Genomic DNA, 72,089 nt, shown 5'->3' with positions numbered 1-72,089 from the left:
TGAGAATAGGTAGCAAAAGGACCTAGCAAAAAAACAGATACTACTGCTCCGTGAAAGGAAGGTAGCTATAAAATGACTCCTAATGACAATCTGCTTTACTCATAGATCAATTTCTGGCTCAGTCATCATCAGAGAAGCTGCCTCATGCACCACATAGGACAAATACAAAGACCCAAAGTCAGATAACATGCAGAGACTAAAAGTCCTTGAAACATTCAGGACTGAATGTTTCTTTCCAATCCTTTCCCTTACAGCTCAGGGAACCCTGCAGAATAGGAGGCATAAAGAGTTTAAGAGCCAATTGGAATCAAGGCCTTCTAAAGATATGAAGGCCTGCACATCTGTGAACTCACAGAGACTATGGCGGCATCCACAGGGAATATGTGGGTCTGTACAAACTAGGTCCTAGAGCTAAAGGAGTGAACCCATATCCCCCACTACTAACTCAGAAGCAATCTCCATTTGATAACCCCTTGCAAAGGAAAATCTATTTTTTTTCCATGGAAGGCTCACTGAAGAACAAACTTCTCTTAAGACCATGCTTCATGACATTTAGTAGATGGCCAAGTGGTAACTACCTCAATGCATTTTGGGAGGTTCCCTTTCTCATAATTTTGTATTAACACTTTAAATTATTATTATTATTATTATTATTATTATTATTATTATTACACTACATGTTTTGCATCCAGTTTTATATTTTATGTGTGCGAATGACTGCATTTCGGTGTCTATTTTTGTCCTATTCTGCATTGCTGGTTTTTCTTTTATCATATTTAATATTATTGTATTATTAGGCCTTTAGATGCCTGTTTGTTTTCTGAGGAAAGACAGAAGGATAGATCAGGATGTGATGGGAGGTGGGGAGGAACCAAAAACACAAAAGAGGAAACCATAATCAGTGCATATTACATAAAAATAAAATCTATATTCAATAAAAGAAAATAAAATCTTTAGATGCCAAATTTCCAGATACATTAACAAATCAACAAGAAATAAATGTTTTTAAAAATAATGTCTTCATACTTCAAAAAAAAACATATGGAGTTGGAAAGATTTATAAAGGACTGTATCCCATGTCACTGCTCTTTATTCAAAGATTACTTCTGCTATAGTGTAAAATACCTTTTCCTTTAAGTGAATTTTGTGTGATTTACATAGTGCTTGAAAAAGACTGAATATATTTGGCATACTTGTACATATTTGTGGTTAAAAATGTAAAAGTTATTTTTCTGTTGAAACAAATCTCCTTAACTATTTTGTTCTTTGTTTGGTTGTCTAAAGACAAGGGAAAGACTCAAAGATTCCATTGTCTACAGAGTGTTTTATAAGGTGACAGATCATCATGAGTATTGGCCAGAGAACTAAATTCACAATTGTTCTTAGTTTGTAATAAAATGTGTGTAACTACCTTTTTATGTTTCAGATTCTTACTTAAAACTGATATAAAAAACATATGTTAATAGTTATTTTTTAAGTTTGCTAATGCCACAGAAGATAGCTCAGAGATAAAATAGGAAGATCAGTAATGTTCCTTTGTCTATTTCCACTCATATTTGAGAGAGTTCCAGAAAAAGCTAACAGTGTTAAACTAGAGAACTGATGAATTCAGAATAGATGTAGTTCAATAAATTATATTGTATAATCAAAACAGAAATCCCATTTTTTGTAAAATCTAAAAGAGAATGGCTAGTATGGACAAGATAGAATCTTTCCTTGAAAGCTATTTTATTTCCTTCAGTGAACATGAAGCTTGGAGAATTATGTTCTCCACAGGAAGAAAAATGAAGCATGAAGAACTAAAGTTGCAATATTTCACAACATAAAAGTAGCACATGCCCCATAGTCCCTATTATCAAATATGTGAGTCACAATGTGACTCTCATGATTACCTATTGTTACTTAATCTCAAGCAAAACCAAGTAGTTGATTTGAGCTTTTTGGAACACACCAGCTATATCCCTTACCACATTCCTTTCTTATCCTGACAAAGAACACTTTGTTTTCCATACTACTATTGATCCCCCATCTGCATCCCCTTTTTCTTCTTTTTGCCATCATTGGAATAAACAAACTTAAACCCACAAGGGGTGAGAGTTGTCAGTCCCCTAGGCTACTAATGACTATGGTAAACAAGAAAAATTTAAAAAACTTTAAATTATAAATTTTAATCTCTGATATCAGACTATAGTTTCAAGACAGAGATATTAATATCAAATGAGGGAGACAATAGAAGGGGATCCCTGGACATGGGTGCTAATTATCTTTGGAATAACGAGCATGTATCTATCAATCAGGGAAAGTGTTAGAAGAAAACACATGGAAGATATAGAACTATGCAGAAACATTCACTTTGAGGGCATAAGACATGGGAGGTTAATCTTTCTCAAACCAGACAGCAGAACAAGGTAAGGGACTCCCTAAGGTCTGATTATTTTAAAAGCTGGCATCAATTTGGCCTTCAAATTTGATCAGTATATGCTATTACCCCTTCATCAGAATAAGTTTCAACTCTCATCATGATATAGCCTTCCTTTCTATCCCAGGTAATTTGGTAGCAAAAGCTCCAGAATTGGAGTTCTAAACTAAATGTTTCTGTTGAAGATCTTTAGCCTCTCTTCAGGAACACATGTACACACTGTGTATAGATGATATCATATATGTATTCACATATACATGACTATGTGAGTATAGTATGTTGGTAGTAACTTACCTTACACACACACACACACACACACACACACACACACACACACACACACACACTATAATTAAAGCAACATATAAATGTGGAAATCAATTATCTAGCAATAAACTCATTCATAGAAGGGTGGGATCATCTAGAAACAGTAAAAACAATTCTAATGTTTTTTACTTGTGAACATACTGTTACAGTGACACTGCCAAAATGTTTTAATTTTTGCTAAGTGTCTGTTTATTTCAAATACACAGACTTCTTAAGGTATACTGACTCTATTTAAACATTGCCATCCTGATAAATATCATATTTTTAAAAAACAACTATTTTTGAATAAATGGAAGTTCTACCTTCGTTGTCTAATTTGACAAGTTACCTGGATATGGAAAACCTTATGTACAAATATTTTAATTTCACAAATGACACATTTTAAGAAAAAGGGAGCTTAGAATTGGTGTTATAGGCTTATGAAATAAAACTTGAAAATGACACTTGAGTTGCTTATGCAACCCAAAGTTCTCAGTAAGGGTACCCTCTGTTTTCATGAGCTCTTGGGTAATTTTACACTGGGAAAAGGAGGGGTAGCCATGGTAGCGAAGCCTAGTGGTGCTTATAAGCAGAGTGGGAGTAGATGTTGGGAGTGAAGGAGAAAAAAAAATCACTCCACAAAGTAGCTAGAAAATAAAGCAGAGATGCCTAAAAAGGCCTTTAAACAATGGGCCACTTTGCAGATACCTCTAACTATGGAAATATTTCTCAAAGGAAGAGACGGTATGACCTCCAGGTCTCAGCCAGAAGTGCAATGTATCCTCATAGGAGTTAAGTTCGATGTGATCCCTAAATTCTCACTTCTGTGTTTTAAAAAAATAAATCACAGGGGAGAATGTCCTAATAGAATCATGTCTAGTTATATGCTTTGGTCATATCATCATGTATTTGACCATGGTCAATGGTTGCTTATTTTATTTTATTTTGGTTTGCTCAATACTACCTTTTAGAGTTATTGATCAAGAGCAGATATTGTAACATAATTACAAGACTGACCAATGTCTTTAGGAAACATTGTGATGTTAAAGATTCCCATATTTTTTGAATTCTAACTGAATAGAGGCTCTTCCTCATTTTGCCCATCACCACTTCAGTGAAGGACACCAACCTACACAGTGCCACACAAAACTCTTGCATGAACTTCACTTTGCACCAGTTAATGAACAATATGCATAATCTTAAAAATTATATTCCTGTAAGGGGGAATCTAAATATTTCACTTCAAAATGGTCTATTAATATCATCATCCTCCAGAGTGTATAATTTGTGCTGAACATGTTACTTCATGTTTAGCACTGTACTTTTGTGTATTTATATAGTAGTTTTTAAAGGTTAAATTTGTACTTAGGCAATTTCACGCATATACATAATACACCCTGTGCACCTTCAACTTTCGTTTCCACCTACTATAAGCCCTGTCTCACTCCTTCCGTCCCACAAATTTCTTTCTCATATTCACAATTCATAATTATTTCTTTTGCTTTATAAAGGCTGATTCAAATCAGGGCTGTCTATGCTCCACCAAGTTTTGAATCTATTTGTTGAATCCTGGATGTCTCAACAGCATGTATTTACCTTAAAACAGTGGTTCACTTTCAGAAGTAAACATTAGATTCATATGACACCTCCCCATTCTGTGTTGGATTGCTGAAAGGGTCAGTCTTCTCTAGTTCCAGTGCAAGTAACTATAGACATTGTGAGTAAGTGAATGTAATGGGATGTTTAGTTCAAGTGCTCATTGTGTAATGTTTATTAATTTCTAATTAATACATTAAGATAAATATAACACTATGTTGTATGGTTCAACATATTCTGTTCAAGAAAATACCAATGTAACAAAATAGTAATGAATAAGAGATTCAGGAAAAAATGAAGAACATGAATAAGAAAAGTTTCTTATCTAATAAAAATAGTAGATAGGTACTGTGGTTTGATAAGATTCCTGCCACAGACTCTTAAGTTTGAGCATATGGCCACCAACCAATGGCACTGTTGGGGAAATTTATGGAATGCTTTTGAGGTGGATCTTGCTGTAGGAAGTATATCACTTGGGGTAGCATATTCTCTCTATGCTGATGTAATATGATCAGCCAGCTTACTGCTCCTGCTCTCATGACTTGCCTTTGTGTTATCATGTCCACCCTACCATAATTGACCCTATCCTTCTGGGTCTGTAGACAAATAGAACCATTTCTCCTCTAAATTGCTTTTTGTCAGGTACTTTTTTATCACAGCAACAGAAAATACTAATATAGTAAGCCTATACTACAAAATACTATTCTAAACATGGAAGAACAAATTATAAAGCATTATTGCATTATTTGTAACTTGGAGCAGGATTGGTACATTTAGCGTATAAGTAACATTTTTATTCTTTCATATTATCACAACAGAATCTTTCTATGTGTCCTTGGCTCTCACCCATATTACATAAGCCAGGCTGTTCTTAAACTCTCAGAAATGCCTCTTGCCTCTGCCTCCTTATTTCTGAGATTATACCATGCCCAACATTAAGAACAAATTTTATTCAAATTCACATACTTGTTGGATTCCCAGAGATTTTTGTACATTTGCAGTTAGGAATTGTTGATGGTTGAATATTTAAGTTTCATTTGTAAAACTGAACAAAAGCCTTTGTCCACTGGCCTAGTTTTCTTTGCTATGAAAAGAAAAAGGTTTATTATTGTAGTACATGAAGCTACAAAGCAGGATAGGTTTTATGCTCTATCTGCCCTGAGTTTGCAGACTATACTTTCCAATTTACAACAGGAAATCCAAACCTATAAAAATCTAATTATTTCATAGGGTAGACACAGCATGACTCTCCCCTCCATTCCTCCCCCTCTATTTGGCTGGGTGATGAGTGTAGTTTCTCTAGGGCTTCATATTCTTTTTTTAACCCAGCTAGATTCTGAGAACACACACAGAAGAAAGGGATTTGGCAAGCATCTTTTCCCATCTCTTTTCTGTAATTATAGTTAATGAAACTACGTGTTTTTTCACTTGTGTGGTCCTCTGGAAAATAAGTATTTGTTTTATTCCAAAATATGTCATTTCAGTATTTTGGTTAGTTCAATATTATTATCTTTTTCAAGAGCAACAAGCAGACCTTTTTCCAAAAATATGTTAATAATTATGGTATTAACCACTAGAAAAATGTTGTACTTCAAAATTAAAATTTATTGAGGGCCGTTCTGCACTGTAATAACTGGGTCATGAGTTTGGGTGCTTCTGCTTAGCATGCACTTACTATGCACATGTATTCCCTCACCTAGAGGCCTGATATTTTTAATGAGATCATATCAAAGGATGTGAAGGCTGGAGAGACGTACCATCATTTTACTAGATAATTCCCAGAACCCTGATCCATTTCAGTGAGGCAATTAAGACTGCTGACTACAATAAATTATACTAGGAGATTATAGAGGTTTTTCTCCATGCATGCATAGTTTAAAAAAATAATTTAGGTTTACTTAACATAAAAAGAAAACTACCTCCAGAGGGGGATGTGTGGGAAACTTTATTTTTCAATTTAACCGAATACATTCAAGTGATTTTCTCATGCTACATCTGGGTAGCAATTTGGTGCATTTGGATGCTAAATGATTTCTGTGAGGCCTACTAAAGGAAGGAGATTTTAATTGTTCACTTTTCCAATCTGTTCACTAATATATGTAATATTCATTACAATTATCAAGTTATTCCCCATGTTCTTTAGTCAGGGAAAACGAATATGCCTAAATGTCATTTTCATCAAGCATAATATGCATTTTGGAATCTTTCTTCCCACTCAGCTCACAGCTGCTAGTGCTTCCAGAGACAATAGAAGACTACCTGAAAATAAACACGGGGAAATCAAAGTTTGTTGTGTGGAAGAGTTAATTTTGCCAGAGAGGTGACCTTTATCCATATATACTCTATTTTATTTTATTTTATTTTATTTTATTTTATTTTCATCAAGCCTCTCCAAAGGGACTCATCATATGCAGCACTCTATGAAGAGAAAAAGCAAAGCATTGTCCTTATCACCTCCTTGCAGAAAGCAGCAGGGTAATAGGACTTTGTAAGGCGAAATGAAGCCCGGTCTGATGGCTGCTGATTAAAAATTGACTCTGCCACATCAAAGAGGAGTTGAAGGTGAAAATGATGATCACCTCCCTCTCCCAGGGACCCTGCACCGTTTCTTTTATTCAACCTTGAAAGGTTCTTTCTGAATAAGATAATATCCCTTGAGTCCATTCTGCCTTGGCAGCATGGAAAAATGTAGATCAGTCTGCCTATTCTTTATGAGAAAAATAATAACAGGATTTTGTTAATGACATAGCACTTTAAAGTGATGGCTTGTACTTGGTAAATGATGAGAAATTAATTATAATATGCCTCTTAGATTACAGATAAAATTAATTGTTCATACGCAGCTACTAAAACGGACATTGTAAATCTGAGCTTTGTCACTGTTTTTCCCTGATTGTTTTCCTGTTTAGATACAACATTTCTGCTTAAGTCCCCTTTTGTTTTCATCATATTGTAGAGACACTGAACTCTCGGGAAGGTTGTCTTTTGTAGGATAATATCACTATCTCTACAAGTAAAAAGTGTTTGTAGTTTTATGTCAATATCTATTTTATTACTTATTTTCTGAGTGTCTTAAGTTACCCATTTGGTAATCTAGTCCCCAGAGTATGGGAAAAAATACATACAAACAACACAAACAATAGACACACGAATATGGATACACCTAAAGATATAGTCCAACTAAAAAATGCATACACGTGAAATAGATTTTACAAAATATCCATAAATTTATAAAAATACATATATATTCATAAAAATTGAAAATTTAAATCTATGCAAATCTATCAAAAACAGGAAAACACAATTTCTTCCTGCTCTGAAGGCTCAAAGTTTTGATACTTAAAGGAAATTTTCTGAACCTTCTGTCTTCATCATAGATATTTCTTTTACATCTTACTTTTCATGATGTCAGACACAGTATTAGAAAGTAGAAATTTTCCATAATCCAGGAGTCCTATTAATTTCATAATATACTTGTCATGGATTAATACAAAATTTAAAACATTAAAAATATAAAGTGTCATGAATTTTTAATAATTAATTGAAATTTCTAATATTTAAATTTAAAATAAGTAAAATGGGAGTTACATTTTTTAAATACATGAAATACTTTAAAATGCAATCATGAATAACAATCTTTATGAAAACAATTCACCACTTAGAAAACAGTGCGTGATTTCAATGTTTTTTATATTTACACATTGAGCAATGTTACATAGCCAGCATGGTTTTCCATCCATAAATGACTTCCATATTTGACATGATGTACTTTTAGTAGCAAACAAAGAAATGTAGTACTTATATTGTTTGTTTTATTGTTGTGAAGTTTACAAATCTAAGTAATGATTCTTGAAAAAGTCAACTTTAATAAGGATGATATTGTGATATAACTGTAGATATTTCCATAGCAGAAAATTGAAGGTAAACCACTGAAGACTGACTATTTAATGAATTTACACCTGTATCCATATATAAAAGCTTTATAAATAAAAATACTGATGATTAGATAGACTTATTCTAAAATATTTATAATATTTATGACTATAAAGGGATGTTTATTTCATTATGAAGGATCCAGGAAAGCTACTACATGTGTAATTTGTAATTAAAAACTAAGTTGATTGCAAATTTCCTGTATTATACATTATTTTTACTCTTGAATCACTCAGATCTTTTCAGTCATGTTAAACAGACATGCAAGTTAATTTTGCAGAACACATAGATACATAGTTAATAAAGTAATACAAACTGAAATGATGGGCCAAATCAGGCACAAAGTATTTTGGCAGAGATGCACATGTAAACTGTCTGGCATTTTTGTTTACATTCATAGAAAAAAATGATGGTTCAGAAATCTATATAGGCACAAGTTACACAAAATTAAAGGTATCTACTTATGATTAGTAAATATAGAAGAACAATAGCAGAGAATATGGACTAAATTGTGTATTTTTCACACATATTTGAATTTTGAACACAGAAACAATAAAAACAACAACTGGAGTTGTTGCAGCAGTTCTCAGCCTATGGGTCATGACACTTTGGAGGTTGCATGTTTGAAGTTCTGAATATTAGATATTTATACTATGATTCATAAGAATAGCAGAATTGTACTTATGAAGAGAAATGATTTTGGGGTTGGAGTCATCACAACATGAGGAACTATATTAAAGGTTCACAACATTAGGATGGTTGAGAACCACTGGTTTAGTGGGAGGAAAAGGAAGGGGAAATGAGTAATTATATTTTAACCTCAGAAAGAAAATAACTAATAGGAAAGAATCTTCTTAGACTTGCAACAAAGTTTCATAATGTCAGATTAGATCAAGATGGGACTCAGGATAATGACTAGCATCATCATAAAACATACAGATTTTAGTCACAGACACAAAGAAGAAAGTCATCTGAAGACTTGTGGGGTATCAACAGTAGAAGTCTTGTATGTGCATTGGGACACTGGGATTGAAGAATAGATAGGAACAGGTACACAAGAAGACACTGGAAGCACCACCAGTGATGAGAAATTTCCTTTCTGGAAATCTTGCGAAGAATTTCAGCTTCCATAGCTGTAAGAGTATACCTTTTTCTTTGAAAACAATTATTGTTGTTTAAAACTACCCATTCCTAGAAAAATAAAACCAAGAATTTCAGAGCTTTAGCCAATAATGTTAAATTGCAATATCAACATCACATTTACTTTGTAACATCATTTACATGAATAATGAGGAATTACAGGAACAATCTGCATTTTGGAGAAGTAATAAAGGTTGGGCTGAATAATCATAACAGTTGCCAGTCAAAGCGAAGCGAAGGGAAGTTCAGGAATATTTGGAAATAAAACAAATACCAATACACTCACAAACACAAGAAAGAAAGGAAGAAAGAAAGAAAGAAAGAAAGAAAGAAAGAAAGAAAGAAAGAAAGAAAGAAAGAAAGGAAGAAAGAAAGTGTTAAAACTCATTGTTTGAGAAATTTTAGGCCCCATTTTTGTTTTGTTCTGTTTTGCCTTGTTGCACCAGACCAGAGGCAAAACTTTGTGATACAGATTCTTGGTGAAGCAAAATTCTTTAGTATATGGTGGCCTAGAAATGGAGAAGAAAAGGTGAATAATGAAGCAATTGCATTTCCAAGAACAACTCTTCAGTCACATAACTTCCTCTCAATTGATCCATCCCTCAAAATCCCAACTCCTTCCCACTAGTAAATCAGCCAGGAACAGGTGTTTAGTACAATGTCTTTGCAGCAGATGGAAGGCCACTCACTGCAGCTGTAGTAGCAGTGCTCAAGTGGATTGTTAGATAAATACATCCCTAAATGGGCAAGTGTAGGTGTCAGGTAAGTATCTGGACATCAGCATCACAATAGTATAGATAAAACTATGGACTAGAGAAAGGGCTCAATAAGAGATGCTTGCATAAGTTTTTCAAACTGAATTTAATCCTCTGAGCAAACAATCCCCACACAAACACAAAGGGATACAGAAAGAAGAGAGAAAGAAAATAAATACAACCACAAATAAATGTAAAATTTTATGTAATTATATTTGGAATTATGGAATTTGGAATATGTAATTATATTTGGAAAATGAAAAGGTGGCCATCCAGTCTATAAAGATAGTATTTTATTTTGATTTCTTAAATATTCTGAGCACTTTCCTAAAATATATAATTACACTAAAATATTTAATTAGTATAATTAATAACTATATTAAAATATACAATTATTAAAATCAATTAGACCAGTAAAGAGTATAATTTTGCCTTTTGGAATACCTTGTTCCTGTCCATTCCTTCAGATGCCATACTCTGAATATGATTCACAGCTATAATTTCAAAGCTGATTTTTTAGAAGTGCAACAGTGCATAGAGAAGGGGAGAAGAGGAAATGGAGGAGCAGGAGGGTTGAGTCAGGGGAAGACTAGAGGAGAGCGGTCTGAGAGATACCATAACAGAGGGAGCCATTGTAGGTTGAAGGAGAGATATGGCATTGGGGAGATTTCCAGAGATCTACAAGAATGACACCAACTGACTATCTAGGCAATGTTGGAGAGGCTACTCTAAATGTTCTTCCCCTATAATGTAACTGATGACTGCCTAATATGCCTTCCTAGAGCCTTCATCCAGTGGCTGATAGAAACAGGGGCAGACACCCACGGTTAAACACTGAACTGAATTCTGAAACCCTGTTCCAAGGAGGGAGGGATGAAGAGCAAAGAGGTCTGGACCAGGCCGGTGACACCCACAGAAACAGTTGACCTGAACAAGGGGGAGTGCATAGACCCCAGACTTATGTCTGGGAGGCTAGCATGGGACTGATCCAGACTGATGAGCGTGGATGTCAATGAGGGCCCCTGGTAGTGAATCAGTATTCACCCCTGGCATAGGAAGGGACTTTGGGAGCTCATCCCACATGGAGGAATGTTCTCTCAGCCTGTACACATTGGGAGGGCCTAGGCCCTTCCCGCGATGATATGACAGACTTTGGAGAACCCCCATGGAGGGCCTTACCCTCCCTGGGGAGCAGAGGGGTGGATGAGATGGTTTGCTGAGGGTTTGGGGGAGGGGAGGAAGAGAGAGATGGAGAGGGAGAGGGAGAGGGAGAAGGGATTGACATGTGAAGCTGCCATGTTTCTGATTTGAAATAATAAAAAATAATTTCTTGGAAAAAACAAAGATGCAGCAATTCCACTCATAGCCATATACCCAAAGGATGCACATTCATACCACAAGGACATCTGTTCAGTTATGTTCATAGCTGCATTATTTGTAATATCTAGAAGCTGGAAGCCATCTAGATGACCCTCAACCAAATAATGGATAAAGAATGAATATGTGGTATATTTAAAAAACAAAATGAAATCTTGAAATTTTCTAGGAAATGGATGGAACTAAAGAAACCATCCTTAGTGAGTTAACCCAGACACAGAAATACAAATGTGGCATGTACTCACTCATAAGTGAATATTAGAAATAGAGCAGCCTATAATAAATAGCCTATAATCCATAACACCAGAGAACCTAGGAAACAAGGAGGAACCTAAGAGAGAGATACATGGATCCCCCGAGATGAAGAAAGGGACAAGTTCTCCTAAGTAAATTGGGAGCATGGGGGAGGGAGGGAGGACAAAGTAGAGAGGAGAAGGGGGAGAGGGGAGGAAAATATGAGGGATCAGGGAGGTTGAGTTGGGGGGAAGAACAGAGAAGGATGGCAGGGAAAGAAATGCCATAAGAGAGGGAACCATTATCAGCTTAACGGTAAATCTCCAGGGATCTATGAAGATGATCCCTCCCAAAAGAGTGTAAAAAAAAAGATAAATTAAAAGTGTACAGATGAATCTTCAGGTTTCTTAAAAAGCTTATCAAGCTGTATGAATAAAACAGCCTCCTTACAACTGTCTTTTCTGATAAACCTGATCAAAAATATGTATAGCAGATAATTCCTATAGAAAGTCAATATTCAGGAAATTCATAAACTATAAACACAAATTTTCTACAGACATAAACTATTATTGGTCATAAATAATTTACTTCAGTATGGCTTCACTATTATAGAGCCAATTTGTCAACCAAGACCCCATAGTGGGCAGACACAGCCAGAAAGCTGTGTCTAAACTTGTCTCCATTGTGCTTTTCACTTTGGTTCCAACATTTCAACCCAGGATGTTCACTCTTCTCTGAACAGTGTGAGTGCATTTAATTACAGTCTGACATGTGTATTCGAGAGAAACAAAAGGCTGTAGACCGAGGGTGATGATTAAGTGTTCTACTGGATAATTGCTTAAACTACTACTTATATTATGCTGCATTATCTCTCTTGAACAAAGTGATTATCAGCCTTTTGTATAGCGATTATACAATGTAAGGGCAATCTTGCTGTTTTAACTCTTGTCAGAGTTTATGTATAATACACTCCCATTACAAGGAGGGGTGAACCTTTTGGTATCCTGCCTTTCATTGAGAACTCCCCTAGAAAGCTCTTCTGACTTTCATTTTGGGATATATAAATCCTTCTTGTCTTCTGGGGACAGAAATGGTGATACAGGAGTCATCAGGAAGATAAAAACCCTGATACCTTCTCTGTGCTTAGCTACAGATGGCAATTGCATGAATATATGAAAAAAAGCTTTCTTTAAAACTTATGACAAAACTGGCAACCCAAACAAATTATTTTGCATTTATAAAACTGTAGAAAAAATATCACAGAGTTCACTTTTATCAATGTATGTTTAATACACTCTGCAAGTTTTCATGCAGGCCTACATAATTTCATTAGAAAACAATTTGGAGTCCATAATTCAAATATGTTAATCACTTTTAGTTGTTAACAAAATATTAAAGAACTTTGCTCCTTTCAGGTATCTGTGCAGTGCATATATTTTCCCAAAAGTGAAATTCGAAATCTCATCGTATTCTTTTTAGTGACATAATTGCCATTCAAAGAACTGATGTCATGAGATCAGATCATATATTAGTATACTGTGGCAATTGTCATGTAATAAAGTCCACATAAATAAAATATTATAGCTCATAGAGACAGCTGACCCAAGCTAGTGGGAGCTCATGGACTCTAGACTGGATATCTGAGGAGCCTTCATGGGACATTTCAAGGTCCTCTGAATGTGGGTAACAGTTGTGTGGATTGGTCTGTTTGTGGGACTCTTGGCAGTGGGGCCAGGATTTGTCCCTGGTGCATGAAATGGGATGCTTGAGCCCATTCCATATATTGGGATACCTTGTCCATCCTTGATGCAGTGGGGAGGGACTTGATTGTGCCTCAGCTTGATATACCAGGCTCCATTGACTCCCCATGGAGGCCTTACCTTGTCTGAGGAGTAGGTGGAGGGTGGGAAGAAGGGGGAGGTAGAGAAGGGAAAGGAGGAGGAAAGTGTGGTTGGTACATAACATAAAGAAAAAGTTCAAAATAAAAAGAATTATAGGTTAAATGAAAAATAAAATATTCTATTTGATGGGTATTGTAGTAATTATATATGTCTTTAACATCTCAATAATAAAGATAACAATGGCTACATATGTTTTCAGAGTTTCCTTACAATTTTTTGTATATGTTTACTGTTTGCACTACCTTTAAATATTTAGGTCTGCCCACCAGAAACACGTGATCTTTGTTTTAAAACTATGCACTAATTCATAAATTCTATGTATCCAACATAAATTTTGAAGCAAAAGTTATACTTTATCTAGATTTCACTCAACATGTCTATTTTTAAAATTGACATGTGAACAAACCACAGAATTCTTCTTCAAATAAAAAATGATACCTATACTTCTCAAACTCTTCTAGAAAATCATAAGGAAATGGATATTTCTAATATTTTTACAAAACAAGTATTACTCTGATAATAAAATTGACAAAGATTAAACACAAAAAGGAGATTATTTGCCAATATCTCTGATCATGGATGCAAAAAATCTTAAAATCACATGCAAATCTACTGCAAGTAGTTTCTTGATAGGGGTGACTATGTGCCTCTTCTCTTGACTAAAATTTGTCTTGATTCAAGTAGGGAGGGGTCTATGTGGTCACAATCTAGAAGCTAATGTGTGCAACTGTACTATTCTGTCAAGACATTGTTGTGTTCTTGGAATCATCCACCTGTGGCTCTTACAATAATATTAGACTTATAAATGTTTAATTAGAGTTAAATGTATGTGTGGATAATGATATTCTTAAATGTAGAGATTTCCTTTGATAAAATCTGGCTTCTGTTCATGAAACATGTCCTAGAGAGATGAGGAGTAGAGGGGACATATCTCAATACAATAAAGGAAATCTAGAAATTCATGATTAACATCATCCTAAATGGAGAAAAACAAAAGCATTTTCATAATCTTCAGAACCAGACAAGGATATTCAATCTTCAACTCCTCTGGTTTAGCATAGTAATTGAAATCTTAGGTAAAGCAACAATACAACTGCAGGAGAGAAATAGAGACACAGATGAAATAAATGGGGAAGGAAAATATCAAAGTATTCTTTTTGCAGAAGATATGATCCTATACATAAAAGGCCCATTAAAGCCTTTAAAATTAAAATTAATGTTCATTTTACAGATTTTTGTGTGTCTTTTATGTATAGGATCATCTCTTCTGCAAATAAGAATACTTTGACAGATTTTGTCATTTACCCATGGGAGCACTCACATATTGAGACAAGTGGATGGGGTGTAGGCTGGAAGAGATGCAAGGGGCATGGGCAGGAGGAGGGGTGGAAGAGAGAACTTGGGTTAGAATGCAAAACAAAATTAACACATGAAATAAATTTTTAAAAACAGAAAAATGTCCTTTAAATAATGAACCTCTTGCATTTGTTAACGTATTCATAAAAGAAACAGGATAGACAGTTAACAGAAAAAAACAGTAACTTTCCTATATATAAATGTCAAACATTCCCAGAAAGAAATCAAGAAAACAGTCTCATTCACAATAGTTACCAAAACCAAGCGAAATCAAATAAACAAATCAGAACAACAACAAAATAGAATACCTTGGAATATACTTGATGAAGGAAATGGCAGACCTTTACAGTAATTTAAAACATTGTAAAAGGAAACTTAAAAAAGACATCAGATTATTGAAAGACTTCCCATACTCAAAACTCAAACACAAGTCTTCTAAGAAACTGAGAAACAATATTAAAGTTTATATAAAATATTAAATAACCAAGGTAGTCAAAACGATCTTGAATGACAATAAATAAAAACCGCACTGAAAGTGTCATCTTTACAGATTTCAAGTTATACTACAGAAATATACCAGTAAAAGAATTGTCATACTTCTACAAAAACATACTCATTATAAGTGGAATGGAATTATAAGCTCACACTTCTATAGACATCTGATGGTTGGAAGAAGCCCCAAAATGGAGAAAAGGCATCTTCATCAAATAGAGTTGATAAAATTGGATAGCTCATGTAGAAAAACCAAAATGGGTCCATCTCTCATGTTGCACAAAACTCACCTACAAGTAGATCTATGATCTCAATGTAAGACTCCATACCTTGAGTCTGAAGGAACAGAAAGTAGAAGATAACTAACAGTCTTGGAAGTAGCTTATGATGAGCCCTCTTTTCCAATGACTCAACAAGATATAAAACATTTCTGGCATTGGGAGTTTTACTTTCTGGCATAAGGTGTCTAATTGCAATTTTGCCTCCCCCACTATATGATGATTCCATTTAAATTACTTTTATATGTGTATATACTTTAGGAAGCTTCTATAGTAATTGATTTTTCATATGACCTTTCAAATTTTCTTTCAGATTACTTTTTTCTCCCTATATTTCCTCCTTTAACCTTTAACCTCCCATTTCCCTTTCTACTTAACCCTCCTATTCTACTTTCCGATTTATTTCTGTACTATATTTCCCATTTCTTGGAAGATCACTTCCTCATTTCTGATCCCTTAATAGCTACCTAACCTGTGTGATTATTCTAATTGAAACTCATATCTAAATCTAATAAGCTAATCTCAATATATAAGAGAATTAACCGAATGTTTGTCTTTTGAAGTGTGAATTGACTCATTCAGTATGATTGTCTCTAGATCCATGTATTTACCAGTTAATATCAAATTTTCATTTTTTGTAAAAGCTAAATTATATGGCAATGTGTAAGTAAGGCACACTCCATGAAATGGGACCTATTCCTGACACAGAGATCCAGAACTTGACAATGTACAGAGAAGGTGTGACTTTGAAGCCTTCAGCCCTCTGTGGGTTGTCCTTATCTAAACCTGCCATCAAGGCTCTAGGATACATGTGGAAGAAGAAGTAGAAAGACTATGTAAGCCAAAAGTGGTGAGTGACTCCAGAAGGCAGCATCTTCCAGATACACAAGGACTGGTATACACATGAACTCACAGAGACTGAGGCTGCATGCACAAGACCTGCATAAGCCAAACCCAGACAAAATCTCAGCATGAGCATGAGCACAAAGTCTAACTCCTGTCCAAGAAGCTATTTCTGATCATTACCTTCCTGGGAAAGGAAAATTAGTTTTCACCAATAAAGTGACATGAAGCTTATCAACCACGCTGCAGGGCAGACCTCAAGTTTAGGAAGAGTTAGCCAACAACAGAGTACTTTGCTTGGGTGCTTGTTTTGTTTGAGTATTTTGGGAGTGTTAATTTTCAATGTTTTGTCTGGTTACTTCCAGTGGGTTTGTTAATTGTTGGGGAGCATGAAATGGGGTTGGTAGAGAGGTAAGGAGGATCTGGGATGAGTTGGGGGAGGGTAAACAGAAATAATCAAAATATATTGTGTAAAATTTAAAATAATAATAGATATGTAAATGGATACAGCAAGAAACAATGATTGTGATTGAGGCAATAAGACCCAGAAAGAAAAATTCCCAAATTTTCTCCTCATTTTAGATCTTAGGTTTGAATACTTATATATCTGTTTACCACTAGGAATAACTATGTAGGTCAGAAAAATTGTAAGGTCCTATGTGCTTTGGGACATTAAAGGGTGGGAAATGAATTCAGTGGTATAAATACTTTAAGAGGAATTTGGAATTGAAAGGTTTGGAAGGACAGGATAGAGGAGGGCATATATTGATGGAAAAACAGCATAAGAGGTATTTATAAAAAAAAAAAATCATAAGGAATCCTGCTTTTATATCGGCTTTTTTTAAAATGGTGCTACTAGATAACAGAGACTAGCAAGAAAATGCCATTTCTTCCTGGTTCTTAGTTGTGGATCTCTGCATCTGGTTTCCTCAATTATGGGTGAAGGGCCTATGATTATAGTTGGTGTGTTCATCAATCTGATTACAGGGGAAGGCCAATTCAGGCATCCTCTCTACTATTGCTAGGAGTATTAGTTGGGGTTTTCCTTGTGGATTCTTGTGAGTTACCATAACACTAGGTTTCTCCCTAAGCCCATAGTGGTTCTCTCTATTAAGATACTTTTTTCATTGCTCTTCCACTGTATCCCTCCCTGCCCAGGTCCTCTCATTCCCTCCTACTCTCATCCCTCTCCCCTCCTCCTTACTGCCCCTACGCACAGTTTGCCCTGTAGATATCATCTCATTTCTCTTCCCAAGGTGATTCACATGTCCCTTTTAGGGTCTTGCCTGTTACATAGCTTCTCTGGAGCTGTGGACTTTAGTCTGATTATCCTTTGCTTTACATCTAATATCTACTTATGAGTGACTACACACCATGTTTGTCTTTCTGAGACTGTGTTATCTCACTCAGGATGTTTTTTTCTAGTTCCATCCACTTGCCTGAAAATTTAATGAAGTCATCATTTTTTTTTTTACCATTGAGTAGTACTCGGCTGTGTAAATAAATGTACAACAGTTTCCTTATACACTCTTTAGTTGAGGGGCATCTAGGTTGTTTCCAGGTTCTGGCTATTAAGAATAATTCCTCTGTGAGCATTGTTGAACAAATGTCCTTAGGGCGTGATTGAGAGCCCTTTGGGTAAATTCCCAAGAGTGGGATCACTGGCTCTTGAGATAGATTGATTACCAGTTTTCTTAGAAACCAAGATATTGATTTCAAAAATGGTTGTACAAGTTTGCACTCCCACCATCAGGGGAAGAATGTTCCCTGGACTACACATCCTCTTCAATGTAAGCTTTCCTCAGTAATTTTTATCTTAGCCATTCTGGCAGGTGTAAGATGATATCTCAAAGTTGTTTTGATTTGCATTTCCCTGATGACAATGGAGGGCAACATCATAATAGAGAAAACTATAGAGAGAGCTAAACCAAGTTCATGGAAAATAATGAACTCTGGACCTACAACTTTGGAGACTCCAAGGGTCCCAATTAACCCTTCTATATGTGCCAAACAATTGTGAAGCTTCATCTATCACAGGGCCTCTGGCAGTAGAACCACAACACAAACTTGATACATGATCTAACATGTTGGAGCCCATTCCTTAGGGTGAAATGCCATGCCTAGTGACAGTACAATCATGATATAATCCTAGTACATGAGCTAGCCTGTTGGAGCCCATTCCCTATTGAGGGATGCCATGCTTAGTCTTAATGCATGGAAGAGGGGCTGGGTGCTTCCCCAACCTATAGTACCAGACAAAGTTGACTCCTCATGGGAGCCCTAATCAGTGAGGAGGAATGAACTACGGGTGGGCTGCGGGAGGTGAGGGAAGTAGGAGGAGGGAAAGGAAGGTTGCAAGGAGGGGTGGAGGGAAAGCTTTGATTGGGATGTAAAATAAAATCAAAAAAAGAAAAATAAATAAAAAGAATAATTTCTGTTGTTGAACACTGAGGTCCATACACCCTTCAAAAATCACAGGCTCTTGATGCTATTGATTACCCTCTAAAATCTGAGGGTAAAACCCTATTGGTGAAAGTATACATACATAGGCAATAAAACATTGCAAAATCCAGGAGTTATTGACTGGAAATGTTCATCTGTACTGGCTAGCTTTCATTAGCTGGAAGGTGCTATGAATACTATAATAGTATAACAATTATAATAAATTATATCCAGAAATGAACCCTTCAAATGAAAATATGACTTGCCTGGCAATGCAGGTCACTTAGTTCAATAGTGACACGAACATCACAGGAGTAACCTATTACTTTTTAGTGGGACATGGAAGCCATACCTGGTACCAATAACCTGTGCTAAATCAATTAATAATCCCCAGAATGCACATACCAACATTTGACACATAGAATGTATCTTCATTAATAGTGGTCACCACATCAACAAAGAAATGAACAACCCAAAGACTTTCATTTTTTCACTAATTATGAAGGATATAATTGTCAGTTAATACATTCACAGTATTAATGAAAGATCCTACATACAGATATTTTTTCTAAAAACAAACATTCCTAGGTTATAATTGATAGAATTCTCTTTTAATAACTTTTTTATTAGTTCAAATTAAAACAAGCTTGTTTCACATATCAGTCCCTTCTTACTCTCCCTCCCCTCACCACCACCTTTCTTCCCCCACCCCTGACCTACCTCCCACCCCATCTACTCTCCACTCCCAGGCAGGGTAGGGACCTCAACAGGAGCTCCCCAAAGTCTGCCACATCATCCTAGGCCTGGCCTAGGCACTTCCCCATGTGTCCAGGCCAAGAGTGCATCCCTTCACATGGGATGGACTCTCAAAGTCCCTTCTTACACCAGGGAAAAATACTAATCCACTACCAGGAGACCCCTAGAGTGCAGAGGCCTCCTCATTGACATCCATGTTCAGGGGTCTGGATCAGTCCCATGCTGGCCTTCCAGACTGCAGTCTGGAGTCGATATGCTTCCCCTTGTTCAGGCCAGCTGTTTGTGTGGGTACCAGCCTGGTACTGACCCCTTCCATCTTCCTTCCTCCCTCTCTGCAACTAAATTCCAGAGTTCAGTTCAGTGTATATCTGTGGATGTCTGCCTCTGCTTCCATCAGCCACTGGATGAGGGCTCTAGGATGGCATAAAAAGTAGTCATCAATCTCATTTTAGGGGAAGGGTGTTTAGATTATCCTCTCCACCACTGCCTGGGTTGTCAGTTTGTGTCATCCTTGGAGGTCTCTGGAAATCTCCCTAGTGCTAGATCTCTCCTACGACCTATAATGGCTCCCTCTAATATGATGTCTTTCATCCTGCTCTCCTCTATTCTTCCCCCAACTCAATATTTCTGTTTTTAATAACTTTTAAACTTACTTCTGTAAAAAAAAAGTGGTAAAGAGTCCTTTTTCACCTTTTTCAGTTTTTATATAAATTATTTGACATTCTGTTGAGTTTTGACTTATACTTGAATATTTCTTAAACTTCATTAAACCCTTCAAAAATGCATTTTTCTTTTATAAGAACCATTTATTATTTTGTAATGTTTATTATATATTTTATTCTTTCAGTAAGTCTTTCTTGATTTAGTTGTTTGTTGTGTTTCTTTTTTGCTTCTTTTTGTGATACCAGGGATTAAACTTATTCATGTACAATAGGCAACTGCCCGACCTCTGAGCTATGTCCAAAGCATTTGTTTCCTCATAAGGGACACATAATTTGTGATAATTGTGAGTAGTAGAGAAGGCATTACAAGCAGGGTTGTGCACCAGTATGTACTGGTGTGTGACACAATAGCATCTGAGTCACAGAGTTCAGAATACAGTTGTTTCGGTATCTAGGCTGCTGTGAACTTACATCACACTTATCTATCTTTTGAAATTCCATATTTGTCAGCTCATCTATACTCACAGTCTAAGGAGCTAACAGTGAGGATGTAGTTCTTATATGGGGCAATGACTTTTAAAGGGACCTGTCAGAATTCACAATCCGGTTTCAAAACTCACTGTTTAGATATCAGTACTATTTATTTATTTATTTATTTATTTATTTATTTATTTATTTATTGGCTGGATTGTGTTAGTAATGCAATCTTATGCAGAGGATAGGGATTTTAGAAGCAAAATGTCAAATAATGAATGTACAATGCTTGAAATACAGTGCACTGTGAGCAGTAAAACTGCAGCATAAAATTGTAACAAGACTACTATATCAAGGATGAATAAGGAGAGAGGGTTCTCAAAGAGAAAAAGTGGTGTTGGCTAGAGGAGAAAAGTGTCAGCATCAGACCAGAGTTGCTTTCAACAATTATCTATAAAATCTTAGCTTCTGTAGGTGAACAGAATAAGGGTCACGGTGTATTTGTAGGGTATAAAACCTGTAGACTTGGCATAATGACAACTCAAGGTGACATAGGCAGAATACAATTTTAGGTGTCTCCAAAGAACTCCCCCGTGCTAAATTCACCATTATTGCTGACACTCTTCTCATAGCTTCCACTTATCAAAGCATTGATCTTCCAGTCATATTTGATTTATAGAAATCCTTTGCAACTCATTTGCAATCAGTCAGTACAATGTCTTTCTTCCCCTCCTCCACCCCAGCACTGCTTATCTCCACATGATCTTTATCCTTATCTTAGAAGTACCACCAGGCAGACTGGAGATTAGGAGACCCTAGTTCTAACATCAACTACCAGTGCCTTGTACCAGAATGCGCCTACATATTAAATGGGAGTAATCAAAGGATCTCAATTCATGGAGCAGCAGGGGTGCCAGGTGTGATTACAGATTGGAAAGCCCTGTAAATGTCAGCCATTACCATTATCATCAGCAAAGGTAGTGGCTTTTTCTCCCTAGTTTAATTTCCTCAGGTTTTCATCTCTTCATCTTGAAAAGGACATAATTATAAAAATCTCTCTTTACATTATTGTGAGTTTCAAAAGCAATAGTGTATGAAAATAATGTAACCTAAAGAATCTTAATAAGATCATTGATAGTTACTCTAAGGTCACTAATGACACAGATATTGAGAAAATATGCTGAAGATGACTGGTTAATATTTTCCAACACAAAATTTAAATAGTTACTTTATGTGGTACAAATACTGTGTGTCCATATATAAAAATTTACTTTTAATACTGCTGTTAGGGCCAACCTTAAGACTTTCTTTTTCTGATACTGCTATGAAAGTAACTGTGTCTTTTCTATGAAGATTGGCTGTATAGGTGATGGAAATCCTTCACGAAGCTTTATCTTGTACAAGCTTTGTCTTGACAGCCTGGTTTTAGGAGCTTGTTTTATTTTTATGGTCCTATTTTTAAATCAGACTCTGTTACTAAAGCATCACTTATTATTTTCATATCTTGGAAATTTTCCCTGACCCAGCACATCCTTACTGACTCCAGAATCAGGAAGTTTAATTTTAGAATTGAGTATCCATCTCAATGTAATAAAACAGGGTAACAGTTATTCCATATAGATTTTCAGAAGTAGAGCTTTAAATTAGGATTACTTAAAATTAAATTAAACTTCAAATGTCAATGTTTCCTTCACCCAAACACATTTCACACACTATGTGATTTTTGAGATCAGTTAATGATTACTGCACTGAAAAATGTACATAGAAGAATTTCCATGACTTCCCAAAGATCCTTAGTTGTGCAATAGGTATTTGAAGTGCTACTGGATTAATATCCAGAAAAGCCTATTTCAATTGCTAATACTGAGCAAACTATCCACTTTTATACAAAAGAGAGTATTCTGGGAAGTTTGAGAATTATTTTTTTAACAGGTAAAAGGTATGTTTGAGTTTGTATTAAAAAATCATGAAATGTAACTCGGTCTTCTTACTCTATGAATTTTATAACCTTTAATTGAGCATAAGATACAATGTGAAACTTCAAAGTATATTAAAGTATTAAAATTGCAAACATACATATATGCATATGTGCTTATACATATATATTTAACATTATTTACTGCAATGGTGACTTTAAAAACTCTACACATATACATATTAAGAATTGTGAACTCTCATATGTCATCTTGAAATTAGAACAGAAGAACATTAACATGCTCTTCATATCTAAATATGATATAACTTATAAATACAGATAGTAACATACTAAGCACTGCATTTTTATGATCAATATTCCTTGAAAAAAATAAAATGTCAATGAAATGCCTCACTGAGCATTTTAACCCATTTTATATTCTTAGGAACATTTATTCATTGAGTTGTTCATCTGACATTTTTACAGATTTTTTTTATTGTAAAAACGTCATCTTAAAATGACATTTTTATACTGTCTTGGTCTTAAAAACATCAAATGGGGGATAATTCTTCATTTGAAGTTATTAAACATGGCTATAATCATAAAAGTGTCATTTTAAGATAATTCTTCATTTGACCTTTTTACCCTTACCTACTCTTTTCTTCCTTAAAAAAAAATGTTATTAGAAATGAAAGTTAATAGAATTTTAAGGCTGTACTTAAAAATTCAAATTGGGTTTCACTGCTAATGTTGCCATGGGCTTTAGGGAATGGTTTAGTTACTCACCCTTACTTAGTACATTTTAAATAGACGTGTGTGTGTGTGTGTGTGTGTGTGTGTGTGTGTGTGTGTGTGTTTGTGGTAGTGTTGGTGGTGGTGGTAGAAGTGGTGGTGGACTGACCAATTAGTGATACCCAACTATTCTTAACTATGGTTTATTAATAATAATCACTAAAAACTTTTTGTTTATCTGTAACCTTTGCTGGTATATTATACTCTGTAAGTAAATCATAATATAGTCATGTTCTTTCAGCTGATATCACTATGCATATATATTTGAGGTAATGCAATTGTATATAATTTTATCCAGATTTTATGCCTAACTTTACTATAATATTTTTTGGCTGCATGTATGTTTTGTCCAAAAATACAGAAATAATGAAATACAATATTTTTGTTTAATCAAACACTTTTCAGATTTTAATAAATATACTCACATTTGTAGCAAATTTAATAATAATAATATTTTTGACCTATTATTACAATCTCTCCTGTGATTGTCCTGCATGGCTAAGTCTTATAGCAATTCTGTGAAGGGTATATTATTATACCATGCTTAATAAGAATGGGACTTTAAAATGAAGTAACCAGTATCTGAGAACAAGCTGACACATCCATTCAGACAAGTTAGTTTTCATTCACATATTATTCAAAGCAACTTCCTAAATGTCAAGACAAATATACTCTCATGCTTAACTTCAAGATTAATACTTAATGATTACCAATATGTGTGGTGAAGAAAGTAATCAAAGTAATTGACAGGATGATATATAAGAACCTGCTTTACTTGTTGAAACAAAGCAAATCAGACACCTTAGAATTACAGGGTGTACAAAGGCAATGTTTTGTTGATGCTGCAAACATGAAAGAGAAAATTCACAATGCATGCACTTACTCATTTTTCATTCATTTGTTATGCCTGAAGTTGTACATCAAATAGCTTAGAAGAAAGGTATTCTTCAACACTCCTGAGAGTGCTGAACTAATGTGAGAAAAGATCAGTCCCACAGAAATTCATTTCCATAGTAAAACTACCATAGGACTCAGTTTTAACATTCTTTGGCTCTTGCCCAAAGGACTAAACATTCTATTCCACAGATATTAGTTCAGAAGTATTCTTTGCAGCTCTATTCATAATAGCTAAGAAAAAGAAACAACCTAAATGATGTCTTTCAACTTGCAAATGGATAAATATAATATGGTACATATACACTATGAAATACTATTCAGCTGTACAAAAAATGAAATAATGAACAACTTTACAGATCAATGGATAGCACTAGAAAAATCATAGTTGTGAGGTTTGCCTAACCCTGAAACAGAAAATATAATATATATATATATATAATATATTATATATATATATATTCTCATTGGAGGCTTTCTACTCCAAATCTTCATGCATGAATATTTATCTAGTAATATCAACAGAAACCAAGAGAATAAAAGGAGACAGCTGATGAAATAGAGAATTGGAAGAATAATAATGAGTCATAGTAGGTTACAGTAGCTTGATAAAGGAAATGGAAGTATAGTGGACTGAAAGAAAATGGCCTGCAAAAGAAAGAACATTATTAGGAGGCATATCCTTGTTGGAGTTGACGTGGTCTTTTTTGATGAAATATGTCATGATGGAGTCAGGCTTTTAAGTCTCTTCTTCTCAAGCTTTTCTCAGTGTAACACTCAGACCACATCCTGTTGCCTGTGAGTCAACATATGTGAACTCTCAGCTACTTCTCTAGCACCATGTCAGCCTGCATGTTGCCTTGCTTCCTGCCATGATGATGATAATGAACTAAAATGAACTTTAATCAAGCCATCACAATTAAATGTTTTCATTTATAAGACTTACCATGGTCACAGTGTCCCTTCACAGCAATAGAAAACCTAAATAACACAAGGAGTGTATCAATTAGACAATTAAGGGTGAGATAAATATAAAAAGAGGGAGAAGAGTAAAACTATTGTAAGGTTGCTTTAAAATCAGAAGGAACAATACCATTAACTATTTACTACCATTCAGGAAAAAAAATAACACACATAAACTTATATATAAATGCACACATAAAATTCATATGAAATTTATTCACTTTAGGCAGACAATGCTCCCTACAAGTGTCAAAAAACACCAAATGAAGCCTTCAACACCAGGCATCAAAAATCTTCCTTTGAGTTGATGGTAGTATTGTCTAAGAGACTGTCAAAACACCTAAGTTATTGCTATTACCCTTGCCTGCCTCAAGAGGTAGAAAGTAAGTCACTGTTGCTGAAGACACTATGCACTTTTGACACAAGAGGCCCAGAGAACTCTAAAATAAAGCTGATTAAAATATTTCCTCCCTGAGGATTAGCTTTCATTGTACCAGAAGGCACCATGTAAGCTTCCAAAGAAGAGAACCATCCAGCAGTTCTACCCACCTGTGATTCCTATGAATGAGAACAACAATAATGACTAGCACTAGAGAAAAACCCTAAAGGTGAAGTAGTGGCACACTCTCTTTGGCAGTGTCCAACCACTGTCTAACTAAGAATGAGACCCACTCAGTAAAAGGAAAATCATGCCTGATACTGGATCCAGCCAACTACACAGGGACAGTGAAATCATGGGTCTTAGAAGAAACCATACAACCACCACTTTACTGAATTAGCACAATTCATAGCTGCATTCTAAATATTTGTACTTATATCCCCAATAAGTGTATTTATCTTTCTAAGGAAACTTATGTTTACAACAGATGGAGATCTTGAAAGAAAACCACAGTTTATCAAAATGCAGTTATGGAGCCCAGTGTCAATGATTATTTCTATAAAACACTCCCACAACTAAGACACAGGAATCACTGCCTAAGAGTGGGCAGAAAGAGTAAATGAGTCAGAGGATCGGGTAATTTACTGGGAGGTGTGTCTCATAATAATGTCAGAATCTACACACTTTATAAAGTCTCACCAATATGGCTGCCTAAAGTGACTTGAGCAAGAACAATATCAGACACATCAAAGTGGACAGGAAAAAAATCCCTAGACTCTGGTGGCACCATATTGATATTTCTGTTGTTGACTGTGTTCTTATACTGTTGTCTTTCCATCCTTCTTCCAGTGGGTACCAGGAGGAGGGTCTCTTCCTTTCCTCATGAGTATATATTCAATGTTCTCTTCATGTCCAATACTCCAATGGCTCTCCTCTGCCTATGGGTGGATGTGGGACTAGCACCACGATATGGCAGACTCTGGGTGGGTTGTTCAGCCGGGAAGGGTTCTCCCATGCCCAGTCCCCAAGCCTCAGGAGGCTCTGAGCAAGGCACCGGAAGGCAGACCAGAAACCGACCCATGCATGCCTCCTCCCATGGGTGGAGCCCTGCATTGCTGGCAGACTCTGGTTCGCTGGGATGAGTTCCCCTGTCTGAAGTCTCTTTTCTTTAGAGATGTAGCCCATGCAAGGCCATTATGCAACAGTAAATGATCCTATCCCTATGCATATCCAGGCAACACCAGCCCTATGTGATCTCAGTCTATATCAAAAAAAGAAACACATGAAAATTAGGAGGGAAAAGCATATGGTAAATCTTTTAGGGGAGTAAATGAGTAGGTTAGAATGATCAAAATGCATATATTTATTAAATACTCAACAAAAATGTAAAAAGCTAATGAAATGAAAATTTATCAAGTATGAGTTAACTTGGTGCTCATGAAGACATGAAAACTGAAAGATAATATGCAACTGCTAACTTACTGAACCAGCATAATCTCTTACAACACTCTTAACAGTTGCCCATATAGGTACAGTAAGTATAGTCATCATTCTTCCTCAAAGAAACATACAAAGAGCATTACAGACATCCACAGCCAATCAGTATGTAGAGTTGTAGAGGCCAGGCCAATGGATACATCATCAAAACACTCCAGGATCCAAAGACTGGGGAACATTTTGTGGGCAGAGAGATTCTAAGAGCCAGATAGACGATAGGGGAATATTCTGGAATATTGCCTTTGAGCAATATCAGAAGCTACACCCCAAAATCACACAAACATGCCTATTAAAATGTAAGCTGAGCAAAGATGATACCAATGGACATGAAAAAATATATGGGAAAAAGCCTCTGAGGCCTCAACCATGTAGAAACAACTACATGCAACTGAGGAATGCTGGGAGCAGGAGAATTAATCTTCCAAGGGAAGAGTTCAACAATTGGTTATCTAATTCCAAAGTGTTATCCAGAAAACATAACTACAAGTAACACTGAAGGAACTAAGCTGGCTATATTTAGGAATATCTATGTATGTGTTCATACATATATGCATGAGACAACAATTTGTGAAAAAAGTATCCATGATTTTGAAAGAGAGTAAGAAGGGATATATGAGAGGTCTTGGAGGGATGAAAGTGATGAAAGAAATGTTGCAATTATATATTGTCTAAATTTTTAAGTTTTCTTTTTTTTTTCTTTTTTATTAAATTATTAATATTTTCACATATACTTTCCCTCTCCCTCTCCCTCCCCCACCCCCATTCCTTCTCCCCCACCTCCAACCTACCCCCCACCCCATCCACCCGCCACTCCCCAGGCAGGGTAGGGCCCCCAACCAGGGTTCCACCAAGTCCACCAAATCTTCCTGTGCTGGGCCTAGGCCCCTCCCCATGTGTTCAGAGACAGAGCGAATCCCTTCAAGTGGGATGGGCTCTCGAAGTCCCTCCCACCCACCAGGGCAAAACGCCAGTCCACCTCCCTCTGGAGTCATTCATGATTTCTAGTTTCCTTGGGGTAGAGGATTATAGGCTGGTAAACCTTTGCTCTATGTCTAAAAATCCCAGGAGTGCAGGGGCCTCCCCATTGGCATCCATGATCAGGGGGCTGGATTAGTCCTGTACTGTCCTCCCAAAGAGCATCTGGGGTCGATATGCTTTCCCTTTTTCAGGCCAACTGTTTCTGTGGGTTTCTCCAACCAGGTACAGACCCCTTCGTTCTTCATTCCTCCCTCTCTTCAACTGAGTTCCAGATTTCAGCTCAGTGTATTTCTGTGGATGTCTGTCTCTGCTCTCATCAGCCACTGGATGAGGACTCTAGAATAGCATAGAGAGTATTCATCAATCTCATTCTAGGGGAAGGGTTTCTAGGCCAACTTCTCCTCCACTGCCCAGACTGTCAGATTGTGTCATCCTTATAGGTCTCTGGAGATCTTCCTAGTTCCAGATCTCTTCTGGGACCTATAGTGGCTCCCTCTGATATGGTATCTCTCATCCTGCTCTCTCTCCTCTATTCTTCCCCCAACTCAATATATCTGCTCCTCCATTTCTTCTCCTCTACTCTTCATCTTGTGCTCTTATTGTGGCAGCACCCACTCCCCTACCCTCATGCTCTCAATTAGCTCGGGAGTTCATGCCATTTCCCATTCCTGGGGTCCATTTATCCCTTAGAGTCATTCATGATTTCTAGTTTCCTTGGGGTAGAGGATTATAGGCTGGTAAACCTTTGCTCTATGTCTAAAAATCATATATGAGTGAGTACATACCATGTTTGTCTTTTTGTGATTGGGTTACCTCACTCAGGATGGTTTCTTCTAGTTCCATCCATTTGCCTGCGAATTTCAAGATTCCATTGCTTTTTTCTGCTGAGTAGTACTCCATTGTATAAATGTACCACATTTTCTCTTTCCATTCTTCAGTTGAGGGGCATCTAGGTTGTTTCCAGGTTCTGGCTATTACAAACAATGCTGCTATGAACATGGTTGAACATATGTCCTTGTTGTATGGACAAGCAGTATTTGGGTATATACCCAAGAGAGGAATGGCTGGATCTTGAGGTAGATTGATTCCCATTTTTCTGAGCAACCGCCATACTGATTTCCAAAGTGGTCTTACAAGTTCACACTCCCACCAGCAATGGAGGAGTGTTCCTTCTTCTCCACAACCTCTCCAGCATAGGTTGTCATTGGTATTTTTGATTTTAGCCATTCTGACAGGTGTGAGGTGGTATCTCAGAGTTGTTTTGAGTTGCATTTCTCTGATGGCCAAGGATTTTGAACACTTTCTTAAGTGTCTTTCAGCCATTTCAGATTCCTCTGTTGAAAAATCTCTGTTTAGTTCTGCACCCCACTTTTTAATTTCATTGTATGGTGTTTTGGTGGCTAGCTTCTTGAGCTCCTTGTATATTTTGGAAATCAGACCTCTGTCAGATGTGGGGCTGGTGAAGATTTTTTCCCATTCTGTGGGTGGTCGTTTTGTCTTACTGACTGTGTCCTTTGCCTTACAGAAGCTTCTCAGTTTCAAGAGGTCCCATTTATTAATTGCAGACCTCAGTGTCTGTGCTTCTGGCGTGATGTTCAGGAATCGTTCTCCTGTGCCAATTTGTTCAAGGGTTGTTCCCACTTTCTCTTCTAAAAGATTCAGTGTGGCTGGGTTTATGGAGAGATCTTTGATCCATTTGCACTTAAGTTTCGTGCATGGTGACAAGTATGGATCTATCTGCAATTTTCTGCATGTTCGAATCCAATTGTGCCAGCACCATTTGTTGAAGATGCTATCTTTTTTCCATTGTATGGATTTAGCACCTTTGTCAAAAATAAGGTGTTCGTAGGTGCGTGGGTTAATATCTGGGTCTTCAATTCGATTCCATTGGTCTATCTGTCTATTCTTGTGCCAATACCAAGCTGTTTTCAGAACTATGGCTCTATAGTAGACCTTGAAGTCAGGGATGGTGATGCCTCCAGAGGATCTTTTATTGTAAAGAGTTGTTTTGGCTATCCTAGGTTTTTTATTTTTCCATATAAAGTTGAGTATTGTTCTTTCAATGTCTGTGAAAAACTGTGTTGGGATTTTGATGGGGATTGCATTAAATCTGTAGATTGCTTTTGGTAGAATTGCCATTTTTACTATGTTAATTCTGCCTATCCAAGAGCACGGGAGATCTTTCCACTTTCTGGTATCTTCTTTAATTTCTTTCTTTAAAGTCTCAAAGTTCTTATTGTACAGGTCTTTCACTTTTTTGGTTAGTGTTACCCCCAGATATTTAATGTTGCTTGTGGATATTGTGAAAGGTGATGTTTCCATGATTTCTTTCTCATTGAGTTTATCATCTGTATACAGTAGGGCTACAGATTTATTTAAGTTAATTTTGTATCCTGCTACCTTGCTGAAGGTGTTTATCAAAAAAAAAAAAGAATTATTCTTTCTAAGTTCATAAAGTGACTTTCTGTTAATGGAACGTTAAGCGACAAACATTTACCATGATGTCTTCATTTGTAATAATAAAGACAACAAAATTCCTGTGGGACTGAATCATTGCATTTTAGTGTCAATGTCAATGACAGGAAAAGTATTGAAACACACATTAAGTTGTTAGATAGGATTTAGATGATCGTTTGAGTGAGGAACAGGCACAAAAAGAAATAATCAATGTAAAACTATGAAAAGCCAAGAAAAGATGAAGTAAGCAAGTGCTTTGATAAGGAAATAGTATAGGAGCATGAGGAAGTGGCCATGCAAATAATGACCTGTGGAGGGAATGGGAAAAAAATTAATGAGCTTCCTATGGGATTGGTAAGTAAAGGGTGTATGTCCCAAGTGTTCACTGATTGAGAGAAAGAAAGCAAACAGTACAGAGCTTCATTTCATTTGACTTTTATTTGCTGTAAAATGGGGATGAGAACAGTATCAGATATCAAAAGGAGTTGCAAGAAAATGAATCACAAAAGGGATTACAATTATGCTCTGTGTGGTGGACAGTACACTCATGAGTGACAGGTAATCACAAATTCTGGAAGCCATATAGTCAGCATATAGGGAAATCAAACCCACAGTCACCTCATATATCTCTACAAATATATGTTCTAATCCAGACAGTATCTTCCATATTGTAATTACATGTACCTGCCATGTGGCCTCAAAATACATACCCAGTGACTATCTACCATAGGTCTTCTTTCTATGAGCCAGGGGTGGGAAAGATACACAAAATAGAGAGGCTTAGGAACTTTTAACTTAACTTCCTAGAATTAATGTTACTTTTGCCATTTCAACATTTGAGATTTTCTGTTTCAGTAATTTTGCTGGAGGTACAGATTAATTTATTGAGTTACTTTATATATTTAGCCGTAATACTTAAAATATGAAATCTAATCATCATGATGGTAAATGGTTTATCTTGCTTCTTTTCTCCATGTAACTTATCTGTTCTCATTTTCATGCCACTATTAATAAAAGGTCTGGTAAATTATTATAATTTTTCTTTGGAATTATAATTTTATATTACATGATAACCAAAACAATTCAGCATGATTCATAATCTAACAATGAATATGAAAGTAAGTAATAGAAATTGTCTCACTTATTATGTAGCCTGTTGCTGAACAATTATTATGTGTAGTTGATGAACATTTGAATACGTGCCATAATATTCTATATTCAATTAGAACAACAGCACTTATAATTAATACCACAATTAGTCATACCAAGTTATAGCTGGGTTTTGTGCCTTGTAGGGAATGTCTGGAAAAAATGAATGTTCATCTGAGTTTCATTTATGTTTCTCTAGTGTTTTAAAGTGCAGTTTGCATGAGATATAAACAATGATTCTCCAACATAGCTGTAATCCAAAAGAACAGTGTGCTTATCTCTGGGATGACTGAGAAAGAGATTACTGTTTAAAAGAAAACAGCATGCATAAAGGAAGACAAATGTATCATATTTCATAACCTGTTTTGTCAGGTTTGTTTAGTAGTCATAGTAAGAGATGAATGTGGTTAAAAATGAGTAAATAATCAACAAAAATAGTGTTATGCATAATATATCTGTAGATCTATTATCCATGATTTGAAATAAAAGTTTTATTTAATTACCAAAATATCCAAGATTTATAAAACATTGGAGGAGAAATATAAGCATCAAATTGTTTCATGCATTGTATGTCTATATGGTTACATTGATATAGTACTCTTGACTTGAAGGATAAGAAGCAAAATTGTATCTGTTGATGATGGACCAGGCAAAAACATTCTACCAACATGTATGAGCTACAGTCTGAAATATGTTTGATCATATATAAATTTACTACCAAAAGGATGCAACAGATTTGAGTACTTCAAAAGGGCCAGATGTGACCTAATTCTGCTGTTTATTGGCCCATGAAAAATTGAAATATAAATTGGACCTTTCTACCCTCTTCTAACATAGAAGAATTCCTCCTGCTTGTATTACTACAATCCTCCCCACTGCCTTAAAAATAACTTACTTATATTGGAATCTTCTAAACCTTAAACAGTCACATTCTATAACATGTTGCATCTTCATTGAGAATGAGCACAAAAGATCTATCTAGTCCTTTTCTCCATGACTCAAACCAAAAACAAATGTACTGCTAACCTGCTAGGGATAAAGGAATTAAAATACAGATGATTGTGGCCTTTTTAAATTCTGAGGTTTTTTTTTTTTTTTGGCAAGAGTATTAGATACTACATGTAATCAATGCTTGTAATTTTATGCTACTTTGACATTCCCCTTTCCTGCTCAATCCTCAACTCTGATGAAATGCTTCACAGAGATCTCACCCAATCATACCAAGCCAAGCTTGAAGTTCATGGCCCAAAGAAACTATAAAGACTTACCCAGATGATGGGTAAGTTTACTATAGCATATACATGCTCCTCAATAAATGTCCTCATAAGGAATGAGATTCCTAGATAATTCATACTGAATTTTTAATAATTGTAGCATGCACAGCTAAGGCCTTACTGAATTGCAAGGCCAAGAACTCTAATGAGAAATTTACTGTTCACATTCCATGTCTCATTTTCACTTTGCTTCAATCAGTTGAAATGTATTACTCTTAAACACAGAATAGGAACTATTACAATGCAGTACTACGATGCTGAGATAATACAATACTATTTGTTTTATTTCTTGGACAGTGATATCCCAAATTAGGAAATTTGATAGCACAATGAGAATATGTCTGACATTAGATATAAAATGAGATATGATTCCAAAAATATACTTCAATCCATAATTCATTCTTTAACAATATATTTGGTACACTATTATCTTTGGGGGAGTTTTTACTTATTCAGTATGAAGGCTCATTTTCTCAGCCAAAGGTTAGAGTAATAGTATTTATTTGAAATGTAAATGAAGAAGGAGTCCACCAAGGAATATATGTTTCATTGTGCATTTGTCTCTAATCAGAATGCCCTATGAATAATGTAGTTTGGCACCAATGTCCTCCTCACTAAACAAGTTTCCCATTATTGCACTTTCTGATTATAGTCTCCTCATTAAGCTTCTTTTACTATTCCTGCTGATGATCATTCATATGCTTAAATCTTCAATATTAATATGAATACACACACAGTGTCCTGTAGATGACAATCAAATTATATTGATGACCAGATGTCCTTTAAATAAAGGGTTGTTATCTATTGTATGTCCAAGAAATGGCATGGAGTTGAATTGTTAGGCTGAGCTAAAAGAGAAAATAGGTTTCAGACTACTCTCAATTTATATCCATCTATGAGGCAATTTCACAATTATGCTTGATTGACAGCAACAGCCAATAGAGAAAATGATGACTAGAGAAAAAGAAGAACTAGAATAGATTTTTAGTGTTGTTATTTTCTTATTTATTTACTCATTTATCTTCAGAAACATAGATTCACACATTAGTATTTATAACATCCAGAGACATATATTTAACCCTGTGAGATCTTAGAAGTGCAGTTCTTCATAACCAGGATACAAATTTAAATCCAAATTTAAATTTAAATAATCTACAAAGGAACATATTTTCACAATTTTAGAGGGATAAAATAGTACATTTTAAATTCTTTAAATTGGACAAGATAAAAGAACAAAAATGGAAAGCGTATATAATTATATTAGCATATCAACAATAAAATATGGATATGTATAAACACACTACAATACATCCCTTGCCCTTACACAACATTTCTAGAAGCACTCCTTCTTGAAGTTCCTTAAAAACAGTATTGTGTCATATTTAAGGATAAAGAAAATAATTCTGAGGATGGGACCTTTCCATATACACTTTTTTATGCTTCTTTTCAATGAGTGGAAGAAAGATGCTCATCCTGTCCTATATAAATTTAACCATGTACACCTTACATGGACACATTAAAGCTGTAAAAGAAATATAAAATATGAAATATGTACAATGAATACTTCTGAGGAGGATGTTGAAAATCAAAAATGATTCTCATTATCTATGATTAATACTCATTTTATAATTATTTCTTTATATCTATAATTGTAATGATAAGTTTTAGTGTTTCTATTTGTTCTTATGCATTTTGGTTTTGGTTTTCCAAGACAGGGTTTCTTTGTTTCATAGCTTTGAACTCACTTTGTGGATCAGAATGGCCTTGAACTAACAGAGATCCTCCTACCTCTGCCTCCTGAATACTGGGATTAAAAAAAGGCATGTGCCACTACTGTCTTGCATAGGTTTCTTTTTATTTCTTTTTCATTTCTTAGGTCTTTCTTTTAGTATTTTCTTTTAAAGTAGCACAGAGTTGCAAAATCCCCTAACATAAGTAATTTTCCACGTAAAGCTTATTAAATGACTTGTAAACTATCCTTAAAAGTCATGTTATATAACTTGTTTGTTAACAATGTTCACAATTAGACATAGTTCTTTGTAAGCACTCTTTTAATAATAAATTATTACCTTTAATTTTCTCCTTGTGATTTTCTTGTTTCTTTTTCTGTAGTGAGGTATATTTTGGGTAACTCTTTTTTTCTTTCTCTCTGTTATCTTTTTGTTTGTCTTTTTCCATGGATTGAGGAATCATGTGGGTAATGCTAATGTCTTAATGGAGAGACCTTTCTTTCTAGCACTATTTAAATTTCTAAGTCAGTTACTGTTAAGAAAAATTACAAGGCTCACTTAGTGTTTCTTTTGCTGTTATTAGTTACTTTAAGGAAAAAAGTAAAATTGGCTATCACTATTTGCTTTCTTAGTGGAAATTGTTGGAGAATATTAAGAGTAATGTCAAAAGCATGCAATGTGCTTCTTGCTCAGGCTTTGAGATGCAAAGATATAAAAATAATTCCTCCATTAATTAAAGTATTCATCATTTCAGAATTACTTGTAGAGCTAGGACCCATACTAAGCATGCTCAATGAATTACTGTACTCAGTATGATACACTTTCTATTGTGTTTTCAAATGAGGGGAGCATGAGGATCATAAACGTTCAATAACTTGCTCACTGAAAGTGGTAGAATCATAATTTGAAATTGATGTTTTCTAATTCTAAAAATAGAACAGATAAAGGACTCTCCCTATCCCACACTTGTTTTCACTTTCATGAGTATCATTACTATATTTATATTAATTTTATTTTGAAAATATTAAATCAAGGTTTTTTTTTTTTTCAATAGGGCACAGATGCCTGACACAAACACCAAGCTAACAGCAATAACATATATTCAGACAACCTAGTGCAGGCCATTCAGGCCAAACGCACGCTACCTCTATCTCTGTGAGCCCTGCCCCATTGATTAAGTGGTTCATGTTCTCCACTCCCTCTGACTCCTACCACCTTTCCTTATCCTGTTAGCTTGCTGGTTTTATGGGATCCCTAACTGTGGGAGCAGGTGTTTCTCTCATTCCTTTGTGTGTTCTTAGACCTCTTTTCCTCTTTGTGTTGTCTTGTCCAGCCTTGATGTAAAGGGTTTTGCCTCATCCTGCTCTATCTTGCTTTGTCCTGCTTGGCTGTCCTATCTTGGAAGGCTGCTCTTTTCTGAAGAGGAAATGAAGGGAAAGTGGATTGTGGGGAGAAGGGAGGTGGGAGTGTAGCTGGGAGGAATGGAGAGAGGAAAATTGTGCTTGGGATGTAATATATGAGGGAAAAATATATTTTCAGTTTAAAGAATAGGACACATGTTACAGTCAAGTATATAGGCCACATGGAAGTTATACAAAATACTATATGTTAGCAGTTATGTACACAAAACTATATTTTAAAAGCATAGTGAGGGACTATTTCCTGGATAATTAAACATATTTAGAGAAATAAGATTAAACTAATACTTAGAGGGAACAATTGTTGTATTTCGAGAACAGTAATGATGGTTTATGAAATGATGAAATGGTAGGGAAATTGATTAGTTTCATAAGCAGTGAAAATCATGAAAATGAGTAGTCACAAGTCATCAAATCACAATCCAGTTGCAGTATTCCAACACCTAGATGATGGGCATCACACACTGATTAATTTGGCAATGCTGTGGTCCAAGATCTAGGCAATTTGTGCTATGTGGGAACAATTTAAAATGTTTCTAATATTCAGTGAGATTATAGTATCATGTGCATTCAATATCAGGTACAACTGAATCAGAGTTCAGTCTCTGTGTTGCTAGTTCCTCGTCCAGGGTGACTTAGTAATGTAGCTGCTTAGTTACCCATCCTAATAAATCTGTATGAAAATTTCTCATTTGGAATCTGCTTATGGAGAAACCAACAGTCTCCTACTTTGTTAATATTTTACTAAAACTTACCCTGTCAAAATACTAGCCTTTTATAATAAAGAATCAAGCAGTTGCAGTGGTTCACATAGACACTAAATGTTTGCATATCATTTTATGTAAGTCATATGTGCCATGGAGGCAATATTTACCGATATTTTAGCTTTAATTCCTCCTATACCCTCTGGAAGGTCAAGCCCACACAATGTTTAAATCCCTTCAGTACTGTATTCACCAAGCCTTTGAGCTGATGCACAGTACAACGTTAAGGCACTTTACTGCTAGGGTAACATTTTTTAATATCCTCTATGCAAAGGAGGCTGAATCTCACTCTTGTATTGAATAGGTATTAGAGGTTTACTACAAAGGAACAGATAACCTTTGGCTTTGGTTTCTTTTGATAGAGTGGGATATCTGGTAGAAAATGGAGCTGACAATACCCCATGCCAATGTGATGCCTCAGATTTCAAATGGCTTCCATTCTCCACCCCTTCAGATAACTTGTTATGAGATGATCATGAACAGAGATGGAATATATTTATGAATTTCACATGAGAAAGCAAGGAAAGACATTATAAGCATATTTTCAATTATAGTCTATGTGAACAAAGCCGCAAAAGAATGAGTGTCCTTCATGTAATTGTCTTTATTTAATCATATGTAAGAATAGAAAGTGAGTATAAGGAAGCACAAGAACTCACTAAAGCCTTTTCTCTGGGAGGGCAGTCACCAAGACTATATCTTTTATACACAAAACACTACACCAGTACTTCTGATTTAATGGAGTCTGGAAGAAGAAATACTTTATTATGCACAGAATAGCCAGCTTCGTAGCTTCATGTTTGTTTCACTTCATTCTCACAAGCCCAAGAATGATAAGCAGGAATCAGAAGGAAGACCCTCACACCCCAGGTGAAACTGTAGTAGATGAACACAGATTAGGGAAAGCATTGATTTACAGGAGTGCAGGTTCACACCTGTTTGTCATAGAGGGTAGCAAGAATAGCACCTGCAGATGCTCAAGTCAAACAAGGTCCCCTGTACTAAGAAGGTAAAGTGGAACTCCCATTACTAACAAAAGCTATCTCCATTAACAATCACTTGCAAATGGAAAAACAAATAGTTTTTCCAGTGGAGTATTAACCTCAATTAAGGATAAGCTCTAAGCCCAGCCATAGATGGCCAACACAAAATGATCTCAATGGTACTATAGTTGACTATTTGTATTATATCAATCTGGGCATTTTTTTTTTTGGTGATAGTGGTTATTTGCTTGTATATCATTTTTTCTGATTTTGTGTTTTTATAGGTTTGTGTGTGTGTGTGTGTGTGTGTGTGTGTGTGTGTGTGTGTGTGTGTGCACGTGCGTGCGTGTTTCTGTTTTGTTGGATCTTTATTTGTTTGTCTGCATGTTTGTTTTATTTTAAAAAAAGAGAAAATAAGGTACAGGTGGAGTGGTGTGGGTGGGGAGATGGGGAGGATATGGGAGGAGTTGAGGGAAGGGAAAACATGATCAGAATATACTGTATAAAATAAGGGATTTTCATAAACAATACCTCTCAAAAAAGAAAGAAGGAGGGAAGGAAGGAAGGAAGGAAGATAGGAAGGAAGGAAGGAAGGACAGAAGGGTGGGAGTAAGGAAGGGATAGGCTTCAGGAAGGGATAAGAAAGGGGGGAGGGAGGAAAGGGGAGGAGTGCAGGGAGGAAGTGAAGGAAAGAGGGAGGGAGGGAGGGAGGGAAAGGAAAAAGACCTGGGGTTAAGTATATCCATCAAGGAGTTAAATTTAAAAGAAAAAAATTAAATAACATCGTATTTACAATAGTATTGATAAAGTGTTAAATATATGAAGCTGATATTAGGATATCTTCACCTCCAAAGTCACCCAGGCCTAGTTTATTCTTGCAGTTTTCATTCATTGTTTTAGGTAGTAGACTGCCATCGAGAGTAGGATTTATTACTATATTGTAGGAGTCACTGTATTGGGTTGTGTCTCAAATTAGACTCTTACGTTTGAACAATATTTTGGAAGCTAATCTTTCTGAAGGCAGAAGTGAACTTTCAAAATTCACAAACTTTGCAAGGAACCAAATTTGAAATAATATAAAGTGTGCTGAAGCCCTCTTCTCAGTAGGGTGTCCATACCATTTTAAAATGACTTTGAAAAAATAAACATCAATGTTTCCTGAAGTTGTCTTAAAGGGATATGACAGACAGTAAAACTCATATATAAGAAAACCTACATCATCCTGGTAAGAACAGTGCAATCTGGCACAGGCTGCAGGTTACTGCTTTTCCCAGCTTCCTAGATCAGAAAGATTGATGTTTTGTTTCTGAATCCACCACTAAAGAGGTACTCTATTGTTCATATCTCAGATTGTGCCTATGAAATTTCTCCCAGGAGAAACATTATCAAGACCAGATCTCAAAAGCTGCTTACCTGCCAGAAATTCTGTCCAGTACATACAAACAGAAAATCTTCCAACTCACCTTTTTTTCAACCCAGTTTCCACTCATAGATCCAATGGAGTGAGAACACTAGCTCCAATACAATTTCCACTGGCTCATTCATGAAGTAAAATTTCCATACTAGGGGGTGAAAACCAATAATCCAAGTAGATAACAAGAAGGCCATTAAACATATTCTGGTTTTGTATTAATCTCTATGTCTAGCCAATAAGACACAAAAATAGATCCAATGTAATTATCTCTATGAGAACTGCAAAACATTTATCTTATTAAAAATATAGATACTAGCCAGGCATTGGTGGCCCATGCCTTTAATCCCAGCACTTGGGAGGCAGAGGCAGAGGCAGAGGCAGAGGCAGAGGCAGAGGCAGAGGCACGAAGATCTGTGAATTCAAGGCCAGCCTGGTCTACAGGGAAAGTGCTAGAATAGGCTCCAAAGCTACACAGACAAACCCTGTATCAAAAAACCAAATATATTATATATGAATGTGTAGAAATTGGAAGCCTCATAAACTTCTGGTGGAATGTAATTCTTTTTCAAGGAAATAGTTTCATAACTCATCAAATATTAAAAGTATAACAACCAGTGAAATCCAGAAATTTATTTTTGGATATATTATATATTCTAAATAAATACATACATAGATTTGTGTAAAACACAGATGTTTATGGTGGCATTATTCAGTATTACTTAAACCAAAGACAATTTTAATGTCCATCAACCTTCCAACAGAAATATACAATGTTGTAAATTCACTCTTATAATATGTAAGTGGTATACAGATGTGTGTTGCAACATAGGTGAGTCATTAAGACTGTATGGTCAATTAAGGAAACTGTTCATGAAATACTATATGTAGCATGACTTGATTTATATGGTATTTCCAGAGCTGGCCAATGTGTAAGAAGACAAGCTAGATGACTCATTTACTAAGAGGCCTATGGGGTGGTTGGATCATTAATCAGTGCTGAGCTTCTTTGTGAACTATTGAAATAGCTCTGAAATTGACTGTATGATGGTAAAGACAAAGGCTGTTATGTGGGCCCAACTTTCCTTGAGTTTTTGAAACATTTAGGTAGCATTTGTACACTTTGTTGTAAAATTTGTTTCTAAGTAAAAACTTTACTAAATCAGGTTACCAATATTTGATTAACCTTGATGTCTGAATAGGCTCCTTCATCACCTTCCACCCTCCATGTGATGCCTGTTCGCCTTCATCTATTTTTAGCAAGAATATACTTAACTAAGTGTAGGAATAATCCCATACCTACAAGTTTTCATCTTAGTGATTTTGTAGCTAGTGACCCAGCTTTACTCCTTCTCTTTAAATTCCCACTCATATAGTCCAGACTTTCTGCAACTTTAGTGGCCATCATTATCCTTGCTCCCTTTTCTACTTCAAAGCCCCTAAACAGGATTATGATGTATTAACCACTGCCATTGTTTTTTGTTTGGCTTTTGTCTCTCAGTTTTCTTTTCCCTACTAGTAGCATAAGTCTAGGAATGGAAAAAAACATTTACAATGAAGTACGAATGATATTTCAATATGATGTCAAAAATGTAAAGCTTACTCATTACATACAAAAGGCAAATTTTCATTGGTCCATAGATCTTAAAGGCTTCATTTGTGATCATACATTCTAAATGAAGGTAGTGAGATTAGAGAAGAAAATCAAGACAGATTGGAATTGTGTGTTTCTCTTCTAACAATCTTGAGATTCAAACTCTAGTAATCCTTAATCTGTTTCCCTTATTAGTTTCCCATTTTCAACAAAATCATTTTAGGTTGGTTTTGATGTTGTTGTTCAATTGAGTAATATGACTCAATGTATTATGCCAATAGAGATATTAGGTGCTGATTCTTTGTAAATTTTCACATCATTATGTTGTGTATAATTTTTGCATGGAGACATAATTAAAAAGCATAAAAGGATTTCTTAGTCATGTTATATTTTTACCATAATATGTTATTATCTCCATGCCCAAGCTGGCTTTCAATGTTTGCTGCAATCTGACTATTTTCATCAAATTTCAATAATATTTTACTTCAATTTCTAATTTGTTACCACTAATTTATTAACTTTGTTATTTCAGGCTTCCAGAAATACTAAAGATTTGGAATTATTTTAAGATGCCATGTGTCATAGTTTTATTTAATCTACTTCTAGAGAAAATTCCTTCAAGTTTTATAATTCTAATTAAGCTTGAAATGTTTGCAGTTTTTTTTTTAAGTTTTTCTTCCTGATGAAGAAAGGAGACAGATGCATGCAATATCATATCATGCTGTGTAATACTCAGAATTTTAAAATTGTGTTCTTATACATGTTTACAGGCAGACTCCATTCTTTTATTGGCTAATTTGTTTTATGTCTGTCATGTGTACATGTATATATGTATGTTTTATGCATATATGTTTTATCTACCCATCCATCATCCATGTATCTTTCCTCAGAACACACACACACACACACACACACACACACACACACACACACACACACACACGTACACCAAGACATATATATGTATTGTATCCAAAATAAGGGCTATACACCATGTTTACTTACAAGATTCTTTTTTTTCTTATCCTATGTTTAAAGAAATCAAATCTAATTAAAATAGAAGTACAAGGAACTATGGATAATTAATAAATAAGATAATTATTTATTAGCCAAAATAGATCTTGAACAAAAGGGACTCTTTTTTACTATTAAGAAATCCTTTTTATACTTCTTTTTATGTGTTAATTCTTTTACAATGTGTATTATTATTATACTGCCATCTCCAGAGGCTAATTCTTTAGACAACCTTCTATTTGTTGCTATTTTTTTGTACTAAGCATGCCAGTTTTCTACATTTCTTTCCTTTCTTGATCTATTTCCTGCACTTCTCTCCTATTGCTGTTGCTTGGGGAAAATCTTTTGTTGTGAAATTCACTGAAAAGGATTAATTAAGTAATTAGCTACACAATCCACAATAAAGAACTATTATGTTTTTAAACTCCCAGTTAAGACTTTTAGACAAGTTACAACAATACATTCAATGTAGCCTTTGAAATACATTGATGACTAGCTAAGGAATTTCTCCTTTTACTACCAACTTCTAACAACTATCAAAACCTTTTATTTGAAACAATTAACCAGATGCTTGTAATTTGCGCCTAAACCAAGACTAAAAGACACATGTTAAAAAGCAGCAGAGGAGCCTTATGATTAAACTTTTTCATCAATAGAGTGGTTGATCACATCAATTTTCATAAATTCTCCTTGTCCTTTTGTTGTTTTGTTTCAGTCTTGGTTTAGAAAAACCTAAACTGAGAAGGTTCCTGCTAGACATGTGTAAGAAAATAGGACACAGCATATCTTTCCTGAAATTATATATGAATGCCTAAGTAGACAAATAATTATGCCATGCACTACTATAAATGGCCAACAAAGAAATATTGGGAACTGTGTGGGGGAAGTTAGCCTTATCTGTTGCCATCTGCTACACTTCTTAGGAAGTCCATGCAGGTTCAAATATCATTGTTACATGCCAGGTGTGGTACAATCCTTGATACCAACCTTCAGTCCTATTGCAGTAGATATTGTATTCATCCAGTGAGTGATGTCAGTGAGCTGAGTTTGAAAATGAGCAAGTTGATAAGGAATGTAAAGCTGTGGGGTCAGAGGAATTTTCAACATACATTAGAAATCATATATTACTGAAAAGTGAACAAGGACATCTCTTCCTATGTTTTGGAGACACAAGTCACTTGTCTACCTGACTTCATAAACTGTTTTCTTCATCACTTCTAGAGTTCTCCATATGTGTTGATTATTCAAGCTGTCATTCACTTTTTTCCTGATTTCTTCTTTACCAATAATGTCTTCAATAATTGAACTTAATCACTGAATAGTTGTTTTCAAAAGCTATTTTTTTGCATTTTTTATTAAATTATTAATATTTTCACATGTACTTTCCCTCTCCCTCTCCCTCCCCCCACCCCCATTCCTTCTCCCCCACCTCCAACCTACCCCCCACCCCATCCACCCGCCACTCCCCAGGCAGGGTAGGGCCCCCAACCAGGGCTCCACCAAGTCCACCAAATCTTCCTGTGCTGGGCCTAGGCCCCTCCCCATGTGTTCAGAGACAGAGGGAATCCCTTCAAGTGGGATGGGCTCTCGAAGTCCCTCCCACCCACCAGGGCAAAACGCCAGTCCACCTCCAGAGGCTCCCAGGAGTGCAAGGGCCTCCCCATTGGCATCCATGATCAGGGGGCTGGATTAGTCCTGTACTGGCCTCCCAAAGAGCATCTGGGGTCGATATGCTTTCCCTTTTTCAGGCCAACTGTTTCTGTGGGTTTCTCCAACCAGGTACAGACCCCTTCGTTCTTCATTCCTCCCTCTCTTCAACTGAGTTCCAGATTTCAGCTCAGTGTATTTCTGTGGATGTCTGTCTCTGCTCTCATCAGCCACTGGATGAGGACTCTAGAATAGCATAGAGAGTATTCATCAATCTCATTCTAGGGGAAGGGTTTCTAGGCCATCCTCTCCTCCACTGCCCAGACTGTCAGATCGTGTCATCCTTATAGGTCTCTGGAGATCTTCCTAGTTCCAGATCTCTTCTCGGACCTATAGTGGCTCCCTCTGATATGGTATCTCTCATCCTGCTCTCTCTCCTCTATTCTTCCCCCAACTCAATATATCTGCTCCTCCATTTCTTCTCCTCTACTCTTCATCTTGTGCTCTTATTGTGGCAGCACCCACTCCCCTACCCTCATGCTCTCAATTAGCTCGGGAGTTCATGCCACTTCCCATTCCTGGGGTCCATTTATCCCTTAGAGTCATTCATGATTTCTAGTTTCCTTGGGGTAGAGGATTATAGGCTGGTAAACCTTTGCTCTATGTCTAAAAATCATATATGAGTGAGTACATACCATGTTTGTCTTTTTGTGATTGGGTTACCTCACTCAGGATGGTTTCTTCTAGTTCCATCCATTTGCCTGCGAATTTCAAGATTCCATTGCTTTTTTCTGCTGAGTAGTACTCCATTGTATAAATGTACCACATTTTCTCTTTCCATTCTTCAGTTGAGGGGCATCTAGGTTGCTTCCAGGTTCTGGCTATTACAAACAATGCTGCTATGAACATGGTTGAACATATGTCCTTGTTGTATGGACAAGCAATATTTGGGTATATACCCAAGAGAGGAATGGTTGGATCTTGAGGTAGATTGATTCCCATTTTTCTGAGCAACCGCCATACTGATTTCCAAAGTGGTCTTGCTGTGAACTTTTAACCATCTTTGAACTTCTCTGTCTTAAAGGCAGTTATGATAAATACTATGAAAACAATGACAACCACAAAATCGCCAATGCAGGAAGTTAAAAGTACAAGTATTAATGCCTTCTAAAAGATAACTATTTTTTGAGCCTGATAAAGTAACTGATCAAGAGCATATGCTAAAACACAAAAATTTTCAATTGCTGCTAAAAGAAAAGAACAGAAATATATGAACAATAAAAATGTATATCAAGTATAATTGTCAAGTACATAATACAAACATATATTCATACATACATACATACATACATACATACATACATATAAAATTATAAGGAGAAAAGAAAGAAGTAAGACTTGTTTTGGTTAGCTGTAGTGATGCACAGCTTCAGGCCTAGCTCCAGAGTTAGTGGTATCTTGGAGAATTAGAGACAAGATAGGTCTACGTTGTCAAAAACTGTCCCAAATAAAAAAGCCAATTAACTAAAATACAATAAACCAACAAAAAATACAATAAAATAACTGAAATGTAAACTAGAAAACCCAGACCCCAAACATCAAAGTCTGAAGATGTTGGCATATATCTACCATATCAGAAGTTAGAAGACTGAAAAGGGATTGTTAGATACAGAGCAGTCTATATAGTGAATTGCAGGACTGCTTGAGCTATGTATGGAGATCTTGTCCCATGAAAACCACTTAAATAAATAACAAGAGCCTCATTACACAAAGAACTTGCAGTTTACTTTAAGCGAAATTGTTAGAATATAAAGTAAAAAAGATACTTGGAGAAAATATATACAACAAATAATGGTGACTTATTTTTTTTCTCTGATGATATAGTTTAATGTGTGTATGGTGAGACTGAAAATTGTAGGCACACTTTTGAAACACTATAACACCAACAAAATAGCTGAGCATTTAGGTCATTGCTAACTAAAACAGACAACAATATTAATTCTACAAAAGAATTCCACTGTATTTATCAGGATTAATTGCAGTAGCACTGGAAATATATGTTCATGTTCCTGATAATATAGTTGCACCCTAAAGAAGTCACAGACTTAATTGTACAAACCTATTTTGAATGAAAGTATTTGTATTATCAAATAAACCCATTTTTATCATATGACTTCTCCATGTAACTACTAATGAGCATTTAAATAGATGATGAATGTTTGCTTTATTATAGTAAGACATTATAAAGCCATTGTTATTAATTATACTCTACAAAGTAGCTATTTACCATTTATAATTAGCATTACACAATAATTTTAAAGATAGGCAAACTATAAATGAATCCATGTTATATATAAAAAATTACTTGTAATTTAGCATGTCCATTCATATGAATATGTATGGAAAACATTCTACAACCTACTGAAAGCCATACTTTTAAATAAAATTGCATCTGGGAAAATCAGAGTCATTATTTCTTTGTATAAATATGAACATTTTGATTTGTAGCATAAATCTGTAGTATAATGATACCTACCATTAGGAAAATCAGACTATTGTTGTATGATTATGTGATATCTCATTTGTATAATTTGTTTGTACATTATTTTTGTTTTTTATTTGTATTGGTAATTTTATTTGTATATGGTAATATGAAGATAACCAACTGCTTTGGGACAGTTTAAAGGTAAGACTAATCCACAGAAGGAAACATTCCTATTATTATAAATTTGGCCAAGAGTACTTGGATATCTGTCTCTAAATCCATTAGATTATGATTAGCATAAATTGGACTCGATGTGAGGAAAAAAATAAAGGGGAAAGGAAACAGACTTTGGAAGGTTATGGTGACTAACGGTATGTTTGAAAGTTTCAAAATATCATTCTAAGTCCAGAGTTCTTTCTTCTTGCTGCCTATGGATCCAGATGTAGAATGCTCAGGTAGTTTCCAGCACCATGGTTGCCTGAATACCACCATGTCCCACCATTGATAACAATAGACTAAACCTTTAAAACTGTAAGCAAGCCCAAATTTCTCACATTAATAAGATTATATATTTTTGCTTCTGTTGTTTTGAGCTTCTATCATTAAATTTGTCCTGTTGTATTTTGTTGAACTATAACAATTGATAATAGCTGCTATTTGAACAGACTTTAATTATGGTAGAAATAAATTATAAGGATACTTCATAGATTCATTATATCTGAAAATATATGAGTCTATAAATAAAGAGGCTAATTTTATGTAAATTAGTTCAAACATTAATGTTCAAGGAAGTTGGCAATATCTCAGTTGATTGAGAATGAACATAAATACTGAAAGTATTTCAATATGGGGAAGACTTTTTTTATTAGATATAAATTATGTATTTTAGTGTTAATTTTGAGCTATAAATTTTAGAAAGAAATTGTGTTTATTTGAAGATTTATAATAATCTATTTTTATTTTTATTATTCTTTGAGATTATAATTTATCACAAAATTTTCCTTATCATGTACAAAGCATTTACCTAGCTATTGAAGAATTAACAGTGAAAGGAAAAGAGAATAGATTCTTTCTCTTATTGGACTGATGGTCTACACAGGTTCTATGTAAACCATTACTCAAGTAATCATTTACTTTTATCTTATTACACAAAATATACATACATATATATCCTGTTTCTGAAAAAACATATAATCAGAGAGATAAATCATGTATACACAAAAGTTAACTGAACATGTAAATTAGTTTTATATACGGAATGCTGCTGTGGAAAAAGAGGTTCATTTTGAAACTTCTGTCGTTCCAAAGCAAAGACACATTCACCCAGTCTCCAGTTGTCAGTGTTTTTCACTATTTCATGAAAATGTGGAAAAGTATATGCAGGATTATTTTCCTCCTGAAATTCTCTGTGTCCAGTGACTGCTTGAGGCAACAGAAGCCCAGTATCCACAAAAATGGAGAATGCAAATGGACTCACCCTGTGATTCATAACTCTTTATGAGGATAAACTCTGATACTTGAGTTTGCCCATCTTTATCTCCATACCTTTCTCTTCTATAGATGATAAATTCCACTAATCACTTCTTTTATCAAAAATCTCAAAGTCAGGCTGGTTTCTAAGTAAGTACTATTATAGTGTTTGGTAATACAAGTGGTCCTATAATGTAGGTGATAACAAGATTTTCCTCATGTTTAGTAGCTGGCATACAATTTGCCAAAGTGGCATTCGTGGAAAAAAAGCTAGTTCCTGATATATGATGGGAATGTAATTTTAAAACTTGAAGGAAGAGTAAATTTAAATTATTCTGAAGGAATATGCCAATTGTTGATTTTTAAATAGTGGATTACTTTGAAATGGTTTAGTCACTCAATGGATATAGGATTTTGTTTTCTGTTGTTAACATTGCTTCTCTACATAAAGGGAAGTATAGAACTTGCTAAATAGCAGAAAGCTGAGAACCAAATCTAAAATATCTTGCTCCTGTTTCTCAGAAACCAGCTAAACTTTGGTCCAAATAGGCAGAGACCCATGAGGAGTTGCTCCACAGATTACCTGATCATTTTAAGATGATATATCCCTCAATTTTAAGGGTTAAATTTTCAGATTTATTTGAATAATATATAGGGTGCTTTTTGAAATGGAAAATAGCTGCCTTTATTTTTCCTTCATCAATTATGCCTACAACTAGAGGAAACTTATGGCATGGCTTAGCTAGAGATACTGAGTCTGAAAGGAAGAAACAAACAAAAAATGAAAGTGACAAGAATTAGATAGCATACACCAGCTAGAGTCACAATAAATGATGCTAGATTCTTAAGTGTTTAAGTGAGGGATTTGGAATACAAAAGTGAATCAAAGGAATGTTTATTTGGAAACAGCAAGATGTAGATTTAAATTTTCTAAATAGTCTTTCAGTGACTTAGGGAATCTTTTCTTCCTGTCCTTAGGAATACAAAGCCAGGAACTGAAATGATAGTAGGTGATGCAATATTAGAATTTCTGAACAAACTGTGGACAATAGGATTAAAAATTCAAAGATGTGTGATGCTAGAACACATAAAACAGAGTAGCTAACGATGAAGAAATAAAGATGCACCATTACAAAGGAATGCATTGGTGACAGGGATACCAGAAGGTATGTAGAGTTTGTTGAGTGCTGTCTTCTTCATGGAAGGCTGAGAGCAATAGGGACCCTCTAACAATGTCAACAAGTAGAAGCAACAAGAAGACCTGGTAATAAGGCAGTATAATATGAGGGAACTATAACAACAAACTGATAGTAAACTGCTCCTGCAATATCATAGACATCCTTAATTTTGACATAGTCTCAAAGGAATGCACCAGATAGGAACTGAGTTCAAAATACCTAAAACAACCACAACTAGATGGCAGAATATGGGCATCTTTTCTCAACCTATTATTTCTCTTAGTTTCAAGATAGAAGTTTTGAGATCCAGACTCAATATCCAACACAGGATGAACTCAACAACTCCATTAACAATTTTATACATAACTGATTCTTTTTTTTTCTTTTTTTTTCTTGGTTTTTCGAGACAGGGTTCCTCTGTGGCTTTGGAGGCTGTCCTGGAAGTAGCTCTTGTAGACCAGGATGGCCTCGAACTCACAAAGATCTGCCTGCCTCTGCCTCCCGAGTGCTGGGAATAAAGGTGTGCACCACCAATGCCCGCCTCAGAACTGATTCTTGTAGTCACACATCTATGGCTGTTTACTCAGGAAACTGTACATTGGGTAGAAGCTAGCACCTGGCCAGTTTGAATACTTCTGTTCATGAACTGAATGAATACCTACCATGAAACAACAAATTCAAATTGGTATTTTCTTTAAATTTCAACCCATTACCAAAGTCCTTTCATCTTGTAGGCCTAGTTATGATCAAGGGGCCAACTGCTATCATTTTCCTGCTTGAGCCTTCTCATTGCTAACTAGCTCCATATAAATGTGGCCTATAGAATGTGTATCCATGATCTTCCTCCTTAATGGAAAGATGTTCTGGTCATATATGGAGAAAAGAGGAAACTTTACCATGTTCTTAATTGCCTACAAGATAACATAATGCTTGTATATTTACTCAACAATGAGACATCTAGTAAAACATCTTTTTAAGGACTCAAGGCTCTTACACACAGATTTATTTCAGTTCTGAAAAGTGTGTCTCTTGGGGGTTGCTAGGACTCTAATGGGAACTCTGTAACACCAATCTTCCTAATTTCATTTTCATATTCACTGGATTTGGGATTACATGAGATACACATTTCTGAGCATGTATGTCACAGATTTTTCTTTTGAGCTGAGTATATAACATATGCCAGTTCATAAGCCCACTCCCATTCTCAGGAGTATCTTCCCTTTCCTTAATAAATTGTCACTGTTGTAATGACTTTACCATATGTCCCCAAACAATTCTTTGAACTGACCTGTTGCAGAAGTGTATAAAAACAGAACATGTCCCCTGTATTCTGATCCACACAGAAGTCAATACTGCCATTTCCTGTGTGGATCATAAGCAGTACCTAAGGGACTGAGGAAAATTTGTGAAAGTAACAACAGCATGCTTTCTCTTGCCTTGTGTTTTTCAAAGCTGCGAGGATGTGAGGAGTCCAAGATCAATACTCATGCCACAATGAACTCAATCTTGAATTTCCTGTCATGAAATCTGTCCTCTTAAAATCATAGTCAACATAAATCTTTCTTTGCCTTAACTGCTTTTTGTCAGTTATTTTGTTATATCACTGCAATATATAAATACAACAGCCTCTGAATCTGTTCCTTTATTGTCAACCATGACAGGATTGGCATTTCAGTTTGCCTTATTATAGAATACACTCTGTTCCATATTCAGCTAACAAATGCCAAACTCTGTTAGAGCTATTCCTAATTCAGTGCATTACAGCATTTAAGTTTTGAACAATACAAACTTTTAGTGTGTGTGTGTGTGTGTGTGTGTGTGTGTGTGTGTGTGTGTGTGTGTGTGTGTGTTGTGTGTTATAAATTTGTGTGTGTAGGGTAGACATATGCTTTCCATGGCAGGTGTGTAGAGATCAAAAGATGATGTTTTGGGTATCAATTAGTTCTCTCCTTCCACATTGTTTTGACACAGACTTTTCTTGTTTGACAGTTACATAAGTGTACAGATTATTACCCTGTTTTTCACCCATTTCTTACTCATAGGATGCTGGACATTCACATGCCAGTCATCACATTCTTTCAACTTAGGTTCCAGAAACTTAACACAGATCATCACTAAAACCCAGCAAGCTCTTTTACCAGGTGAGCATCTTCACAGCCTTCCACTGCAACATTTAATGGAGAAACCATGCTTAATGGTTTCTCATCAATAATTTTGACCTATTCAACTTTACGTCCTAACATTATCCCACATCTTTAGTACACATTCTACACATATTCCCTGGATTTTTGTCTCTATAACAAGACAATTGTGAATCAGTTACCCCCAGGAATCACATGAACATCAGTCATTATGAGGCAGATACTGCCCTAGTAACCAACAGAGTACCTTGTCTCTTGTGAGGTTTACCTTTCATTGTTAACCTGACAAAAATCTAGAATCACCTAGGATATAAAAGCCTATGATTACCCCTGAGGGAGTTTCCAGGTTCCCCTACCTAGGGTTAGGAAGCTCATCTAAATGTATTGTATTGACCACTGTTCCTTGAGTTGAAGGTCCCGGTCTGAATAAAAAGAAGAGCCAGCAAATAATTTGTGTTCATGTGTCTTTACTTCCTGACTGTGGGAACAATATGACCAGAAACCTCAGGCATCTATCACCAGACCTGAATCACTGTGATGAATAGTATCTTTAAATTGTGAGCCCAAATAAACACTTGTTTCTTTAAAATATCTTCTAAGGTATTTTGTTGCAGCAATAAACATTTAATACATCCACAAAGCAAGGAAAATATACATCCATATCTAGACCAATGAAAGTAACAGCAGAAATGTTAACACGATCTTCTACAAAGAAGGAGTTATCAGCAGACCTGCACCTGTGATTCCAGCTGTCATTCCCCTCTGACCCACAACTGCTTGTATTCTTTTGGAGTCCTAGAGTACATGAGAGCTAAAGGACTAACTGTTGGTTGGTACCCTAGTAATGCAACTTTCATGAGTTCTCATTCATGCTGGGTGGGATTTTCCAATGAGAGAGATGCTTCTAACTGTCCCATGATTCATAAGTAATACCAATATACCCTTGTTAGTGGAGGCAAATATGGATTGTTTTGCTATGTGAGTACCCTGTATAGGATGACTAGGCCATATACAAAGCAAATATATGTTTCATTATCATCTTCATGAAAAGCAACAGAACAGTTACTTATGAAGCAGTTCTTTTACAATGTGATGTGGCTGCTCTTTGGTAGTAATTTATTCATTACTTTAAAGAACTTTCTGGAATTAGAGTAATTGTGGATGTGGAAGCAAGGAAGAAATGCACACGTCATGAGACATATTGCTTAAATACCTCCCCCAAAAGACACCAATTTATTTTTCTCAGGAAGTGGGGATTAGTCCTCTCAGATTGGACAAAAATGCTGTTCTTGGTGGGAATGGATGTATTAGAAGATATAGAAGCCAGAAGTTCCCATTGTTTCTTTCTTGTTCTCTCTTCATGTGTATCTCTCTGTCTCTCTCTCTCTCTCTCTCTCTCTCTCTCTCTCTCTCTCTTTCTCTCTCTCTCTCTCTCTCTCTCTCTCTCTTGCCTCTGTTATGTATGTACTATGATTTGCATTCTCTTTCTTAATAACTTGCTTTAACTCCTTTAATGAAACTATTTTCTAAGTTGTTAAAGGGAAGCCTCTATCTTCCTTTGAAACCCCTTGAAGCCCACATCATGCCACATATCCCATAATCACAAGACTATTTCCTAAGAAAACTGAATCTAAAGGGTAAGTTGTATGTGCTTCTTTTTTGTCCAAGTCACAAGCTGGAAAATTTATAACAGGTGGTTATTCTTAAAATGAAGATGGAAACAAATACTTGAGAGATTGAGTTGGAGGCTTCTTTAGGCAGACAGCAATGTTTCCGTGATTTATATAGAGTGCTTTAGTTAGATATAGATGAAGGAGAATCACAATTATTGGCTTCTGAGAGCTGATACATACATACTTACCCTGCAGGAATGATATTTATGACAAAAAGATCCCTGAGATCATGACTAGACCTTGAGTGAGGAAGGCACTAGAAAAAAATCAATACATTAAATCAGAGACCACTGGTATGGGGTCTTAAAGAGAAAGATAGGCTTCTCTTTAAAGCCCAGAGTGGAACAGCATTAATACTGATATAGTAATAGTAATAGAGACCTGTAATGGACAGAATGATTGAGGGAGGCTTAGAGGATAGCCTCATTGGAAATTATATGATCAGAAGGAATATTCGACACATGTAAGTTTTAGCCTGTTCGAAGGAAGTTTTATAACACGGTATTTAGTTTAACATAGTGTGCATGAGAAAGAGCTTGGAAGACACAGGTCCTATAAATAACGAGCTGAAGTGGTCATCACAAAGCCTAGTGCTTTTTTTTTAATTTATTTTTTCTTTCCCTCTTTGTTTTATTTAAATTAGAAACAAGATTATTTTACATGTCAATCCAAGTTCCTTCTGCCTCCCCTCCTCCACTGCTCCCCCAACTAATACCCTACCTATCCCATACCCTTTCTGCTCTCCAGGGAGGGTGAAACCTTCCATAGGGGGTCTTCAGAGTCTTTCATATCTTTTGGGAGGGCCTAGGCCCACCCCCTTGTGTTTAGGCTCAGGGAGTATCACTGTATGTGTAATGGGCTCCCAAAGTCTATTCCTATGCTAGGGATAAGTACTGATCTACTGCAAGAGGCTCCATAGATTTCCAAGGCCTCCTCACTGACATCCAGGGGTTTGGATCAGTCCCATGCTCATTTCCCAGCTATCAGTCTGGGAACCAAGAGTTCCCCCTTGTTTGGGTCAAGTGTTTCTGTGGATTTCACCAGCTTGGTCTTGACTCCTTTGCTCATCACTCCTCCTCCTCTGCAACTGAATTCCAATTCAGTTCAGTGTTTAGCTGTGGATGTCTGCTTCTACTTTCACCAGCTGCTGGATGAAGGCTACAGGATGACATATATAATTCAGTAATCAATCTCATTATCAGGGGAGGGCATTTAAGGTAGCTTCTCCTCTGTTGCTTAGATTGTTAGTTGGTGTCATTGTTATAGATCTACAGACATTTCCCTATTGCTGATTTCTTTTTAAACCTATAATGGCTCCCTGTATTATGGTATCTCCTTTCTCTCTTTCCTCTATTCTGCTCCCAATTCAAACTTCTTGCTCCCTCATGTCTTCCTCACCCGTCTTCTCCCCCTTTCTTTCTCCTAGCTCCCTCTCCCATCCCATCATGCTCCCAATTTCTCAGGAGATCTTCTCCCTTTCCCCTTCTCTTGTGGACCATGTATTTCTCTCTTAGAGTCCTACTTCTTAGGACTTAGAGTCCTAGCTTCTCTGGTGGTGTGGATTGTGGGCTGGTAATCCTTTGCTCTATGTCTAAAATCCATAAGCCTGGTTTTTAACTCTGGCCCAGGACAGGAGTTTCAGGTATTATTGCCTGAATTTTTCTTTTCTTTTTTCTTTTAGAAACACTCTGTTTACATATCTATCCCCCATTCCTTTGCCCTCCCATCCTCCCATGCTCTCCATCAACCCAGCACCCAACACCTCCTCAGGGATAGTGAGGTCCTCCACCGAGGACTTTCAAAATCCATTACATCGTCTGGGGGAGGGCCCAGGACCTCCTCCTTGTATCTGGCCTGCAATAGTACCCCTCTATAGGGAATGGGCTCCCAAAGTCTATTTTTGCTCTATGGATAAACACTGTCTCCACTGTGAGAGGTCCCATAGACTACCCAGGCCTCCTAACTGGCACCCACATTCCGAGGGCTTGTTCCAATGCTGCTTCCCAGCTTTAGGACTAGGATCTCAGTGCTCACACTAGGTCAGGTCAACTGTTTCTGATGGTTTCTCCAGCACCATCTTGGCTCCTTTACTTATCTCTCCTCCCTCTCCACAACTGGATTCCCAGGCTCAGTGTTTAGCTATGGGTGCCTGATTCTGCATCTATCAGCTATTGGATAAAGGTTCTAGGAATGGTAACCAAGGTAGTCATCAATCACATTATAGGGGAAGGGCATCAAATGCAGCCTCTCCACCACTGCCTATATTCTTAGTTGGGGTCATCCCTGTGGATCCCCTAACACTTCACCTGTGCCAGATCTCTCGCCAAACCTGTACTGTCTCCCCCTATCAAGGTATCTCCTTTCTCGTCCTCCTCTATTCCTCCCCATGTCTCAGTCCTCCTGTTCTGCTCCCCCTCCCCTTCTCCCCATCTCCTCTTCCCACCTCCTTCCTTTCTCACCCACTGTGCTTCCAATTTGCTCAGGGGTTCTTCTTTCCCTCCAGTTCTTTGAGGAACCATGTAATCTTCTCTTGGGGTCCTCCTTGTTTCCTAGCTGCTGTGTTGCCTGATTTCTTCCATGTGTGAATGACCGATGCTTTGAAAGAATAGACATATGAGCTAATATTTATTTCATTAATGGCTTCCTTCTAATACCTTTTAATACTGTCCATAAATATTAAGAGCAACTAAAAATCTAATACTCACTAGGTTGATAAAAATATTTTTGAAGCTATTATACATATTGTCATTCAGATCAATCCCCTGATAGTTGTTGAATTAGTAGGGTCTTTATTGCAATATTTGCAAGTATTTTCTGTCATCAAGTCATAGGCCAAGTGCCTTTTCAAGTATTTTGAATAGATCTTTAATATGTTTAAAGATTCATGAGTCATTTCCAGAACTGCAACACATTTAAAAAATTCATTCTTTGGATTATTTCCCCTCAGTAACTACTATAAATAGTTAAATATGTATTAACTATGGATATTCAGAGAAACATATATTTCTATGTATATATTTACATGGTTACATATAGTACCAATAAAGAAATGGTTCACATGTTTACAGATGATTTATTCATAATTGCAAGCATGATCAATTAGGGTAAAAACACCATGACAGCCATGTACATACATACATACATACATACATGCACATATACACATATACATACACTGTGTTTGTGTTCAGGATTTATTCACTGGGAATGGATACCCTATAAACAGTCTCCTCACTGAAGAAAAGTTATTATGCTATTCTCAGAGTAACCACTGAATGTCTTAACAATTCTTTAAGTGATTGGGACATGTAAAATGTTCCCAATCCACACTGGCATGTAGAACTGTGCTTTCATTACACCGGTATTGCTTAGGCAACCATTGACTCAAAGTATTCTCGATGCAGCCTTGTTTCCTTGTCTAGAACACAGGCATTCTTGTTCTCAGCATCTTTCAACCTGCTTTTCCTTGATGATCCCTGAGCCTGTTTGCCGGTTTGCTTCTGTTTTCACTCTTATCAATTTAGGTTTCTGGTGTGTTCAAAATTTTCCATATTATTTGGAGGATGATAAATTATTTGTTGAATTGTTGACTCTCTGTTCATCATTTACCTTAGAAAGCTCAGATATGTGGCATATGAGCTTTAGTTTAAGGTCATGACAGAAATCTCCAAAGTGTTAACAAAAAAAAGTCAAGAAGAAAGAAAAAGGGAAAGGTGAAGGTCAAATGACTGAATTTTGAGATCACAAAGAGTTAAAATTTTCATTACAAACCAGAGTCAAATTACTTGTGCTATTTTTAGTTCCTTTGAATGCTATCCACTGCCCACCAGGGTATCTACTCTAACATCTTTCTATCAAAACTTGAAAATGTATTTTTAGCCTGCCATTAGATTTCACCAGTTCAAAAGCTAAGAATGTACTCACACATTGAAAACTTATATCAGAATTTTCTATACTTTGCTGTAAAACAGTTACCTGTGCCCTTCCCACAAATTTAATATGGCAAACATTTTCATAAATAATATTCTGTGTTCTATAACCAATAAATTTCTTTATAAACACTTCCATAATGGGAAGTTTAGGGAAACCTGAATGTGTGTTGTTAGGCCAGGAACTCTCATATTTGCCACTAGAACAAATTATTTCATATTGTTTTTGTTCTAAGACTTGTGCTTTCATGTAAAGGTTTCCAAAACTCAATCAAATGGGATCTACATTTTTCAGACCTATATAACCAATAATGTAACACTGCTTTGATATTACACCAAGGTTCGTCATCATAAAAATACCTTCAATTGTGAATGATTGTATACATTGAACTGTTTTATGTATGATAAAGAATTCTTTAGATGAACTGAGTTTTTCCCACAGTGCTGACTAAAACAAAAATAGATAAAAAAAATATGCAGCTAAATCTATGACAAATGTATATCTATTAAAACATCTATAAAAGCTATATAGAGCATTGTGAGAGTAACTCTCATTATCATAAACTCTAAAGCAAACTTATTCTCATGTCCAGAACAAGATTCTGTTTGGAAATCAGATGATAAAATCATGATATGATAATATATGCTAATGAATTTTCACTTATTGTGTTTTCTACTGGGAAGATTACAAGAAGCAACCTAGAAATATTTAAAGTGCCTCAGAATTCAATAAATACTAATGAAATGTGTAAAAAACTAAGTACCATTATTGAATATCTTCAGGTTCACTGTTGTGGACTACACCAAATAAAAATAATGGTAAGCTAGACGAAGGGATCTGTACCAGATTGGAGAAACCCACATAAACAGTTGGCCTGAAAAAGGGAAAGCATATTGACCCCAGATGCTCTTTGGGAGACCAGTACGGGACTAATCCAGCCCCCTGATCATGGATGCCATCGGGGAGGCCCCTGCACTCCTGGGAGCCTCCGGAGGTGGACTGCCTTTTTGCTCTGGTGTATGTGGGGGACTTCGAGAGCCCATCCCACTTGAAGGGATTCGCTCTGTCTCTGAACACATGGGGAGGGACCCAGGCCCAGCACAGGAAGATTTGGTGGACTTGGTGGAGCCCCGGTTGGGGGCCCTACCCTGCCTGGGGAGTGGTGGGTGGATGGGGTGGGGGGTAGGTTGGAGGTGGGGGAGAAGGAATGGGGGTAAGGGGAGGGAGAGGGAGAGGGAGAGGGGAAGTACATGTGAAACAAGCCTGTTCCCTAACTTGAATTAATAATAATAATAAAAAAAGGAAAAAGATAAATTTCCTCTTTTAAAGTAGATGAAAATTGCATATGACTGAAAATAAACTGTACAAAATCTATAACTTTCATTTAGGGAAATTAAAATTTCCAATGCATTATAGCTACATCAAGAATCCACTCAATACATGAGGAAAGAAATTTGAAGAGAACATTGTCATTGTATGAGTAGCTGAAGAAATATAACCACCCCTACTCAAAGCACGAATTACCCATCAGTCTCATTAGAGCCTTCATCCAATAGCTGATGGAAGCAGAGCAGAAATTCACAGATAAGCCAAACAAACAGAGATTCACAGCACTGAGCCAAACTCCTGGAATCCAGTTGTAGAGAGGGAGGAGTGGTGAGCAAAGGAGTCAATACCATGCTGGGGAAACCCACAGACACAATTGACCTGGACAAATGGGAGCTCATGGACCATAGACTGATAGCTGGGGAACCAGCATAGGACCAAACCAGCCTCCCAGAACCTGGGTGTCATTTGGGGGAACTTGTGCAGACTATGGGGCCTCTGGCAGTCGAACTAGTATTTATCCTTAGTGCAAAAATGGGCCTTAGGAGCAAAGAGGTACACCCTACTCAGTACTTGCATGGAGGACTGCCACAATGCTGCTGAGGGAGGGAAAAAATTAACTCTCTTCATCTGTTTCTGGTGGCTTCAGGTTACCTACCATTGCTTTTCAGACACTGGGCATGTTTGTGTTTCTCTTTTGTTCTTATTTTTAAAATTATTTTTCATTTTATATAGTAGTCCCAGTTCTCCCTCCTCTTCTCCTGCCTCCTGACTCTCCCCCTTCCCACCACATCCACTACTCAGAGAAAGGCCTTCCCTTGGGGGGTGGCAACAAAGTCTGGCATACCAAGTTGAGTCAGGACCAAACCTCTCCCCTGCCCGGTATCAAGGCTGAGCAAGGTATCCTACAATAGAGAATGGGCTCCAAAAAGCCAGTTCATGCCCATGGGATAGGTTCAACAGATCAAGTCACATAACTATATCATCCACATTCAAAGGGTCTAGTTTGGTCCCGTGCAGGATCCCCAGCTCTCAGTCCAAAGTCCATGAGTTCCCATTACCACTAGCTGGGGTCAGCTGTCTCTGTTGTTTTCCCCATCATGGTTTTCACCCCTTTTGTTCACCCCATATGTTACCTCCTCTCTCTCTTCAACTGAAGTCTAGGAGCTCACCAATAACTGACAGGAACAGATGCAGTGGCTCATATCCAAGCACTGGGCTGAGCTCTTAGAAGTCAGTTGAAGAGGAAGGAGGAGGGATCACAACAGAACTTTTTTAAAAAATAAGGTGGGCTAGTGATACAGATAGAAAAGAAAAATGAGGGAATACTGAGGGGTAAGCAGTAACATGCTAAGCAGAAAGTAATGGAGTGAAGGGGAAAGGAGGGCTATGAGGAAGGTCAACCAAAACTAAAGATGCACAAGACGTGTGAATAAACAGTAGCTATCTAACACATTTCAAAATAAAATAGTACAGGCAGAACTAAACTGTGTGGATAGAAGTTTCACTCCAGGAAATAAATTCTTTCTTAATAAAAATCAAAATACAAGGTATGGGATATATATGCCTATTAGTTGGGTAAGCCCTTAATTAATTCCACTATTTCAATTGCAATTGTTTAATCATTATAACTCCATGATATGTTGCTATTAATGTTACCACTCAAGGAATAAACAATTCATTCTCAAGTCAACTGAGAAATGTCATCTCTCTTATATACCTTTCATCATAGTGCTTGAAGGTTTTCTGCAGGCTGCTGGGGGAGCAAAGACATCATTAGTCTTACCTAGAACAGGAACATGTGTACTGTATTACCAACATGCCAGGCAGATGTGAGTATTGGTGCAATGGTGGCACAATTGTTATTGGCAACTAAACACTTTCTGGTTGGACTTCAGGATGCTCCACAGGAGGGAATGTCCTATTTGGTTCTGTAATTCTGGTGAAGTCACAACTGGGCATGTGACAGGCCCCAGGATAGAACCTGCTGTCAAGCTGCCTTCCTTTCATTTTTTTCCTGTGGTGGCTCTTGAGTAGTTTATGCTACATTATGTGTAAAATAATTATATGTGATATGAGCAATGGAATACTTGAAATTCAAAAGAAAGCAGTAATTGTGGTAGCAAATAACGGAGGAAGGTACTAATAAAGAAAAACTGAATCTCAAGAAGAAATGAGAGGAGATAATAAGACATGGAACACCTCAGAGTTCATAATTTTCATTTCTAAGGCATTTGAGATGAACTTATCACAAATTATTTGTGCTGGAAAATTATTATATTAGCATTGAATTATAATATGCTGGGTCCTATATTCCCCCCATTATATTCACACTATAGAGAAGCAAGTAAAATCCAAAACAGTGTTCAACCTGTACAGTTCTATCTTCAAGTGTTAAACTCAAGGTGTTGGTTTTCCAGTCCATTCTATTCAAACAGTACTCTACAGATGTAATTTGGTGTGTGACACACAATGACATTAACATTATTTTCAGATGTGCTTTTACTGCCTGGACCATAGCCTGAGCCCATGTTGAAATTCTCAGTTTGGTGAGAGTTTATATCCATCCCTCATTTTAATGAATGGTAACACAGGAGCAAAAGAAACTAAGTTTAGCCTTCCACATGAACATTTATTTTACTTCCATTTGCCCTCAGTCAGTCCATTACTCTAATGAAGAAAAATAACTCAAAAAATGTCAATGTTATTAGTCTAACTTTTATATACTTCTTTGAAAATCACAATTATGTATGGTTGACATCATTTAACCTGAATAACATTTTTATAATATAAAATTGATTGACACAATTTTACCTTTTATAAAAATGGCCATGCTGTCATAATCTCATTAATCTGACTCCTGATACATCTAGAAACTATAATATTAATGTAAAAAATGTAGCATAATAATATGAATTGGAATTAAATAATGAACTTTCCTAAATAGAAATCGGACTTGCCTATGGTAGGCAAGTGCTCTGACATTCATATATGACCCAAGATCAGGCAAAATAGACAGAGACTCACCCAATTCCACTATGAGTTCCACAAAACTCCCAAGGAAAACAACCACAGCATATATGCAGAGTATACCTAGGATAGACCCTGGCAGGCTCCATGACTGCTGATTCAGTATTTGTGAGCCCCTACATGCTCTGCAAGCATGATTCTGTAAGGTTTGTTGTTATGGTGTCCTACACCCCTCTGGCTCCTTCAGTCTTTTCTGGCCCTCTTCCACAGGATTCCCTTAGCTCTGCCAAATGTTTGGCTATGGGTCTCAAGATGTGTTCCCTGACCATGAATATAAGCTATTCTGTGTTATTCTTTTGAGCTCTAGAAGAATTTTAAGATCTGCTGTTGTTCCAGGAAGTAAACAACAAAGATGACTGAGATTATTTTGCTTAATTTAACTATCTTGTCCTTTCTATTTATGATGAATCTGTGTTAAAATATTTGTCTAAGTGGCTGGATAGATGGCTTGGTCATGAACACTGCTGCTCTTGCAGAAGAACCTGGTTTAGTTCTTGACACCCATAACACGTGTCTCACCACCGTTGGTGAATTTAGGTCAAGAGAACCCAATGCCATTTTCTTACCTCTACCAGCACCTATATAAAAGGTATACACACAGACAATCATGCATGTGTGTGCACACACAGAGACAGAGACATGGGGAGAGATAGAGAGATTAAGAGAAAAACAGAGAAAGAGAAAGAAAGGAATTGAGTAGGAGAGAACACAGGAAGAGAGCGGAAGAATGTGAAAAATAATATATTTAAAATAGCATAGTCATCCACTTCCACTTTCATTTTTACCATGATTTTCCTGAAGTAAATTGACACATTTTTTATGTAGAAACCTTTAAGAATCCTATTTCTTCTCTTAAATATTGACCACTTAGCATTATATAATTCTCTTCCTTCGTGTTAATGTACTTTGTTTTGAAATTTGTGCTACCTTAAGTTAACTCTGATATTACCTACTTATAAACCAAGCATTGATTTCTTTGGACACTGTGCACTTTGTTTATTCAACACAAATATGGCTCCACAAGAGGTCGACTATTTGTAATGATCTCTAAGACCCAGTATTTTAGCTTTGTAAACAATGGTGTCATTTAGGATATTGTAGTGTCTCAGAAATCCTGCATTCCTGGTGTTGTGAGTTCACCTAAAGAGAAGAAAATGGGATCAGAATGAAGCTTGAGTAGGAAGTTCTTGTTTTAAATTGTGTGGAGCTGTGTTTAAATCATGCCACAACATTTGTATTTCCTTGCTCAATATTGTCTCAGAAATGAAATTCCAAACTAAAATGGCACAAAAATCTAAAGAATATGAAAGAGAATAAACTATGGAAATATTAGGTGTCCACTACTCCATAAGAAAATTTTCTTCAAGAGAGAGATCTGTTGGAGAAGTCCCAGAGAGCTTGCAAAATTGGTCTTATGAGAGCCCCTGATCCTGAAAAGTAACCTCCTCATAGCAGAAATTTTGTTTGTTCTACATACTGAATGAATGAATGAGCCTCTTCAAATAATCCCACAAAGAACTGACCTCAACAAAATAATCTGGTGAAATTGACCTATGTTTATATGGTGAACATGGGGTATTTATTGACTGCTCGCCACATGAACAAATTCATTTTTCTAATTATTCTAAAGGTAATCTGGCATACCTATGTTTCCTTTTATATATGAACTTGTCATGGAGTAAAATGAGAAGTTCAACATTGTCATATGTGAAGTTCTAGCTTAAGACATTAGGTCTTCCTTCTCAATGAAAACAACAACAAAAACACAAAAAGCCTCAGTGGTTTTCAGTGTGTGTGTGTGTGTGTGAGAGAGAGAGAGGGGGGGTAACGTATGTATGTATGTGGGTTTGTGCATGTCTGTGTGTATGCATTTCTTTTTTAAGATTCTTAATCCAATCCACTATTGTGCATAAATTTCTTTCCCTAGTTTACATTCTTCTAAATATTCCTTATTAAATTGACAAGGTGTATGATCTTTGATTTTACTTTTTAAGATTTTTTTAAAATTTCATTTTGCATTCCTGCATTCCAACCACAGTTCTCCCTCATTCGCCTCATCCCACCCCTCCAACCCACCTACCCATTCACTCTTCTCACAAGGTAAGGACTCCCATCGTGGGGGTTGACAGAGCCTGGCCCACTTTGTTGAGGCAGGACCTGTCTCCTTACATTAAAGCTGAGCAGGGCACCCCACCCTAGAGAATGGGCTCCATCAAGCTAGCTCATGTATCAGGGATGGAGACTAGTCCTAAAGCCAGAGAGCCCTCAGATAGATCCAGTGACACAATTGTCTCCCACATGCAGAAGGACTATTTCAGTCCCAGGGAGGCTACACAGCTATCAGTTTAGAATTTGTGAGTTCCCATGAGTTTGGATTGGCTGTTTTTGTAAATTTCCCCTTCATGATCTTGGCCTCCCTTGCTTATGTATATAGATGCTTAGGCTCTATGTGTGTCTGTGCCCCTCATGAATGCAGTGCTCATGGAGTCCAGAGAAGAGCACCTAATCCCAAGACATTGAGTTACGATGGTTATGATCTGATATTGAGGTGCTGGGAAACAAATCCAAGTCCTCTGGAAAAGCAAACCATGTTCTTGACTACTGAGCCATCTCTTCAATCCCAAATGATTGTGTTTTTGGCCAAAGTCTGTTCATGATGTTTTAAAATATTTTACAGACAAGCATCCCTTTATATTTGTAAGTTCATGCCTGATTTTAGTCATAATAAGCTAATACACACTAGATGAGTCAATATTTCTTAAGGACTTTCAATATGAGAGGCAATGTTGTAGGCACATACCAATGCTAGTTTACAACAAGTTTTAAACAGTTCATAGCTGTGGTTATGTCTCCAATTTATGGTTAGGATGCCAAACCATCAATTGACTTACAAAGTAAGCCATGGTTACAGAACTAATAAATTGAGTCCAGATTCACACCCAGCTAAGAGTGACTCTTTACCCTGTATTTCTAGGACAATATATCCATTGCTGTTGTACTCTTCAGTGGTTACTAAGTTAATAAGCCTTACACGCCTAGAGTTTGAGGCTCTTCTTCAGTTATTCCAGTCAGTGTCTCTCAGTATTTCTTTCCTGGCATCTGAAAGACACAGTGAATTAGATTCAAACTTCATAATGTGAAAAAATGAGCTTATTAGGATACTGGTTAACTAAAATTTCTCTTGTTTTGTTTGGTTTTGAGAAGGTCATAAACAGAGAAGAGAGCCAGCAGATCAAATAGATTAATGCAAAGATGATTCTGGTTCTTTGCTGTCTTCATTTTTTGCATCAGGTAAGGCTGCTAGAATGTTGGGGCCAAGCACTGCTCACATGCAACTTTAGAGTGGAAAGCCACTGCTCTGAAACCCATTCTATCAAGTCTTGTAAAAGTGGCTTGTTTTGTACTACTGTAGAACAGAGAATGGGAAACTAATCAGCATGAATTCAAATTAATGGAGAAGTATAAGAATGTAGAAGAAAGCAAATGGAGTTTAGAGAAAAGCTTAGCAAGCACGAAGAATTTGACAGAGAATTAACTAAGGTGTGGTTACAGAGAAGTATTGTTTACAAGAGGGAAACAGTAGTAACAAAGAGCAGAAAATGATTCATTGGTCTGGGGAGCACACTGTAGTCTAAGGCTGGCAGGAGGTGGAGTAAGGAGGACTGAGTAATGGGGGAGAGAAATAATCCAAGTTGGGAATTGGGTTTAACTTGAAAAATCCAGGAAATCTCAATTGCTATCATTCCAGGACACCCTTCAAATTTTTCTTTTCACTACAGTCCATGGTTGACTTTCCCAAGCTACTGCAGAAATGACCTGAAAGGAATCCTTATTACATCTCAAGACTGAATGCCTTTTATGAAAGCATAAGCACTCTACACTTTGGTCTATGGCAACAACCTTACTAATCAGGGAAATGGTCCATGGATGGATACCAAAGAGAAAGTGTGGCAAACAGCAAAGGTTACATTCATCTGAAATATTAGTCTGTTCTCATGAAACACACCAGGGAATCTCCCCTCACTTGGAAGAGATGGACAGGGACAATGTTTGGAACCTGGGAGACCTTTCCTGAAGCAGCAGTTAGGAAAATATCAAGAAGCTGGTATCTCATAAAGCCTATCATTCTTAAATTGTTAATTGATTATAAATGAGATATTCAATGCCTTTTAGAAACAAGGAGGAGCCTATAGACTAACAAAGGAGCTATCAAAGCACAAAAATCCATCCTTTGATTGTAAATGCAAATATATGTTTCCTCATTGTCAACAAATAAGTTGGTCTTACATTTTGCTTTACTTGCCCATGTCATTTTCTAAAGTACATTTTACAATGAAATATGTTTTTCCTTCTGTGTATATAAGAGTCTGAATAACAGGAGGGTGACATGCCACAGAACACAGAAAATTGTGTGTTGTCAGTTTTCTGCTTAAATCTTTCTGTGGTTTCTTGGTATGAAATTCAGATTGTCAGCCAATGGAGAGCAATCACTTTTTCCTGATTAAACCATCATGCAGGCCCTTAAATGGGATTATAAGGTGTTCATTTTGCATTCTTTTTGGAAATTATATATCATACCTGATAGTGTTAACTATCTGTTCTCCTTCTCTATATTAGTCAATTCTTTCACATTTATTCTTTATTTATTTTCCTTCCTCATAAATTATACATTCAAATAAATGTTTTAGTTCTTTCCAAAATTTACATATACAGTAAATACTAATCCAAATATACTGTAAAACTACATTCTCTTAACATGAGTAATCATATATGACAATACTAAAATATTCTGTTTAAAGATTTACACAATTAACTAATCTTAAATCTCCAGTATTGTCTTTCTCTGTGAAATATGTATGTATTTCTTTGATCAAATACATCATTCTTCTTTGCCTATTTGTCTTTTTACCTCTTATAAAATACTCCTAAGCCCTAAACTTTGGCATCTTGGTATAATCACAGATACCTCTCCCTTACTATGCCATTAGTTTTTTCTGAAAACTTGACATATTTCTGTGGTTCTTCCATTTGGTGGTAAGGAAACTGAATCATAAAATATCTTAAGGATATACCCATAATCAAAAACACTGGTAAATGGAATCCAGATCCAAACTTCTGAAGGTGCAGCTACTTCCCATCCTCTTAGACATCACCTCCATAGCTGCTGTGCCCTTAGCATTACTAAGCCAGACTTACCCTGGGCTCTAACACCTGTCCACTTCCTTGAGTGTCAGTCCATGAGTCCACATGATTCTTTTTCAATCTCTGAAAGACATAGAGAATTCTATTATTATCTGTGTACAAATTCTAGATGAAAAAAAACGACCTTCTGGTTACTGTAAGGAGCTCTGTTCTTAGGGCACTGATTTATTTCAGAAAATCTGTGTTGTTTTTCGTTTACATCGAGACTAGAGAAGCCAATGTAATGCCAACAGTGAATGGACTACTTTCTAGTGCTATCCGTGTTCACAGCACAAGGCTTCCAGCAAATCTTACTCTGAAATGATCCCCTTATAGGAAAGCCCATGTCCTTGTATGAGATTTTAGACTCACCCTATCTGGCTGAGAGTGCCTAGCTTCCTGGCAAGGGTGAATGGGTAGGGAATGGGTCAGTGGAGGGATTTGCTTAAAAGGAGAGGTAGCCATGATGGAGGAGAAATAGGAAGGGGGGTGAAAAGGAATCTTGTACTTCAAGGACAGTTTGGTAAGACAGGAAAAGCTGGGCATGGAGATCATTAAGGTGGGGTAGTATGAAGTGTTTTTCAGAGGAGGGAAAGAGATGGGGCAGAAGGCAGAAAGAGGATTAGCCTGGTGACAAGCCTGAATGCAAGCGCCCTGAGATGGCAGGAGATGAATGCGACTGGGAGAATTAGAAGGATGTTGGCCCAGTGGAAGAGGGTGGGGATGATATAAAAAAATGCTGGGAAGCTTTCTTCTCATCTCTCCAGATGCCCCTCAAAGATGTTACTCCTCCAATATCAGCTGAGACTGTGCTGCTGCTTGCTGTGGCAGTTAGCTCCCAGGTCACTCCTTACCTCATCCTATGTCTGAATGCCCATTGTGAAGCAAACACTGCTACTGAGGTTTGGCACCTCAGCCTTGCCACCCAGCATCTATATCTGGGATCTAGTTGTGATCATGTCAAAAGAGTACTGAACAAAAATGAGAGTATAACATAGTTTCTGCTCTTGAAGTAATCAGTTTTTATTTTCTTTTTCCTATTAGTAGAGCACAGGTAGGTGTAAACAATGGGACCCTGGACTGGGAACAGGAAAAATGCATTAGAAGTCAGCTAAGTTCATTTAAGATCTTTCACCTGTCACTAAGTGAAAAGTTATGATTTGAGAATTGATTTTCTTCCCATTTTAACAAAGAAGGAAAGCACTTGACACTGGGAAAGGAACAATTCAATCATTCAATGTTAAATTCATACGTGCATTTATATTTCATAATTAGAATTCACAAGCACAACATATACTTTGAGTTTTTCCCCATCTTTCATTAAGTGAAGTTAAACTACTGACATACTAGGTAAAAATTTGTAGAACTTGGACCAATATACAAAATGTTTGTTTCCCTTCTTTCCCTGTATTGATGTCAAGCATACCTTTTCTACCATGGATTTCATTAAGTATTTTGTATAAATCCATTTTTCTCCTTTCTTACATTCTTACATTATTAACTGCATTTCCTATTTTTAAAGACTCAGTGACATCTCTAGATCAACTAATATACATAAGATTAATCTAAATTTATATCCCAGTAACACTATATCATTCATGTATAAGGAGAACCTTCATAATAGCAACCTATACTTTATATGATTTGATATAAACTATTTCCACATGCTAATTATAAGAAGAAATGGGTTTCTCTGGTACTCTTTTTTTTACTCTTTAGGTTTCTTGAGACAGGGTTTCTCTGTGGCTTTGGAGGCTGTACTGGAACTAGAGCAGGTAGAGCAGGCTGGTCTCAAACTCACAGAGATCCTCTGCCTCCCAAGTGCTGGGATTTAAGGTGTGCACTACCACTGCCCTGCTTCCCTGGTATTCTGTAGATCTCTTTGTCATTCATTTCTGAATCTCCCCTTCATAAACTCTCCTGTCCCTCCCTATATTTTTAAATATATCTAATTTTTTCTTTCATGCTCATTATATAGCTGGATAATTTATTAGAAGTAGAATTTAAAATAAAATAAAAAATGGAAAAAGTATTTGTGATTGACAAAAAATTATGCAAGGTAATGAATATGCATGTGAATAAATACATATATATGTAAATACCACTATGTTCATTCTCACATATTTTTTCAAATGTTACTTTTTATTTACAATTCAATATGTGATTGTTATCTTTTATACAAGTTCATTTTCATTAGAACTCTTACTGATAACATGCACTTGTAAATTTTTTCATTCATTTTTTTCATGTATTTTAAATATTATACTATTTTATTTTTCCTCTATTTTCCCCAGTATTTTCAAGGTACCACACCCAGTCTACAGGCAAGCAAGGTTTGCTTGCTTGTTTCTTTGTTTTTCTTTTCTGATATGTTTTTAATGTGACTATGTGTTATTACTTAGTTTGAAGTATAGTTTTACATGGTACAGCATCTTAAGTGGTTGAGTTTATTTCTGAGACTACTGAACATCTTTCTCATTCTTGTGATTGTAATTTCTACTACTCCTTCACTTCATTTGAGGTGATCCACCTTATTCTGGATTCTTTCTACTCTTTGTCATTGTTCTCTGAAGTTCCAGTTTGGTATGCTTCTCTACAGGTTATTGTCACTTTTCCTTTTATTCCCCCTTTCATTTCCCTTCCTCTCATTCCTCACCCTCTTCCCACATTTCCTCTTATTTTCTTTTTGTCTTTCCCTTTCCCATTCCTCTCCATTTGCAGATTCATCCTCCCCTTTTTTTATTTTCCCCTTCTCTCCTGTTTTTAACTTGCCTCCTCCATTCCCCTCTCTTTCAACTTTATTCTTTTTATTTCTTTGCCAGTCAGAAAAAAAAAAAAAAAAAAACCACATGTAGATTTTATACACAACTCTCATCTGATAATGGTTATACTAGGGCATCATTCTATCTGCCATCATTGAGTGGCTATGGGATTGATGGTGTGTATTGCAGCTTCAGTGGTCCAAGACTTCTAGAAGGGAGTCCACAACAGAGAAGTTCATGATATTATTATGTCTTTATAGTTTACTTTCTGCATGATCTTTTTATATGCCAACATCTAATTATTCTTATGTAATCTGTGAAGGATACTACATACCTAAATTTAAGAACATTCCTTTTATTTATAAAGAAATCTACCTATCTCAGTCTATTCACTCATTCCCAGTCACCCAGACAGGAAATTGTTCAACTTCTATCCAATATTTCCTGTAACTTCAGAAAATAAATGTGTTTCTTAGAGTTGCTATTGCTGAACTAATTTGAGCTCATTGTTTCCTGATTATTTTCATTGTTACTATTATTTTTCCATTTATCCACTCTCCCCTTTCTCTTCAACAGAGTAATTAGATGCACAGATTTTAAAATAATTGTTCCATATTTGGCCAAGTTTGGAGACTTAATCATAAATCTCTGAGATATTTCATATGAATATCATTGCATCAACTAATACAAATGGAATTAATTGCTCATTTTCATGTAAAAGTATAAATAAACGACTCATTTAGTATTTTGTTTATTGTGCTCATCATTCTTTTTAGTCCTTTATCATCACACACACACACACACACACACACACACACACACACACACAGATAGATAGACAGACAGACAGACAGACAGACAGACAGACAGATAGATATTACATACACACTGCTGAGGATAAAATACTTGGATTTTTGCTTGCTAGGCAAGTACTTTACCATTCTTTCTCCACCTATTCTCTCTATAAATATTTACACAGTTTTATATACAGATTGAATTACTATGTTCTAAGAAAGGCTTTTATCACATAATTGACTAACAGAAATATTCATCATGCTCTAATTTAGATGAAAATATATGATTTTCATTATGAGTACACAATAGTAACAAATTAGTATTTTAATTATCTTCCTAAGTATTATTTTTAGAGCAGAATGATACAATTATGTGGCCACAGATGGTTTAATGACATCATTATGTGGGTTTTGCCTCACAACTCTGTGGAATATTTGTTCACAGGTGTAAATATTGGACTTATTCCCAAAGAATTGTGTTGGGAATCAATAAAATAATCTATTGAAGCAGCTAGATAATTTGCAGGAAATCTGAAATTAAATATGGCTACTGCTTATTGCAGAAGCATAAAATATGTATGAAATTATGTAAATAGGCTGGAAAAAGTATTCCAGCTAAACTTGACCACTAGTTTTCTGAAAGTTTGCCAAATTCCAAATAAAAGCTTCATTGAGTAGAATGTTTAGACATCTGGATATTTTTTCTTGAAGTTCTAGGAAAGCAATCTGCATGGGGTTTGAGATATGGGTACCTCAGCTGCTGTTTCAACAGCAAATAGTTATCCTTTGTAATTTCCTGTTTGTCTTCTTACTTCTTTTTAACCAACTGATGATCAAAGAAACAGTAATTGTTTCAACTTCTTTTCCTGTCTAATTATCTAGTTAATGCTTTAACAGGCTTGCCTTGGCAAGCAAACTTTCCCACTGACCTCTTCATGCTTCCAATCTTTCGTCTTTGTCTTGTGAGAGCTATGTAAGTTATTAAAATTAAATTGAACACTGCAAAAAAATATTAACAAACTTCAGCTGTTCACCAAATTTTAGGTTTACAATTATTTTTCCAGTCGTGTTCATGTCACAGGAAACCCTGAATACTGAATACTGAATCTGTCTTGAGCAATTTCAACCTGTAATAAAACCATGGAGTAGGCATAATCCAGGTAACTGTCTTCCACAAATCCTTTATGCTAGACTCTGTAAGATGAAATGTGCTGCATTCAGTTCTGTTATGTAAGGCACATTTGGTGTCCTTATTATGTAACCGGGAATCAAAGATCAGTCAACATTTACTTAATCACATATTAATAAAATGCAGACAGTTAGGACAGTATTCAGGGCATGGATTTACACAGATAATACAACTTCTGCATAGAAAATTGGAATTCACACAAGTTAAACATATGTTCCATGGAAAATGTTGTGTTTTCACAACTGTACTCAATCTACTGCCATGTTATTTCTCACTTGCTTCTCAATAGCAATCAACATGTATGCAAACATATGGTAAATATAAAGGCACGAGCCATCAGAAAACAAACGTCTGCTCACAAACTTTGAAAACAATTTGAGACTTGAATTCACAAATGGTCTACGTCTGGTGACACATAAAGCAACAATTTTCCTTGATTATGTTATATAGTATTTTCTGAGGGAATACTCGATAGGGATATTAAGAACTACAAAATTATTTTCCACACTAATATGTCATATATTAGTAGACACACTGATTATTTTCTTTATATTTTGTTTATGGGAATGTAGAAACTATAATTCTTATATGTGCTCATTTTTATACATAAAACTTAGTTCTAAACTATAATTATAATATACATGTATGTATAGAATTGGTACTTAACTTTGTTTGCCAAGAATTACTTTAATAAAAGAAAAATATATGTAAATGAATAACTAATGTGTGTCTATTGTACTATGAGTGTTTCTGTTGTTAGGAACAAATAATTAAAAGCATCTCTTCAATGTTTATATTTATTGTGGCATGTGTAAACTGAGCTTACACAGGAAAACATTGACTCTAAGAACCTAGCTAAACATTATATACTTCCATTAATCAAATGAACTGTGCTCCTATGTAGTTTTGAGTTCTGGGAACCATATTAATGCATATTTAAACAGACTTACTATTGTAAAAAGATATAATAGGTTATGTACTGTATAATGTTTTACAATGTTATTATTAAACTCTGATAATTCTAAAGCCAAATGAAAGATATTATTAAATTATTAAAACACAGTTTCAATTGTTTTTTTTTCTTCCTTGGCTAATTCAGTTTTGCGT

Source organism: Cricetulus griseus, chromosome 2, assembly GCF_003668045.3.
Source record: "Cricetulus griseus strain 17A/GY chromosome 2, alternate assembly CriGri-PICRH-1.0, whole genome shotgun sequence".
NCBI classification, from domain to species: domain Eukaryota; kingdom Metazoa; phylum Chordata; class Mammalia; order Rodentia; family Cricetidae; genus Cricetulus; species Cricetulus griseus.
The sequence above is the reverse complement of the archived record's forward strand: the minus strand, read 5'-3'. Positions refer to the sequence as shown.